At 46.1% G+C, this 72,089-nt stretch overlaps 2 protein-coding genes across 3 annotated transcripts in view; one reads left to right on the top strand and one right to left on the bottom strand.

Moving 5' to 3' along the window:
- Positions 1-24,683, top strand: part of fbxo41 (F-box protein 41) — a 60,790-nt gene extending 36,107 nt beyond the window's left edge. For both annotated transcript variants that reach the window (XM_035419144.1, XM_035419146.1), the window contains exons 4-13: positions 862-935; positions 6,948-7,303; positions 11,161-11,399; positions 11,967-12,082; positions 12,999-13,151; positions 13,366-13,461; positions 13,724-13,842; positions 15,175-15,333; positions 15,507-15,622; positions 16,242-24,683. In XM_035419144.1, coding sequence (XP_035275035.1) covers positions 862-935; positions 6,948-7,303; positions 11,161-11,399; positions 11,967-12,082; positions 12,999-13,151; positions 13,366-13,461; positions 13,724-13,842; positions 15,175-15,333; positions 15,507-15,622; positions 16,242-16,304 — 1,491 coding nt within the window. In that variant the 3' untranslated portion in view covers positions 16,305-24,683. The remainder of the gene's footprint in view (positions 1-861; positions 936-6,947; positions 7,304-11,160; positions 11,400-11,966; positions 12,083-12,998; positions 13,152-13,365; positions 13,462-13,723; positions 13,843-15,174; positions 15,334-15,506; positions 15,623-16,241) is intronic.
- A 13,166-nt stretch (positions 24,684-37,849) lies between these two features.
- On the bottom strand, positions 37,850-69,743 carry rnf24 (ring finger protein 24). The gene is made up of 6 exons (XM_035417736.1): positions 69,252-69,743; positions 54,390-54,539; positions 47,450-47,492; positions 46,569-46,610; positions 39,640-39,719; positions 37,850-38,010 (listed from the first exon to the last, which is right to left on the bottom strand). Exons 2-6 carry the CDS (start codon positions 54,530-54,532, stop codon positions 37,869-37,871), a joined length of 450 nt encoding a protein of 149 aa, XP_035273627.1. The 5' UTR covers positions 54,533-54,539; positions 69,252-69,743; the 3' UTR covers positions 37,850-37,868.
- Between the last annotated feature and the right edge of the window lie 2,346 nt (positions 69,744-72,089).

The following is a 72,089-nucleotide window of genomic DNA, read 5'->3' as shown; positions in this document are numbered from 1 at the left end:
GGGCTGGTTTTTTTCACAGCACACACATTCAGTCAAACCACATGGTCCTCTATGCTTATTTACTAGTCTACCTCTTACACTTGAAATACATGTTGAGCAAGGACTGTAAAAATTATATATATATATGCAAATTCTGTTGTCTGTGAATGTGATTAATGTATCTCATAATGTCTTTTTTTGTTGGGAATTTGGTGATGCATTTGCCTTTCTCTAGACTCCTAGCCATGAAATGCAGACACGGAATTCTTCATCCTGTGAACCCAACCTTGATTAAAATGATAATATTTATAGCACTTCTCATCTCCATGGTTTTCTTGTAGCTTACTGACAACTCACAGCATGTGTTATTTATAGTTTTTTTTTTTTCAATTTCATTGTTTGTACAAACAGAGAGCATCGCACCTGGTGGAAAGATTTATAACATATTTTTGACTGTGATATTCCCTCAGATCTACCACAAATACAAGCTGTGAAGTGCTACATGCTCCTCTTGTGACTCAAGTCATTTCATGCTTTCAGCTGTGACATTAAGCTTAGATGTACTTAAGACAAATGAATGACAGGCACCTGCTGAGTTGCACTCCTGTCAGTAAGCCAGTTTTAGGCCATATGAAATGTAAAACAATACACTTAGGTTTACTAAATGCATACTGTAAATTCTGAAAAAAAGAAACTCATCCATTGTACATTAAGAATAACAAAGTGTCTGTTTTAATTACTCATAATGGTTTACCAAGGTGGAAATTTAAACAGTCATGTATTACTTAAGGTGGTATTTCTCTCTCTTTCTCTTTCTCATATTCTCTTGTGCTCATTCTTGTGTTCTGGTTCTCTCTCTCTGGTTTTGATTTGACCCTGTAGAGGAACTCCAGTCTCTCGGGGACCTCCAGAGGAATGTACCCGGTGTCAGACCGCCACTCTTCTCCCAGTACGGGGTAAGGCTGCCCCCCTTCCTTCTTTATTTGGGGTTCCTGGTCCTATCCCAGCACAGGCACTCATACCTACAGATGACCATTTGAGGGGTTACTTACCGGGGCCCGGCTACTTTCTCAGAGGGCTCAGTAGTAGCAGCTCCTTCAAACACGTAAAATTAAATCCGCTTTGCAGGGAGTTTTGTATCCGCACTTTCTGTTCCGCAGTTCATACTTTCTGTTGGGTGTGCTAAATGAGTCTTGCATGTCAGAAGCATGGATTTCTCTGCTTTGCATCAGTCTGCTCCTCAGCTCGATGGCTAACTCTCCTGGTACTCTGAAATATGCTGCCCTCAGCTGAGGGCTGACAGTGAGGTGTTCCTGAGGGACTATCACAGCGTACCGTAGGCTAACGGAGCGTGTTAATGCTGCGCCGCGTTTTTACGCAGGGCCGGGCCGCTCCACCGGGCACCGGGCTGCGGTGCGCCCGTGGACGGGAACGTGCGCGGCCAAAAAAAGGCAGCAGGCCGCAGGCTGTAGTCTCCCCGCGGCTCAAACGAACAGGAGCGAGGCTTCCTGATCGTTTTTTAAATACGCCGCTGCCGACATTTCTGCGCCGCACAGTGGGGCGCTTAGGAATGTCCTCGAGGGTTGCTCATTAGAGCTTCCGTCGTACGACACGATTTTCTGTTTATGAGCACTTTTTTATTTTAAAAATGTAAAAATACAGCACAATACAATGCAGCACGGTAGCCAGTGAAGATAAATAGTGAAATGTTTTTTTTAACAAGCTGCCGTTCCCTATATGTGCGTCAAATTGTTCAAAGCAGATTCATCTTGATCCATCTGCCCTTCTCTTCTTAATGGCCAACTAATACACGCTTAGAGAGAGAGACCGTAATAAGATTGTGCTGCCGGAATATCCCCCTTCAGATTTCAAGGTAAATTATAAAATCATTTTAATACCTTTCAGCTTTTACTGTTCGGATCATTTGAAGCTAGTTTTACCTGGTTTAAAGATAAAAAAGTAAGTGTAACTGAAATGAATGTTATTATTATCGTAATATTGATTAGATGTGCATAGCTTGTGTTTAGCATGTAGCATATGTAGCCTTGATCTCAAAGCACTTTACTTTGAGGGGGGCAGTGGTGACTCCTTTCAACTGCCACCACCACCAGCCCCTGGGTGATGAGTAGCAGGTATTATGTGAATAACACTTACATTACCACACATTACTGTGGAGCTACTGTGGAGAAAGGGAGAGATTTATACTCTCACATAGACATATGTATATAATTAAGCAGGGGCTGTATTTGATGACCAGACTATGAGAGCCAAGTAGGGAATTTGGCCTGTGCATCCACTGTCAGGTCTCCAAGTTCACATTTCATCAAAAAAAGCAATTTCTTCTGCTGGATCCAGAGGATGTCCCCTCTTTAGGCTGAGTACTCTGATCCATTTGAAGCATAATTAGTTGGTATATTTAATCGTTAGTCTTTCTGACATAATTACGTCTATTATATAATGTACTATCCGAGCAGCTTTAAACATACTGTAGTTCTGCACCACTGTAGATGTGAGCTGGAGCTGTGTTAGCACATTGGCTAGCACAGCACTCTACTGTCTGCTGTGCCAATTCATTTGTTGTCATGTTTCTGAAGCACAGCAGTGATGCACTGCTTCTGACAGTGAGAAAAATAAAAAACAGGTTCCCTCTCTTCAGAACGAAACCAGTGCCAACCCCAATCCCCCCCCTTCCCCCCGTCTCCTGCAACAAAATAAGTCCTGACATATCCATTTCCACTTTTGACTACAGTGACAAAAGATACCATTTTAGGTCCTGTTTGATGGGAAAGGAGAGCATGGAGGGAAGGTGAGGAGAACGCTGTCTCTGACCTATATTCGGCTCTTCTGTTAGAGTGCCAGAGTTCAACAGGAGGGCGGGCTGTTCTGTTGGTGTCAACAAAACGTAAATTTTAGCTTCCCGGGCATAACTGATGGCGGGGCGGTGCATTTGGCCTTCGGTAAAAGTGCTCCACGGCTCAGAGGGACAGGCCCGTGTTCACAGAGCCAAGGAGTTAACTGAGATTAATGTTATCATCCTGCTGTTTTTATGTGACCGTTTTTTGGGAAGAAGGTTGGGCGAGGTGGTTGGGGAGGCAGGGCAGAATACAAGAAAAACATCATAACAAGCTATAAAGCTCCCATCTGTTTTTCCCCAAATCTCTTTTCTTGTTTTGCGTACATGAAAAATTAGATGCAATGAAAGAAGAGGCTGCAGGATTTAGTGAGTGAATCTTAATGCGTTCCCATTTTTGGGGGTTCAATGTGAAACTGTGGCTTATTGCATATAAATGACTGAATGCGTGACAAATATGCAATAATAGACAAAATCAGGAAGGGACATTATACTTTTTCATGGCATTGTATTCGGATATATTCATATTTATGTTCTACAAACCTCCTGAAGAAGAAAAAAATCTAAATGAATGGGCTCTTAGGTTGGACAGTACTGGAGATATTGAAAGAGATAAAAGATAGCCTGCATAGGCATGCACTTATTCCTGCATCCTGGAAGCAGCTTCCTGCTGTATATCTTTGCTTCTGCATTTTGGCTTGCGAGTTTATAAGTTGAAATGTCGCACTCAGCATTTTTCAGTGCACTGTGCCCTGTTCTAAAATGAATGGGCTGCACGCAACAGTATTTAAAGAAATATGTACACAGCTGCATTCATTTACATTATTGCTTTCATAAATGTCGGATTAAATCAACAACTTGTCCCGGTGCAGTTTTCCTCAGCATGTTAATTTGCGGCAGGTAGGCTATTAAAATAATGCATTGGAAAAGCTGAACAGAGAGCGCATACATCCTTGGGACTTCACGCCCAGCACATAACTCACATACTTCCCCTCCTGGACTTGTCCTCATACTAGGGTATTGCTACTGCATGAGTTTTTACTGGTTGAGAGTAGGGGGACTCCCTGAAAACTACTGTTTTTCCAGTACTGATGATATCTCTACACCAGGGCTGCCCAACCCTGTTCTGGGAGATCTACCATCCTGTAGGTTTTCACTTCAACCCTTACAAGGCACACTTCATTCAAGAGCTGGAGATTTTGTTGTGCTGCTAATTAGTATAATAAGGTGTGCCAAATTAGGGTTAAAATGAAAGCCTGCTGGATGGAAGATCTCCTGAAACAGGATTGGGCAGGCATGTTGTACATGATTGTCTCATTGCAATTATCCACATTGAACATAGTACCACGGTATACACTGACATCATATGTATGAGAGGCATGTATTTTCTCTAGTGTAACATCCTGCTTTATAGAGGTCAGGTCAGTGCCCTAAAGCTCCCAGTATTCATTCAATGAATAACACAGGTGATGTACAGTAAGCATTCCACTCCCTTGGATACAACACAGATCCAGAAAGTAATGTCTTGCTCTGTATTTTAAACAAATCCACACATTGTAAAACATAGTGCTTTGATGACCAAAAATGCCTTTGCATTGTGTTAATATGAATTCCTTTGCATCGTGTTATTATGAATTCGTGAAAACGAGTTTACCCTGGCTCCCCTGACTTACAGGCCAGCCAGAAGAGTATCTATCTCGCTGTTCTATTGTCTGGAATTTGTATCCCTCCTATCTCACCCTTCTTCAAATTCAAATGCAGTATCTATGGGGTTAAACACAGATATACACGATTCTTTGTGAAACCCTTTTTCCCTCCACTTTAGTTTTAGAGTATGAAATGTCAGAATGCAGTCATGTGTTATTTTTCTCTCTCTCATGCTTTTAGTAATCTGGTTACGTTGGTAACTTTATAACAAGATCGATTGAATGCCCTGGTCCTGGTCATTACATTTCAAATGCAATGTCTCAATCATTTGGCAGTGGTGTTTATAGTACTGTGAAGGGGGACTGATATATTTGTAGGTTCCTATCAGCAGGGACACCTTCTCACACAAAGAGAATCATTCAGACCCAAAAAGATTCTGTTGTCGGATTCACTTCCATGACTAGAGTTTCACATCTTGTGTTTGGAATATTAGCTTGGTAATGTTGTCTAGTGGAGGCATTATAGTGACTGGAGGCCTATTGGGAGCAGCACAAAGTGGGGTAATCTGCATCTCCAGTCTGCTGGAGCCCATAGTGAAGATTTGTCAGAATTGCAGCGCCGTTGTTTTTCTGAGAATTCATTTCCCTGAGAAAAACAGCAAAAGCACTCAGACCTGACGCCTGGCTTTATTGGCTGTGTTTGATGCCCGGGTAGATCCGTTTTGTGTTTGACAACTGGGCAGGTTTGTTCTTTTTCACTTCCTGGTTATTCTGTGCATGTCTCAGTTGTGGGATTTGATAAAGTGGATACCCTGTATTCACCCTAAGGTGATGCCAGAAGACTTAACTGAGTGTAGCATATCCCCTACACTCCCATGGGGTCAGTCTGAGATATGATTTCCTTTTTCTGAATTGGGGATCTTCTAAATGATTCTAGTACTCTAGCCTGTCGTTTCTCCCTCCTCGTTCAGTTTGATGCCTGGGTTATGTTTCTGTTTTGCGCTGTCTAGCCGTTGTCAGTTTTTGAGCTGTGTCGCAGCTGTTTTCTACCTGCGCTGATGGGGACTGCCTCATCACGGCATATCTCACCCTCAAACTGCAGAAGATGTATTCAACGGAATGGCACGCTGAAGTGCTATGAATTAAATTTCTGTGACAAGTTTAAATTCATATGAAAAGGTCAGCACTTAATCAAGAAAGGAATTCTTCTGAGGAAGGAAACGGAATCATGAGCCAGTTTATACTCATCAGCTGAAAGAAAAGCCTGGAAATTTCTTGAGATGCGGTTATAAAAATGCAAGGAGTAATGTGCCTTGCTTGAGTGCAGACTTTCTGACTCTCTTTTAAATTCATGATGGCCCCCCAGCTCACCAAACAAGAATATTATGGCTCAAAGTACTGAATTTGTGCAAGGAGTGAAAACTGTGCAAGGAGTGTTTATTTATTTATTTCTTTATTTATTTCTTGGATCCCCCCACCATGCATTTCAAATTCACCCTGAAGCGTATTGCAAAATCCACTGCATACATTGAGTCACTAAGTGTTGGTCTGTGGAATCTCTTTCTGGAGGGATAAACACACCTGCCTCGTTTGAAAGCACGGGCAGACGTGTCTTTGGCATCTCCAGAGGCTGAGTTTACATTCATCCTGGATGATAGCAGTCAACCTGAATGCTGCCGGCCATTAATTACTCAGGGTAACGATGATAAATACACGTGTTAGCTTAGAATAGTGCACTGTACTTACAGGGAGATTATGTCTTTTAGAAAGGCGGTTAAAAGGAAGATGGTGTCTCTTTAAGCTGCATTGAGTGGTATTTAAAAATTAATGGTCAAGTAATGACTAAGTTCCTGGCCCGCATCCCTAGTGGAACTTCTGTGCTAATGTGGAAGCCCTGGAGGATAGCGCTTTACCCAGAATGCCGCTGTGAAATCTCCCAACTGTTTAACGGAGTACTGTGGAGCGTGAGAGAGACTGTGAGTGAAAAACATCAACTGTGTCAATCAGCTGAAGCCCTGCCAAAGACCCTGCCAAAGACTCACACCCAGGCCTTCACTCTGGGTATCCAGCCTAAAGCAAGCATTGTTATGTTTCGCATGTTACATTTCCTTATGCATTTGTTTCAGTTTATATACTTGCTAAATCGTATATTTAAATTTGAGCCAGTGGATTGAATTGCATCATATATCATCAAACACTTTGTAGCATGACGTATATGACATGGTGATGGAGCAGCAGGTATATGACAGGGTGATGGAGCAGCAGGTATATGAGAGGGTGATGGAGCAGTAGGTGTATGACAGGGTGATGGAGCAGCAGGTGTATGACAGGGTGATGGAGCAGCAGTTATATGAGAGGGTGATGGAGCAGCAGGTATATAACAGTGTGATGGAGCAGCAGATAAATGACGGGTGACGGAGCAGCTCTGGGTGTAGCGGGCGAGCCTGACGGGTGTCCCCCTCCTGCATCAGGGCTTCGGGCCGGGCGAAGTCGGTGTCCCAGGGCTCGGGGGGCTACGACAGCGACAGCGTGGAGATGCAGCCCCTGGAGGAGTGCGCCGAGGCGCAGTACTACCACGTGCAGTGCCGGATGGGCGAGGCCGGCTACGAGCGGGCCGCCATGTCCCGCAGCTGGGGCCTCCGCAAGCAGGCCATCCAGAACTGGCAGCGCCGGCCCTACCGAAACAGCACCGAGGGCGAGGAGGGAGACGTGTCCGACGTGGGCTCCCGCACCACCGAGTCCGAGGCCGAGATCTGGGAGCAGGAGCGCAGAGCCTCCGACTCTCAGCACGCTGCTCCTAACAGGGGCGGATACCGCCTGGGCACAGGTAAGACTGACACGCACCTGTACAGGTAATACTGGCACACACCTGTACAGGTAATACTGGCACACACCTGTACAGGTAATACTGACACACATCTCTGCAGGTAATACAGAGACATACCTGTACAGGTAATACTGACACACATCTGTACAGGTAATACTGACACACACATGTACAGGTAATACTGGCACACGCCTGTACAGGTAATACAGAGACATACCTGTACAGGTAATACTGGCACACGCCTGTACAGGTAATACAGAGACATACCTGTACAGGTAATACTGGCACACACCTGTACAGGTAATACTGACACACACCTCTGCAGGTAATACAGAGACATACCTGTACAGGTAATACTGACACACATCTGTACAGGTAATACTGACACACACATGTACAGGTAATCCTGGCACACACCTGTATAGTTAACACTGACACACACCTGTACAGGTTATACTGACACACACCTGTACAGGTAACACTGACGCTGTAGTAACACTGACAAACACCTGTCTCAGCTAGGAAATTAAAAATTTCTGGTGAATTCTAATGGGAAAATACTACAGATTACTGATCAGTAAAGCTGGGTGTTCGTCACAGAAAATATTGTCTGAAGTCACGGAGCAGTCACAGCCAAGTTGTTGAAAATCACAGAAAACTGAAACAAAACGGAATAAATCAAGGAGTTTTTAAACATTCATTTATTAAATTAATTAATAGATGCATTTAATCGCTGAATTTGGTCCTTTGCTGAAAGAAAGTGAATGCTTTTTTGCTTGTATGTAAAATAATGTTGTTAGAAATGGAGCGTGGTGACATTACTGAAATAAAACACGGTTACAATGTGTCCGTTTTTATTTCTTTAAAGTTTGTTTTGGTATGATATGTGGTACATACATTGCGACGTTTGAGTCTGTGATCATGAGCGCCTGTTGTCATTGATGTCGCCATAATGGAGGAGGGGGCTCTGGGCATCAACACTGCTGACAGAGGCCATTAAACATCTGATTGCCACAACTGACAAGAACAAGAATCTTGATCCTAGCACATTCCGGAATCTGTGTACATTGTCACACTTGACAGGTGACAGCTGTGACTTCTGTGACAAACACTCAAAGCCTCACTGATCAGTATATCCCGATCACGTCATGAAATCCCCATCTTTATTATTTATGAAATTATTTTTCTCATCGTCATGCTATATTATTGTTTGGGGGTTATTTGACCTTTTTTTAAAAAAAAATATTGCAGGCAGTTGTAGCCCTCCATCCCCCCATAAATAATGCCCTTGACCCAGACACACGCACACACACACACTCAGATAATGAGTGAGAGCATCCCCAGAGAATGATGTTTGGTGTGAAAGAGGTCAGCAGACGATATCAAATGGGTCAGGTGCTGGGTCTGAGTCTGCTTCACAGAGTGGCTCATTGACACATGGATGAGTAATCACTGACCGCCCCTCACACACACACACACACACACACACACACACACACAAGTCCATCACCCCTGAACAGTTCAGCAAACAGCGTGCAGGATAGGCTCATCCCTCATCCAGCTCAGACACCTCAACCCAGCCTGTGCAAGCATTACTTTTATTATTATTATTATTATTATTATTATTAATAACTTCCACGCAGTTTTCTGTCACTGGCAAATGTCATCATTTTGTTATCAATTCCCTCATTTGCGAATGTTGCAGTTTACCTGTTTTTTTTTTCGAAAAAATTTTTTTGTATTTAGACCATCTTACAAGGCTCATCATGAAAACTTGCACAAAATGTCATGTCTGCTGAAAAAGAGAGGCGCAGAAAAGCAGCAAAGTGATCGAGCATTAAGCTGAAGAACAGGGATGAAATATTAATATGCACATACAATTGAGCCAATTGATGATTTATTAGAACAATTCATTTTCATGTTGAGTATACCAAGGCCTACAGTATGTGGTTCAGATTTAAGTGGCTGGACCACATAGTTGTAGTTGTAGGATACTGTGCTGTCTTCACTGCATAGGTCTGCATTGGCCTGTTTGCGGAGATGCACTGTTGATGAAGGACAAAGGAAGTTTGAAACAAAGTTAAACTGTGCAATCACACTCTCAATCTCTGCTCTTACACACTGGAACAGGTATTAATGAAAAACATTTGTCAAGAGGTATACATTGTTACTGCGGTTTTCAGGAGCTGAGTAGCAGTTATTTTTATGCAGATTGCAGTAAAGCAAATTAAAATTGCCTGATATAAATAAACTAGGTGTTAGATTGAGGGTCCTGTCTTTCACGGTGTGAATATCTGTTTCTGCAGTATGATTGGTGACTGATTATAGTCAGCAACTTTGCCTTCAGCAGGAGGTAAACAGTGTGCATACATAATGAATGGTGCATTTATATGATGCAGTTATAAATTGCATTTATACAGCAACACTCATCTCTTCAACAAACTGAATGTGCGTTTACTTTTCCTCCGGGGGGGGGTGAGTGAGGTCACATGACCAGAGCTGGGTTAGAGTGACGAAATCTGTCCCGTTGGCTGCCGCCCTAACCCTGTCTTAACTGATCTCCTGTCTGTCCCTGATCTCCGGAACTGGGGGCTCCAGGCCGCACAGTCACTCTCTCAAATCTCAGCTGTCACCCTGTTTGTAAGGTGCCCCTCTGTCCCGCGGGGGGGGTTAGGGGACCCATTGATTTTTCCAGAGATCACAGGCCAGGTTTCATGGCAGTTGTGTCAAGCTCAAATCACAGAGGACCACAGAGTACCATGTGCTATTTTTGGTTTAAAACAAATCTCCTGGCTGTAGTTGGTCCTGTCAGTTAGCTTCACAGATTTAGACATAGTCTGCCTTTTCTAAATAAAAATATGCAGCTCTTGGGAACTATTTAGGGCATAGGTTGCCACTGATGCAAAACATGTCCAAATTCAATCACTCTGCTTAGCATGAAATGGTCCTGTACCAGTTGATTTTGCTGTGTATTCAGTGGGCCATTATTGAATAAAAGTTCCCATAATCTGGTTTTACCCTTTGGCTTTTTGCAAATTGTCAGTGCATTTTTTCCCAAGTGAGTAATTCACCTCAGCTTAGCAGTGGCTAAAATATGTGCAAGGGGCTAGTAAAAGTAATAGAACGATATTTAATATTTCAATGCTCTGCAAAATTGTTACCGGCCCGGAAATTTTGCACCTTCAGCTACTGAGCCGGATGCCTTTTAGCACGTTTATGAGTGTTATATTCAGTGATATCCTCCTACTGTAACACTGAACATGGCTGAGTTACAGGGTTCGGCAGCCATATTGTGTGTATCTTCCTCTGCTTACGGTTGCATTGCAGGTGATTGCAACCTTCCCGTTTGTCTTTGGCGCCACAGTGTGGCGAATGCGTAGATATTCTCTAATATTCCTGTGGCCTGCCTGTGCTGAATGTTTTATAGTGTATATTTCATCAAACCAGAACCATTTTAGTCTATTACTTATAATATCCAAATAACACTGTAAAAAAATGTGTATAAGTAATGAACTAAAATGAGACATTCTTCTTAGTTTTTACTGTGATGTTTTACATAAAATTTGTGTCATTTTGCAAATTGAACATGAACCAAGGCAGTAGACTGGTAGATAGTGTTGTGTGTGGACATAATGTGGTATCAAGTTGATAGTGTTGTTTGTCATAACAACACTTAGGTAGAGTTGTGTGTTGGTGTTATGTATGTGTACGTATTTATAATGCAATGTAATGTTTTGGTGTGACGTTTACTATGTACTCTGGTACAGTTGATGAGTTGTGGTGAAAGTGTTGCCAGGTTGGTTTCTCATTCTCCCTGCAACACCCCCCCCCCCCCCCTTCCCCCTCGCTTATCCCAGGCCGGTCGGAGGGCGGCTGCAAGCCGTGCCGCCACGACAAGGGCAGCCCGTCCAGGTCCAACGAGGTGATCAGCCCGGAGGTGCTGAAGATGCGGGCGGCCCTCTTCTGCATCTTCACCTACCTGGACACCAAGACGCTGTTGCGGGCCGCCGAGGTCTGCCGCGACTGGAAGTTTGTGGCCCGCCACCCGGCCGTGTGGACCCGGGTGCTGCTGGAGAACGCCCGGATCTCATCTAAGGTGCTGCACCCCCCCGAAGCGACCTCAGGGAGGCCTCTCGCGCTGTCCCTGCTCTGGAATTAGGGTTTCGTTACTGTTCATTACTCATTACTAAAGGCAAAGGCATTGGAATGGCCTGTGTTGAGAGATTTGGTTTGGCTATTATGTATTTGTTGTCAGTTGTCAGGGACTACGCTTAGTTATCACGTCCTCTCATTTCCACATTTCAGATTAGAGTAATGCCCATTGTCTTTCCTCCATTGCATGAAATCACACTATGAACATAATACTCTGCTCTTTGTTTGTATACAGTACTGTCTATGAAGTCCCGTCTGGATGGTGTTTTTGATCCCAAAGATAGTAAATGTCTAGTCATCCTAGTGTTTTATGCTGACCCTGTGTTTTGGTGTAACTGTGTTGTTGGCTGTGCCTTTGTTGTAGAATATCTGTGTTGCAGGCTGACCCTGTGTTTTAGTGTGACTGACCCTGGGTTGTCTCAGTGTTACAGGCTGACCCTGTGTTTTAGCGTGACTGACCCTGTGTTGTCTCTGTGTTACGGGCTGACCCTGTGTCGTCTCTGTGTTGCAGTTCTTGTGCACACTGTCTCAGTGGTGCACGCAGACCCACTCCCTCATCCTGCAGAACCTCAAACCCAGGCAGAGGGGCAAGAAGGAGACCAAAGAGGAGTACCTGAAGAGCACACGGTGAGGGACCAGCTTTACCAGCTCTGCATGCTTCGCTCCAGCACAGTGCCGCATGGATGTGTGCACACTGGCATATGGCTGGTTTTGCGGATATGAAGTCATACGATGAGCGTGAATTCCAGTTTGTACAGGCTTGGCCTGCTTCTCTGGGCGACCAGGAGAGATTTTATCTGCAGAATAAGCTGAACAAATCTCAGCGGTGGCAGAACTGGATATCTGTCGGATTTCCTCAGCTCAGCTCACTCACCCTCACCAGCAGCCTGTCTCGATTTCTGTCTCAATTTCCCTGCTTTAGCCTTCTTTTCTCCCTGCTTCAGTCCTGTCTGTCTCTCTGGTTCAGTCTGGTGTCTGTCTCTCTGCTTCAGTTATATCTGCCTGCCTCAGTCATGTCTCTGTCCCTCTGCTTCAGTCCGGTGTCCCTGCTTCAGTCCTGTCTATTTCTGCTTCCGTCATCCAATGGACGTGGATTCACGCCTTAATAGTTACTAGTTGCTTTGACATACAAAACATCATGCACTTTGTGTTATGAACAGTATATGGCAAGTTGCAACATAAAGCACGACAAGCCAGTATTTGCAACAATGATACATTTATTAACAAAATAAATAGTTTGTATTATTGAAGTTATGTTAAGATATTAACTAAAAGTACCATGGGCAGCGAGGAGCCCAAGTGTGTGAACTCTGTCTTGGCCGTCGCAGGGCTCCTTATAAAGGCCTTCCCACAGGTGCTGCCAGTCCTACAATCAAGGAAATGAAACAGAACAAAACACAGGAAGCACCTGCCACATATCACTAGCAGCACAAGTGAGCGGGCTGGAGACACAATAATGAGAATAACGGCGTTAGTGGAGGAAGTGTTAGGAACAGCTGACCTGACACATGACCCTATCTGTCTGTCTCTGTGCTTTGGTCAGTGGATGTTTGGAGGAGGGGCTGGAGGCTCTTCTGAAGGCTGCTGGGGGCAACCTGCTGATCCTGAAGGTGTCCCACTGTCCAAACCTCCTGACGGACCGCTCCCTGTGGCTGGCCAGCTGCTACTGCCGCGCCCTGCAGGCCGTCACCTACAGGTGAGCTCCCCGCGCTCGCCCGTAATCCCCGACTCTGGGTGGACTTAAGCTCTTTCACGTGATGGTGTGGGCCTGCGGTGGTGTTGAGTAAGCTGATCCTGGATCAGTCATTAGCGGGGGTCTGAGTCTGAGAAGGGTCAGTCTAGGTCACTGAGATCAGTGCTTTGCTAGAAATCTCTCTTACTGGAGCAGAGGAACTGACTGTGTGTTGCAGGAGTGCCACTGACCCTGTTGGGCAGGAAGTTATTTGGGCCCTGGGAGCCGGCTGCAGGGACATCATCTCCCTACAGGTGGCGCCACTTCATCCCTGGTAAGTAGTAAAGGAATGCCAAACACCTGGAAGCAGAGGGTAGTAGTTTTAATAATGTTCACTTTGTAGTTTTTCTTTGCTTGACTTGTACTGTATATAATCTTTGCATGCTCACTGGTTAGCCACTTCTCCTGTGCTCAGTTCTCACTGATGTGAGGTGGCCTGGGATTGACTGTGCCGTAAGCCATGTCAGCCTGGGATTGACTGTACCGTAGCTATGTTTTTCTGCAGACCTGTCACATGTACACTTGTCTTTCTGCAGCCAGCAACCGGCTCGCTTCAGCAACCGGTGCCTGCAAACCATTGGCCGATGCTGGCCACACCTGCGGGCCCTTGGAGTGGGCGGGGCTGGGTGCGGGATTCAGGGCTTGGCTTCATTGGGTGAGTTGGACAGCTTGGTACGGATGTCAGTTTGTTGTCACCTTTGTCTGTGAGGGACCCTGCTGAAAATTCCAGCTTAAACAAGCTTAAGAATGCAAATAAATTAAATAACCAAATGTTTTAAATTAAAGCAGTATGAGATTATTTCATGCAAAATTAGTAGTTGTCCTCCATTTTGAGGCAAAGATCTCCTTGGGTTAGTGGCTGCTGTAATGTACATAGTGTTTCTGTATGGTATTTAGTGGGAAAGGACGAGGCTTCAGACATGCTCAGTGACAGGCAGATGTTCAGATGATGGCGGTTGATAATGGCAAAGGATACTCACGGCACAGTGTCCTTGTGCTGCTGGTAATGAAGGCTGAATGAAGGCACCTTGTCATTTTTGCAGACGTGAGCAGGATTTGAATCTTCGCCAGATGCGGACTGCATTAACTCAAATCTCAGAAGTCGATCGTATAAACATTTGCACCTCTGCCCCTGTCGCCTTGCGTTGGGTTAAGGGCAAAGTGTCAATGTCTCGCAGCACAGACCGGATTAATCTTTTTTTCCCCCCAGTCTCACTGAGAGAGTATACTGGCACAGCCTCGTATGTAGATCGATATCCTAGCAACCACAAATTTGGTCCATTGAGGAGGAAATCAAAAGAGATTTAACAAAGAGATTGCTTCCCTGCTCACGACCCGCTGCTCGTGAAAAGGAAGACAGAGGAAATTGCGTTTTCCTTCATGTGAGACATCCCTTTTGGAGTGGTTGGATAAATAATGTTTGTTTGCTGAAGGAAAGCATAGGTGGAGAATGAGCAGATGTAGCAGAGCTCCTGAGCTCCTGCCTTTGCTGCTTCACTGGAGCTGAAGAACTCTTGTTTAATTGCAGATAAAAATTTCAGGGTTCTGGTATTTTTCTGAAATTCTTTTGGCTGTTCATACCACTGTTATTTTTTATATGTACAAACTCTGTGTGTGTGTTTGTGTGAGTGTGTGTGTGTGTGTCAGTGTGCATGTGTACGAGTGTGTGTGTGCATGTGTGTGTAGGAGTGTGTGTGTGTGTGTGTGAATTTATTACGTTTGTCTAAATTTGCTGCTCCTTACATTGCTGCAGCATACTCCACTACACTGCTTCTTCTCTGGGTTTTGAGAGTTTGGTCATGCACACTATGCCAAGTGCACCAAGTAGATGGCAGATTCTCAAGAAGATACTGCCAAATGAATTCTTTCCATGACTATCACTTTTTCCATGGTTCCATGGTTTCACTTTTTCATGTGCAGAGGTAGCTGGAAAATAGTGGGTTTTCGGGTGCTATACGAGTCTAAGACTGCCCCCTTTCTCTTGCAGCAAGGAACTGCATGCGTCTGCAGGTTTTAGAGCTGGACCATGTTAGCGAAGTCAACCAGGAGGTGGCAGCAGAGGTGTGCAGAGAGGGGCTGAAGGGCCTGGAGATGCTGGTGCTCACTTCTACCCCTGTTACTCCAAAGGCCCTGCTACACTTCAACAGTGAGTATATACCATGGGGTCCCTACTACAATTAAACAGCCAGTATATACTGTTACTCCAAAGTCCCTGCTACACTTCAACAGTGAGTATATAACAATGATGTTCCTGTAGCAGGCCTAAGCCTTGCAGCTCCTCATACAGTCTGTCACGCGTACATTCACTCCTTGCCACAGGTGTGTGCCGAAACCTCAAATCGATTGTGGTGCAGATCGGCATCGAGGACTACTTTGAGGACCCCAACAGCCCGGAGGCCAGGAAACTGTTTGACGAGATGGTGAACAAGCTACAGGTGACGGGGGCGCCACGATCCATTTTTCTGTTTGCCAGCTGCGTAACACACCCCCAGGAACGCTGTGTTTCCTTAGAGCTGCTCACGCTCTATTTTGAGAGCACTTGTTTTCGTGCCTGCAGGTTTAAACATCCACATGACTATTTTCCATCTTGGTGTGAGCCCTCTATTAATAACCTCCTTAATGATGAGAGGAGAGGGGTGCTCGGCTCCTAAAATACAGCCAGCTGGCACGTATAATTTTAAGAAAGGCAGGGACAAGGAAACAATACAGGAGGTGCAGCTTCACACCCACAGCAGGGCTCACTGAAGCATTCTGGGTAAAAATAGCAGTCCTCTCTCTTGGGAATTAGTACCCACTTACTGTAAGTGAGACAGCAGATTGCGCAAATTAACTCCTTCTTGTTAGATTATGCTTAAATAGCAGAATTATAACATCACAAGATGGTTAAACCTATTGTGTAATCCGGAGTTAGCCAAACACAGGAAAACTGTCAATGTCAAGTCGGCTCTTAAAGTTAAAGCTGATTTTATACTGAAAGCTCTGACGTGTAAAAAAACCTCTTTATTATTGTAAGCCTAGAAAGCTCAAGTGTTTGTGTTATTTTTTCTTGATCAGGCCCTGAAGAAAAGACCCGGTTTTTCCAAGATCCTGCATGTTAAGGCGGATGGGGTTTGCTAACCTCCGCTCCCCACTCCCGACCCAGATCCCCACATCCCCCCCGCCACCCCCCCTTCCACCCAAAAAAACAAAAAACCCAAAGGGTGCCGAAGAGGAGGTACAAGACCTCCAAAACTAACTGACTAAGTCCTCGACCCTTTTCCAGGAAGCAGTCGAATCGACAGCTAACCACCACAAACCGAGAGAAGTGAAGCAGGAGCTGGTGAAGATGTGGGGTGCCAGCGTTGAGTCAGCCTCACTGAGGTGCTCCAAAAACAGGACCATTTTCATCACATTTACTGAACAAAAAGCAGGCGCAACTGAAAAAGAGGCTGCTTCAGTGTCACAGCATTGCCACAGTTTAACTGTGAGGCTGTGCTCTCTGGACAATAGGCAGAAGTTCTCTACAGACAGGGCTTCAGCAGTTTATGACCCCGCACGCAGTCGCTGGTCGCTTCTTAGTAGACTCACTTGGACAGAACACAGACCTCTTTCTCCATAGCACAGAGCTGGTCAGATATCGGGGGGAAGAGTTCAAAGTGAAGCCACTTTTCTACATGGTTGGCTTTGCAGACTGTGTTTAAATAGCTTTTTAAGGACGTGAAACCACAGAGCACATTTTTGGAAACGCACACGTTGAAGATGTGAGGAGTTGGAAGAACTGTTCTAAACCTACCCTACAGGAAGTGCCCAACTCCTCTGAACCCATGCGAATGATCACTTCCGGTGACTACAAAAAGAGCTCCGGACTACAAAAATGACGGCCTTTCTGTGGCTCTCCGTATCAATGCACTGTGTGTGTCTGGCATTAGCATGGCCCTGTATGTGTGTATATGTGTGTGAGTATGTGTGTTTTGCACAGCTTGAGAAGTTTAAGTTAAAGGCCTTGGTTGAAGAAGAAGTCAGTACATTACTTTTCCATACATATTAAAGTTAGGTGGTTTGAAGAGCACACAATGGGTGTTGCTGCTTTGTAATTAGCCACCTTTCTTGACAATAACATGAAGTGCATAATGTTATTACGTTGCAAGTCCGGACAGGAAAATATCACAGCAATGCCTATGAGCTTTCTGATTTAGTGTTTTAATTTCACACTATTTTAAAGAGTCAGGCCAGGGGAATGTCGTGCAGTTAATTTGGCTAAAGATGATCCTCCATGTTAGCACGTGACCTTGGTTAGACCATTCAGCCTGTTCACTATCAAGTATTATGTGCATCTGACTCATGCATACTCACACACACACACACACACTCACATGTCACTGCAAAGAAAACGCCAGCTGCAAACGTATAACGTTGAAAGTGTCAATCATCACTTGAGTATTTTCCAAATTCTTTTTTCTTGAAGAAGGACTGTAGAACTCCTCTTTGCTTGTTTGCAAATACACAGTAGTTCAAAGGACCACATCATGTGACAGGGTCTTAGAGCCAATAGCAAGTGCTATTGGGAAACCCAGTGCCCTTGTCGGATCCAGCAGCTCAACAGGATCATCAGCTGCTCTCCAACGCACATCCCATCCTCTCGGTCTTTCATTCTGCATCCCCCATTGATTACTACTGTCTGTGTCCTGGGACCTGCACTCCATAAGTTTGCATCTCAAGATCTGTTGCTCTCAAAAAGGGGTTGTAAATGGATTGTTATTTATGCCTTACCTTGATAATGTGCCATTCATTTGTAAATTTACTCCTTTTGATTGCGTATGTGCCATTACATTACCTGCAAATCAGGTGCAACTCTCAAATCTGTTTCAGTGTTGTGGTGAACATGCTGTCTGAAACCAGAACTTTACAGATGTAAAGTTTCCCTGAAAAGTCCACACGATTCTATAAGATGTACCAATGCAAAGGGATTTCAAATATATTTACATGTATATAGATGATCCAAATGGTGCATTTTATGGTCAGCCTCGGATAACACATTTGTATAATTCAGTGTGTATGCGTACAGTTCAAATTCTGTGCTGGACATGGTTTAATAATCCGTAATTTGCAATCCCTGTATGACTCAATAGATCAACCTGCTCCTGACCTCTTGTCTCCGCTGATTAGGGGATAAGTCATAACTCACATTGCCTAAAGCCTTCTGTGAACGGTGCCGAAGGCAGTTTGATCTGATTTGGTCTTCTGGTGGATGTTTCGACACCTTCTCTGGTGACTAAATAGCAGCTGCCTCGCTGTCATAAATGTAATCAGTTGTGATTCTCATGATTTGTGTCGGTGATGAGGAGGCAAAGTTGAACACCCTTTTTAGGCCTCACGCTCAGGCGGAAGCCTGCTAGCTCGATTGCGTGCGCTGTGTACGTTCCTGAGGCGCGTTAGAGGGCTAAATGCAACGTTCAAACTCAGTGGAAGCATTTGGAAAGTACGAATATCATAGAAACGTTTATAATGCCACAAGAAGACAAAAACCAGATTGAATGCCTTTGCTGTCCAGTGTGTGCTGTCTCTGTCTGTCTGTCTGCATACTGTGCAGTGATGGAAACAATTATCACCACCTTCCGCCCATTTTCTCCCACTTCACCGCCCTTTCGGTCAAAGAACCTGCGTCGGTTCTGACGTCGCACGAATGTGATTCGTGACATCACACGAATCGCATCAATCTATGAATGTGGATATGTAACAAGTCCCATTTTAAAGCACATTGGATTACCTGTCTAATTTAAGAGGTGGGGGAGGGGGGCTCACGCATCATTGTTTACGATAAAAGGTTGGGGAATGGGTTGATGGCGTCAATACACACGATGAGCTGTGACTCAGCTTGCCCTCGCCCCATCACCCGAAACCTCCATACTCACCCCCTCCCTCCCTCCCCCTGCCCCGCTACTGCAGAAACAAGCGATGCAATAAGACATTGTTTCCACCACTGTGTCAGCACTCAGTACTGTATCTGTTATCAGTCCAACGCCGGTGCTCTCTTCAAGAGGAACTTGTCGAGCTCTGATTCCACCCGGACCTGGGACGTGTGTTGAACGTTACCCTGAGTGCTGAGCTGGACGGAGGCCAGCCTGTGACCTCTGACAGGCGGAAGCAATACTGCACTTCCTGGCGCAAAATCACCAAATCGTTATCATCTTGGACAGAGATACAGTTTCAGCATGGATCAATAGTATGGAGTATGGATCAATAGTCTCATTCACAGTCTGGTTAATGATCTGATCTTAAAGAGTGAGCATTCATACGCTGTATAGATTGTAACATACAGTGTGCTTTGTGAAAAATATCTTTCCTTACCATGGTGCTTTGTTACCTACATGCAAATTTGATGTGTGAGATGCATTGTGAGGACTGATGTAACCATATTTTTTTTAGTTGACTATATGCTCTCAGCCAAGACATGAGCTAACCATACTAAGGTAGGGGGAGCTGAGGGGAGGAGAGACGTACAGCATGTGAATCTGGTCTAAAGTCCACTTAGAACCAACACAGAGGCAGCTCTTTGAGGAAAAAATTGGCCTTTTCTACGGGGCTACTTAGTCCAGGGGGATCTATAGGCCTTTGCCCCAGATAGGCAGTTATATCCAGATCCACAGGGTCATCGTCCTGTCTTGAACCCCCTCAGCTCCCCCCACTGTCCAGGTCCTATGGAGTTGGTGGTTAACAGCGGGTTTGTAGAGCCTGCAGGATTGTGCAGCTCAGAAGCCCCCTTTGCGGCTGAGGCCCTGGGCGTCTCTGTCAGGGAAAAAAAAAAAAAAAAAAAAACGAAATCATGCCAGCATCAACCTTGCTGTACTTCTGCAGCTCCAGCTCTCATCAGCATAGCGGTTCAAAGCGACGCGAAGCCGACGCGTTTTTCAGGAAGACGACGAGATGAAACTGGCGGGCTTTTTTTTGGAATTTTCCGCAAAGAGGAGACAGTCTCAGGCTGCTCCGGCTCAAACCGCGCGCCAGACGGGCGGCGTCGGTCGCGCCAAGCGTAGTCATCATCGCTATGCAGCCGTGCTGCGCGCGGTCTCTGAGCGGAGGAGACAAAGATGCGGTCGCGAAGCTCTGCTGCGCCATGTGGCAGCCGTCACAGCGGACTAGAACAGTGTAATTATTCAATGGGGTCACGCTTTGATTTCCGGGTTTTTGACAATCTGTCTCGTGAAGACCGTAAAAGCTGTACATAATGCTTATTTCTAAGGAAGGGCACTGTTTGGTGTTACTGCGTTTCGATGGTGAAGGAGACGAAATTACATTTGAAAAAAGAAAAAAAAATTCAGAAAAGGACCCCAGTCCATAGATGTTATATCGTATTTGTATGTTACTCCAAAGGTCAAGACTTGTGTATTATAGATACTTTATATTAAATGTGAAACAAAGTCCTATACAGATGGATATTATTTAATGAGAGAAGATAAAGATTATTTGAAATATTTATTTCTATAAAAAGAGATGTCTATACTGTTGGCATGTCCGTTTAAACATTAATCATCATGTTGCCTTTTTAGCTGTACTGTAGTCGATAGAAAAATTGGTGTTCAGGACTGAATTGCTTGCTGCAGTGTTCTGCATTTAACTTTATTTTTTAGTCAACTGTTGCACTAGTGGAAAAAAAAAGAGGAATATGTTTTGTGCAGTACTACAATGCTCTTAGATGTTCTTTCTTTAGAAGTAAGGTATTTCTCAGTATTTGTTATATATGAAGCACTTTAGAGTCTGTTTGCTAGGGCGCTTGTAGAGATCTGGTTGTCAGTGGCAGTAGATGACAAGGAAATCAAGATTTTTTTTCAGTCTGGGTGATGCAGTGCCTGCGTTTCCATGGTTTTCGTTCATTGTGCCAAGCCCACGTCACATGATGAAAGCCCTTTTCTGTAGCATTCTTCACCAGCCAGAGAATTCTTTGAAGCACTTTTCTTTTTTCAGTTTCATTGGGCCAAATTTTGTTTCCTGTCCAGTGTAGGACATCTTGACATGCTTTCAGGGGTGTGTGGTTGTCAGAGAAGTGACTGTACCCAGTTTTATTAACTTTCTGGCCTGGGGCAGCGGTTGGAGAATAGTTTACATTTGTTTAGATGCTGTGGCCTTGATTTGGATGCGTATATCATTGCTGCCATTGCACTGAAAGCCTCAGCTATATAAACACTATATCTTTGCGATCATCATATTTACATTCTTTCTTCCCCGTTTTGTGTTTTTCACCTGGGGCAACTCGGAGTCAGTACCTGATATCACACCTATGTTTATCCTGGCTCAACCACATTCAAGTGCATTAGAAGCTGAACACCAACATGACCTTACTGAACAAACATTAGTAATGATGTTACGGATCTAACCTGTGTTCTTTGTGTTTTCTTTTTTTTTTTAAATACCTTTACTGAAAATGATGGGTCTATTGATATTCCATTTCAAGTGTAGAGACAGTTCTCTATATAACAGGAGGAAGTAAGCATAGTGAAATAGGGGGTAGTTGGTTCACAGTACAAGAACCATGCAACCAAGAAACTTAATGGCTATGTAATGAATGTTTGCACTTAATGTATTGGTTGTATCTGATTATTATGTGTTGACCTAACCTTAGTTGCTATACTTGGACTTCCATTATTCCAATGTACCAAATACATTTGAATGGTTTATTATCCTTGTGTGCTAGAATCCTCCTTATCCTTCTCGTTAAAGTCAGTCAGGATAATAGTCTGATTTAGGATTCATCTGAGGAAATCGGATTTTTTTCCCCCAGTGAAGCTTCAGCCTGATTCTCAGTGTCAGAAATTGTTATTGGTTCACAGTTACGTGATGCCTTGTTACAGTAAGATGAAATGTGATTGGTTCACAGGTTCATCAGTTAGAATGGCCCATTGTTGCATGTTTGTTGCAGAAACATTCTTCTCTGTTCTTATCTGTATAAATGATTGTACTTCCTGTACATTATCCAGAACTTTGGCTACTCCCAATCTCTAGAATTATTTACCGAACACAATTATTTTGTTGATGTTTTTTCCAAACTCCATTTATAATAAGATTACCAGTGATCTTCCAGTGTTACTCAAAAACACTGAGCGCTTTGTCCGGATGCTTCCATATGTTTCAAGGTCTCCTGCAAGCGCAAGTCATTATTGTGTATCCTGCGTAAGGCATCCTTGACCTTTAGTATTGATATGTGAAGTACAGTTGCCATGATGTCATTGCTTTCAAGAAAGCCTTGGTGCGGAAGCAAATCATTGTGGCACTTTAGCAAATACACACTCACAAACAAAACGAAGAACACTACAGTTCACTGTTGGAAACATTGTTTTTTCAGCATTTACAAAAGAGGAACTTTGAATGATTAGGATATCTGAAGGGATTTCAATCTCGTTTGTATTTGCATCATCCTGATGTGTAAAAACCAACAAATTTTACTTTTGGGATGTAGATTTGGAGCTTCCCTCACAAAGCAATGTATTGAGCTGATCAGAACATTTCAGGTTGTGTATGAAAAACTGAAATGTTGTGATTGTCAGGAAGTGTCGGCAGATTTTTAAGTGTCTTTTTTTGTTCTCGTAGGACTTGAGCAATGAGATGCTTTGTGAGGGACAAAGGGAAGCGTTCATTTTTGGAGGGGTGCGATGTGTCTGTTCCAAAGGCAATGGAATGTTGTGTGCAAAGACACCTTTCTGCTTTAAAGGTTCTTAAATTCAGTGCATTTTCTAATGTAGTTCATGCAGTGCAATATGTGCTTGTTTTCCTCAAGGTGTAAATTTAGCTGTACTGACTGCAATCTGTGACAGTCCAAAGGTGTGGGCTGCAGTCTAGTTTCTACAGTAGTTCATGTGCCTATATATAGATAACTCAACTGATCGCCGTTAGGGGTCGGGTATATTGTTGCCAGTTAAATGTTTTGAATCTGCAGTTGTGTGCATAGCGATATAGCATTACTCGAAATACGCGAATGTTGTTGCATTGAATACACTTCCATGGATATAATTTTTCATGAAGAACGGCAGCCCCTTGTGCATTATCATAACTGATTACCGTCGTTCCTTTCAACTACAGTGGTGTGTGGAACTGCTTTACGTACTGTATGCATGTGGGGCCACAGATATCAATGCATCACTTTTATGGAAAATTGTGTGAAGTGGGACATTTTATTGTTCAGTTTTACAGATCTCTCACACAAAGCTGGGAGGATGTGTTGATAATTTGTACCGCAAAGAGAAATAATAGTTTGCTTCAACCAAAACATTTTTTGAACAATCAGTTAACTGTTAAATAGCATGTATTTTAATGAGCATAATGAACTTATGTTTTTTGTCTTTTATTTTTGCAAGTGAATCTCCCAGATCTCTATAAGTTTGGCGATTAAAAAAAGAAGGACCAGTAACGTAGCGTCAAGTGTGAAGAAGATGTTTTGGTGTGTGAATATAAGGTCTTGCTTCTTTTCAAGGCAAAAAATCACAACAGAAAAGGCAGCATGCATCTTTGGTGGTATTCTTATGGGTGCTGTTGACAGGGAGGACACAGTTGATTATTTTAGAGACAATAATGTGAGTTTCAAAAGTAAGAATGAGAAGGGAAAAAAATAGGGGTGCAGTGAGATGCTTGCTCTGGTCTACCAATCTGTGCCGGTTTTTGTTTCTCGCCAGACAGGTTGGACAGGCATTGAACAAGTAGACCGGTTGCCAAGATTGGCACAAAGTGGCACAAATAGTAGTTCAGTTCCGCCTTGTGCCACAAGTACTGCACTGTTAGAACCACCTGGCTGGTATGGCAACCTGGCCCTGAACTCCACACATGGACAGTACGCCACATAGGCTACAATTGAGTTCCTGTAAGGGAATATACTAAATAAATGAGTAAATACACTGCATGAAAACCAATATTAGTGGTACTCACTGCAGCAAAAATTGTGCCTGCTGTCGTTGCCATGACTGGTGTGTGCGAGCACGTTTTAAAGGTGAAGTTCTGCTGTGTTTCCTGTTATTACCACAACAATTTTTCAGCTGCCAGGAGTGCAAATATAAGAGAGCTCTGGGACCAAGGCAGTGGGCCGTGGAGTGGCTTGGAGCTTATTCTCACTGTTGTGGGTCTCAGTAGATCGATCCCTTAATAAACCACCCGTAAACCTCCTTTGCGGAAGATGCGGGTGATTGAATTTAGCAGGGCGAGAAACGACAGACGTTGAACACTTTAAATCCACAATTTCCACATGATTTTCTACCTTTATATGAATTACTCACTCACTGTACGTAGTCAGTATGTTACTTGGATACTGGACAACAGTGAGAAGAGGAGTTCAGCCACTCCTTTCATGTTATTTCTCTCCTCGGATTGAGATGAGGTCTATGACAAGGTGACGCAGCCCCTGTAGAAGCACTTCAGATGCCTCTGCTTTTTCTTGTGTGATACGCCATGCGGAATGCAAGCAAAAATGGTATTGACAGAAGTGTATCACTGACTCTTTGTGGGTACATGTTAAATAAAGATTGTGAAACAAGCTGACCAGTTGAATGTCTTTTTTTTTTTGGCGGCATCATTCTTCCTCTTTTTTTAACAGGGAATGTAGGGCTTTACCAAAATCAGAATGACAACTGCCGAGGTCTGGTAATCCAGTTTCTGTATTACTGTAAAATGACTTCGGTCGGTTCCACTGAAATTCTGTGAAATGACATCAATCAGTCTCATAGAAATTCTCTGAAATGACATCAGTCAGTTCTATCCCACTGCATCCTGGGAGCAGGCAGGAATCGCTCGCCGCTGCATTTGTGCCGCCGGTGTCGAAGCTGAAGAATGGGTTCGCCTCGTTGCCATGACAACGAACGGGCCAATACCTGAGTGCCACAGGGAGCCATCTGTGAGGTGTGGCGGGCAGCTCGAGGAATGATGCTTAAGGTAGCAGCCATCGAAGCGTGACTCCAGTCCCGCAAGAACCTCGGAGATAAAACAGCTCAAAGCTTCCTGTAGAAACCTGACAAGCTGTCCACTTGGGGAAAGCTGTTTCTCCCATTGCCACAGAGCACAAATAACGCACCAATCAGAAAGCCTGCTGCAGCATTGTTTTTTACACATAGATGGAACAATAAAATAAGGATGTCACTAACATTGCATGTTTGTGGTGTTGGTGGTGTGATATGTGTTTTAAGCACTATGTCATTACTGTAAACTACCCTGTAGTGCATTTACTGTGAGTAGCCATAATAGAGGAAAAAGACCAAAATGTATCAGAAATACACAGTTCAATTTACAACAGCACGGACCATATTAACTGATCACAACAATATAGCAGAGGTGCTCTACAAGAAAATACTTATTCGTATATGTACACTTATTCAAAACACTCATGACGAAAGAAGCATATATTCCGACTTACACGTTACAATTTTGGGACCAAAAAAGTGCACCAGCAATGAAACGTGTAAGCGTATATGACTTTATGCCACAAGGCGGCAGTGCTACCTAAAGAAAACCATGCTTGAAAAAAAAAACCCTTGGTAGCTCATAGACGGTGTCGTGGTTGCCACTGTCCAGGCAAGAGTTTTCATTATCAGTTGACTGTTTGTTTCATATTTATTAAAAAAATAACATAAGTATTTCATAAAAGGTTATGAATGCCCCCTGACATGTCACACAAACATACTGCCTTCACAGTCAGAACATAATTGTTACATCAACCTATTATGTCACCTTTAAGTGAAATTTAACATCTGCTAAAACATTAATACATAAAAATATGTGTCAGCTAGATTTATGAAGCTGAAATAATATACGAGTGGCAGAGGCAATTATCTATGGAAATCCCCTGGTAACTTCTAACAGCCTTTGGCCACACATGCTTGGCAAACACCTGCAGCCTTTCTATTTGGATCTGGCTGATATGAAGAAAGTTTGAAGTTATTTATTTTGAGCAGTGATGTGGTTGACTATCTTGCCTGCTCTCACAAGCATCGACAGACTATCACACCTATACTATGTCACTGCCAGAGAGTAGGCCTACATGTTGGGACCGAGCACAGAGCCGTATATATTCCCAGAGAACAGATAATCCAAGGGGCGAAGCAACTGAATTCATCAAAGTGACCCAGCAGGGAGTGACTGAAATGTGCTTAAAACCGGTAAAAAATAAACAGTGCCAGTTCAGCTTCATAGCTACAAAAAAGCGTGAATGTTGACTTTCTGGAGCAGTTCACAAGCAGGGCTTTTCCAGTATTGACTTTGCAGTGTTACTTCAGGGGCAAAACCATCAGCAGTATTGACCAGTAAAAAGTCTCCATGGTGAAGCTTTTGTTTCGGGGAGGGCAATAAAAGACTCAAGTGGCAATACAAACAATACAGATAGACAGAGGTTCAATTCCTTCCCGTAACCAGAGTTTCATGTACGCGTGCCTACACAGTAGACACGGCTGATGTTGCACAACACCAAGGCATTTTACATGTGACCAACATACTTAGACATGTGCTATTCTTCCACTGATGTGAAATAAATCATTTATTATAACTCTCTTCATCTGCCCAGCTCATATTCAATTCTCATCTGAATCTAAATATAAAATGAGACCCTTGGCAAGGGGACTGGAACACCCAGGTTATTGCCAGGAATGGTGCTTCGGGGGGGTCAGGGGGTTTCTATTTATGTCATGGTGGCACACGTGATTTCTAAGAAGGCACTGTTTTTGGACATCAAGGTTTGGTCCCCAGGCATGTGCTCCCACCCGACCCCACCCCTCCCCCCACTCAACCGCATTCCTGAGCTCTCTCCACTCCGGCATACTGACACACTCACCTGTCGACCTTCCTGTGCAGTTGAGTAACCAATCACAGACCCTGTCACCCAGGGATCAGCGGTAAAGGAGAGAAGTATTATCGTGAAGAAACCTGGGTTTGTTTGTAAGCAGGGTTGTAGGTTCAAATCCCAGGTATTATTATTATTATTATTATTATCAGCAGCAGTAGAAACATAGTGTTCAGTAGTAGAAATGAATAGAGCATGTAAAAAGTATACTGCAGAAGTAAACACTGGATAAGAACTTGCTCTAAGCATCTGTACTGTGCTGTAGTGGAACCATTTGTGTGAACACCTGGGCGTGGGTACGGGAGACATGATTGACTTATGGAGAGTGAGGGCAGGAGTACAGCACTGTAAACACAGAGGGAATGAAGTGCTTTGCCCGGCTTCGCTTATGTGGCGTACCACCGATGCTGGGAACAATGCGATCTGTGATGGTGATGGATTTAATGGCATTAGCAGGGTGACTAGGAGCTGCAGGAACCAGGCACAATTCATTACTGTTAACAGGGCATCAGCTGTTTCTCATAGCCGAGGCCTGGCTGGAGCGGAGGCCGGGTCTGCTCCCCAGGTGTCTTCCACTGGCACTGGGTGAATGGGCAGAGGGAAGACTATTCTGTACCTCTGATGATGCTTGCAGATCCACTGGTGTTGCTTTTGCATAAAAGAGCTGGTGTACAGTTAACAGCTGGGGGGGAAGAAGAAGAAGAAGAAGAAGAAGAAGATGAAGAAGATGAAGAAGAAGAAGAAGAAGAAGAAGAACAACAACAACAACCCATTAAGTTAGTATAATATTTACAAGATATCAAAAGTGCAGTGGAGGGGGTAAACACAAGCTCACCTCAGGACCCACTTGGCTTAGGCACTGCAGCCATTTTGTACAGCAACACTTAGGCTAAAGTGGGGGGTGGGGTCTGAGATGAATAGCTGGCTCGGGCTGAAAGAGCCAGGCTGGGGATTCAGCCAGGACAAAGGGAGCCTCCGACTCTATGAGGTAAGTGTAGAGGGCTCCAGAAACGGGTAAGTAGGCAAGGTGACAGGAGACTTCCCATTGCATTCATGGCTCTGAAGGGTGACAGCCCAGGCTGGTGTGGTGTCTGATGGGTTTCTATCTGTCAGTGCCAGCGATGTACAGTCCAGGGTTACTAGGCTGATGTCACAGTCACAAGAAAACATGGCAACATGGGGCTATCGAAGAAAGGAAAACAATATCAAATGTCCAACAACTCAAGACTCGTTTAGGAAAAAAGTCCCCCCACCCCCAATCCCACACACAGTGCTTTGCACATTCTCCTTGTGCAAGATTAACACTCCTGGAGCTATCTTCCATAGTGTTCTATATTTTTGGGAATATATCAACCATTTCTCCAAAAATAATATTTCAGGATAAATTGGTCTGAGCTCATGGACTGTCCCCTTCAATTAAAACATCTAATTTTTGTTCAAGAGACTGAGGTGGCCTTTACAAAACAGTCATTTTGTGGTCAGTCAACAATTTCTTAGTTGATTTTGGGGGATGCTTGAGATCAATGTTTTGCTGAAAAATCTATTTGTGGCAAAGACTGAGCTTCATGATGCAAGCAGGAATCATTGGTTTTTGGTCATTATGTCTTGGCACTTGCTGGAGAGTGATTCCATTGACCTTGACAAGAGCCCCAGGACCAGTAAATGCAAAACAGCCCCATAATATATAGGATCCACCAACATATTTCACCGTAGATATGATGACCAAAACATAAGGTCCCTTCTTCTGATGCCCAATCCACTGCCCGTGTGCATGGTCAGAAAGATCAATTCTGGTCTTGCCTGACCATACCACCTAATAGGAACTGAAATTCAGCATTGGAAATTCAGTTGGAGTATGGCGTTACTGCCTTGCTTCTGAAAGATGGGTAGACACTCCCTAGATCAGACAGTCCCTCTAAACTGAACAGCACAGCAAAGACAAAACTGGTTAGAAAAATGAAAAACCTTTTAGACAGGTCCAGCAGAGAACATTCTTATTTAAACCGGAAATTATGTTATCTTTCCACAAACGATATTGAATTGCACATGCCTGTGGACTGTGATTCTAGTGTGTGTGTGTGTGTGCGTGTGTGTGTGTGTGTGTGCGTGTGCGTGTTTTGTTTCGGAGAATAACCCACCACCTCCTGTTCCTTCCCTAACAGCCACACCGGGGCTTTGTGAAATACAAAAAACATCCCACGGCAGATCTAATCTGCCCATAAAAACAAGCAGTCCTGCTGTGCGTTTGTACATAAACGGATCTGGTCATTACATTGGAAATGAACATTACGTAAACAACCCGGCGAACAATGCCTGACTGTGCAGTTCACGTTGAGGGAGCTGGCAGGCCAGACTGCTTTCCCAGGGCAATGTAGCAAATGGTGCGAGTCACATCTCAACACTTCAAAGGGTGTGCGCTTGTCACGTTTCGTGAGCGACTCACTGCTTAGAACCAATCATGTTTTTCTGCAGTGAAAACTCTTGTGATTGGTTCAAGACATTAATGTTGTTAATGGACAAGCTTCAACCTTTCTGAGATGCATGTATCGTTCTCCCATCATTAGGCACTATAGTTGAGCCATTATCATTAAAAAATGACACGTTTAAAATTTTTCTGATTGCATTTTCAGTCGGTTAGAAGGACATGGTCAGCATTAGTATTGCTGTCAGAGAAGAACAAAGACAGAGGAACCATACAAGTCTTACACAGCCTTGCACAAATGGGTCCTGTCCAGTGCAGTACCTGGTATTACATAACCCGGAAATATAAATTGCTTTTAGCATACAGCTAACAGGTCTCTCAGTTCACCATCAGCATCCTCCAAGGGCTCATTTGCAGAGCCTTAGTTTGTGATTTCACCGTTGTACGCGATGTTCCTTGGTGCGAGTCTCACACAGTCGCACGGAGGACAAGATCTCATCTCCCGCTCGTCAACACCCTGACGGCGTGCTGTAACTTTCCGCCGGTCAGCATCGCCGGGGAGTTTTTACGGCAGAGAACCGCCGCTCCCCCACCGCTACATGCCTATGCCAGTGCTGTGACTGGGAGAGGCTCGATATTGCGCCGCTGTTCCAGCTTCGTCTCAAATTCCTTCACTGGTCTATAAAACGGTATGAGTCAGATGTGGCGTGTGCCAAGTCGGTGCCGTGGCCAGATGAACCCCAAATGCAACTCTGACAAACTGAACTGAATACAAGCAGATCTAAGATGCGGTTCTTTGTAACGTACTCTCATTATGAACCACAAGCTCCCCAGGGTTAAAGTGCTTTTTTATTTATTAGCCTACTCGGAGCCTAGGAGCAAAATAATTAATTCAGTTACAATGGACAAAAAGGCAAACATTGCTTAAATCTGTTGATCAAAGCTATAGACACATTGGTTAAAATGTAGGAAACCAATGCCAATTGCTGTTACTAAGAGAATGCTGTTTGAAAAGCATTGTAGCTGAAAATTACAAGGAATTGTTTTGGTCCATTAGTTAACGCGGCATTAAAATGTTTGCCAAACAAACCATTTTGAAGCGCTAGTGCTTCCTGTGCTCTACTGTGGAGCCGCAGTTGTCCTTCAATGGCATAAACATGTCATGTGATCTGTGGGGAGACGAGGCCAAAGCTAAATGCCAGCTAGAAGCTAAAAAGTACTCAAGTGACCGTCATCTCTGGCTGTTCCTTTTAAACTTTCTGCGTCCTTCAATATTTATATATTTGTAAATAGGGCGGTAGCCTCCATTAGTGAGTGCATTATGTTGTAAATGTGATAAGTACTGCATTCGTCATTATTGATTGAATATGTGTGTAATCATGACTGAAAAAAATAATGCAGTTTTTACAAGTCTCCCCTTAATTATTCTTGCTGAAGAACTGTGAAGATTGAGAAATTTTACACCACCAAATACAGTTGGGGCCAAAGCATGGACTTCTACTCTGAATGGCTGAGTAACATTGAAATTAATACTTAACTGGTGGTATGAATAAAAAATGATCTTACAGCACTATCTGGCTGGCTCCTGCCGATAAGTATATCCACCCAATAAGGATGGCAACACAGCAGATTCTAAGGACTCCGATTGGCTATTTTTGAGCTATTCAGAGGTCATTCAAGCAGGTTGCCAAGTTCAAGGCTGGTCTGTGCTGGCAAGTGCTGGATGACTGAGAGGCAGTAAATTATTTCACTTCAGGTCACTGTCAAATGAGTCAGCTCAAGCTTTGAGACAGGTCACATGTCAAACTTACATGGTCATTAAAAAAGGCCAATATATGTGTCATGGTTTTGGGTGCTTGAGCATTCTGCTCTATTCCTTTCCACCCCTGCTTCCCTAATTAGAGTTTGTCACGTCGTTTGGGTTAATTGTCCAAATGCATGCAGAATTCACTCTGCCTACAGACCCCCTCCACGCTGATTGGTTCAGAGCTCAGCAGGCGTTGATTGCATTAGCTGCAGCACCTGTCTAACGTTACTTAAGGTGTGGGTTCACAGAAAGACGGTGCTTTAGTGTCATCTACACACAAGAGCCGGTACTGGTAACCAAACAGTGCTTTTCAGCGCTTTGTACCTTATATAAAATTCACGTCCAAGAATTATGCCCATAGGCGTTAATAATCTCTTGCGTGAAACTTACATAAGGGAGGTATCTGGTTTAGCACGTCCGTGACTCCTTTAGTCAGGATTGTCACAGGGTAGAGAGTTAGGAGGAGATCAGTTCTGTGAGTTGTGCAGTTAGTCCTCTCTCTCTCTGAGCTACGGAGGTTTTTTTTTTTTTGAGTGCAGTGCCCAGAGGTTGGGTCTGCATCAGCTCGCTCCATTGGGCTATTTTATTTTCGTTCTGAGTTTTGGAGAACCTATCTACTCCTCCCCCTTGGTTGGGAGTCCTCCTTTTGAGGTCCCCTTATTTAGTTGGGATATTCCCGTGGAGTAGTAGTTTGTTTGTTTCTTTACCCTTCCTTGATCCTGGAAGAGATTTTGTGGCGTGCTCAGCTTTTAGTGAGACGCTTTATTAAGATCCCTGTTCGGTTGCGCTTGGTCTCCGTCCCCCAACCCTTACAATATGTACTTCAAAAAGCTTTGTTCTCAGATTTCCCCCCCCCCCAACACACACACACGGAAATCAATGCACAGGAATGCAACATTTTGATTACAGTATTTCATATGATATGACCGATACATGCACTCTCCACCCATGCAAAGAAGGAAACTCAGACATCTCTCTTCCAAAACTTGGTATTTTTATTTACATTTCAAGTCAATCACATGCAACAATTTATTTAAAATGAATGAAACAAGAAATTAGCAAAAACAAAAAAAAGAATGCATCTCATTTCTCAAAATAGCAATTAAATATACAAAAATAGAGCTTACAAATACTGTACAGCAAGTCTCCAAAAATATTCTGCTGCAGAATTCTTAGTTTACAAACATGTCTGTGAGCTTGACATATATTATCAGTGTTAGCACAGGGTTGATGGGGAGGGAGAGAGCTCTCTGCTCAGGATAGTGTGTGTGTGTGTGTGTGTAAGGGCTAGTGTTTAAGGGCTGACCAATGACTGACAGTGAAAACATGCTGACTGAATGTGTGGTAAACAAGGAGGACTGTGTCTAAGGTCTGCACAGCTGGGCCCCGAACCTTGATGCTTAAACAATAGAGCCCTCAGCCACTGATGGTCCGGTGCAGAATTACATAAGCCAAACGGACTCTTATGTCACAGCGCTGTCTCCTGGTCGGGAGTAAAACAGGAGCTGTGACCCAGCACTAATGGGCCACCGGCCGGCATGGAGGGACCGGTAGCTCCCCCGTCTGCAGCCGTGGTTTCACCCTGTGGCAGCTGTGCGCCCTGCTGGGTCAGCCCATGAAGAGGGCGTTTCGGGGGTGGGGGTTGTTGGTAGGAAACCATTTGTGTGAACTGTCGACTAATTGACAGCTTCGGGGGAGGGGAGGGATGACATTGCCAGAATATGTCTAACAATATTTTTTTTAATACATTTTTTAATTATTATTATTAATATTATTTTTCAAAATAAATAAATACAAAATGTCATTCTCTTCCTAGGTATAGATACCATTTCAATCATTAAAAGAGCATTCACTAGGGCTGCTGTTAGTGAACAAACGCAGCTGCTGCTAAACTCGCCAATTTTTGGGAAAACCTCATGTGGCCTGAAACCTGTACGCAGGACCACACAGAGTGCCCTTCCTCAGTAGCATCATCATCGTCGTTATTGAACTACAGAAAATAAGGGCATCTGCGGATTTACGGAGCGTCAGGCTAACCTGTCGATACTGACCGGGGCCACAATGCTCCGGCCTGACTCGGTACATCACTGTGAGCAAGTGCAGGGAGCTACTGATAAATGAACGGTGAGTGAGCAGAGCGAGGTTTGGCTAGGCTAGCGCACAAACGTGTACTGCACATATGGGAATTGCAAAGGGTGGTGGGTGACAGCTGAACGCAGGAATTACTATGGGATGTACTTAAGTTGTGTGGCTCAGAAAGAACGTTCAATTTGGCAACAGAGACTTCTCGGGACGGAACAAATAGTGGGCTGCCCACGGGATTCTATGACTACAAAAAAGCATTAAGGTTCTGTGTACAGATTTTTAACAAGTCGTTGCCATCAGGGAGATACAGGAGAGCAGGTCAGTGGGTGCTATGGTTTGTGGAAGGGTACAGGTACAGACAGAGCATAAGGGCTACAGCAGGGATTTTCCTGTCTCTAGTATCAAGTGCACCCCCAGGTAATAATACTGAGAAAATACATCCATACAGTCTACTGTGACATCAGAGGCCGGAGCCGTCAAAATGTCACAGTTTCACATTAACAAAACCATTCCACTTCTGCCTCTACAAAATAAAATAAAAATAATAACAAAAAGTATAAGAAAAACTCCATACATTCTCAAAGATAGAAGTGAACTCATTGTAACCAACAAATCCGTGGCTCTTAAGGACCAGAATGTTAGAAGTGGCTGTGCTTGCGTTGAGATGAAGACCTGTTCTGCAGGGATGGACACAAGCAAGCTCTTTCGCACAATATTCACCTGGGTTGACCGTGGGACCTTTGGATCCAGGTGGGTCCAAAGGACCTTGCCCTGTTTAACTTTCAAAGAAAGGCAACCTTCAAAAGTGTATTTTTAGCTGAGGCCACAAACCAGGTGGAAAAAAGTCACCCATGTTATCGGTCTGAATTGGCACATACACAAGCCACACTGGTGTGCTTTACCTTCGACTTCACATACAGGTGACATGATAACTTTAGGCTTCTCCAGAACTTGACCGAGAACAGGTACTCTCACTCAACGCTGGCCAGTAAGCTGCACTACCCTTAGAGAGCACATAGGGTTGTTTGGCTGGAAAGTGTCAAGCAGCTTTCCTTAACACAGTATTTGTGAGAAAACGTACGCACCTGGAAATGGACTTCACTACACGTTCTCAAAAACAGCATGTTCACGTGTGGCGAACGACCCCTGGCAGGAGCGGTTAGCAAGAGCGTACGGGCCAAATGCTGAACTTTCATTCTCACAACAGTGAGAGGTGCCTTTTATGGAGCTGCTAACATCGCTAAACGGGCAATGTGTGCTGGTACGCTTCAACCGTAAAACTCGTAATTACGTTCAACCTCACAGGGGATCTCTTCAAAATGGCCACAGAGAAACGTGCTATATACACAGTTCCAGTTTATATTCACATCCCCCCTCTCTTCAGACCTGTTCTTATTGCGTACAATATGATGTGACAGAGCCACGCTCATAATTTCAAATGAAAGCCAGAGCCAAACTCCATCCTAATAGCAATTTGCAATCCATACTTTCTTACATGGAAATGGCAGAACAATGGCAAACCCCTGTATATGTATAGCTCAGTGCAATAAAAAAAGCAAAGCTGGATATGTGCTGTGGTTCATGCAGGCCGGCCAGTGGAAACGCAGTGTACGGATCTCGTCCTCCTGGGGATAACAGACCCGGTTTGGCTCAGGCGTCTAACGTCCTGATAGACGACCCCACAGGCGAGGCGTTTCTGCAGACGTGGCTAAAATTCCCAGCGATGTGTAACCTCTACCAGAGGGCCTGTGCAGCCCTTCTTCACTTCAGTCCGTTTTTTTTTTTTTTTCCAGTGGCGTAAACGGCTCAAACTCTCCCCGCTCCGCCCTGCTCCAGTGCGGCAGACTGCACCGGCTCCTCCACGCTCCGTCACACGCGGTATCTCTCCACCTCACCCTCGCGTGCACATTCGCACCAACGCGCGCGCCTTTGCAGGTTTCAAACCCATCGCGCAGCTCTTTTTTTTTATTTTTTAGCTGCACTACAAAGGGGAGCGGGGGGGGAGGAGGACAAAGGGTTGGGGGGTCAGAAACCCGGTCACCCCGGGGACGAAGGAAAGAGCCAGAACGAGGGTTCCAAAAAAAAAAAAGCGCTCCATTCTGAACCGGCCCATGGCAACCTGCTGACCGGCCGTATTTCCCACATAGGCAAGCGATACGTTAGCGCACTGGGCGCGGCGGCCAATGAGCCCCATGTGGGCTTCAGAACCATTAAACCCTGTGTGCTACTGGAGGCTGAATATGGTGTGTAACGCACACGGCGCTAGTGGGGGTCTATGCAGCATGGTAATGATGTATACGGATATGCTACACTGTATTGGAATGTCAGGTCAAGGCCAGAGTTTGACAACGTATTTGATTAATCTTAAATCCAAACTTAAAAAATACCATACAGCCCCATTTGTGTGTTACTTTTTACAGAGCCTTCCTACAGTATGTCATTGGATGGGGGGGGGGGGGACTCAAAACTCTTTCAGTCTGTCAAAAAAAGGATCACCCTTTCTCAGATCAAAACCTTGCTGTAATGTAAGATCACACCAGTTTCTGCCAAGATATGTGATACTACATACGTGGAAACAAACATACAAGTGATACGTATTTGTTGCTTTGCATAGTGTCCCAACTCGAGCTGGCCTGAGAGATGAGCTGGGCTGGGTCCTCATTCGCAGACCCCCACCTCAGTTTTTTGCAGGAAGTTCAGCAGAAAAATGAAAATAATTCAATAACATAACTTGTTTGTGGAAAGATCTTAGCAAATAAGTAGGTACACTACCATGATAAAAATGCAACAATGCTTTGGGAGTTAGACGGTGTAATTTTAGGCTAGTATCTCATACAGCCAGTGGTCACAATTTTTGTATTTTATATATACAACAGAGGAAACGATTTTAACGTGAGCCCCTTCTCACAAATTTTAAGTGGTTATTGCTGTCATTGAACTCAAACCTATTTACATTTTTTTGCGCCTAAATGCTAAACATGAGACCCCAAGGGCTCGTCCTCGTGCGTTTTGGCAGTGACCTTTCCCCCAAAAAGCAATGCGAACAACCCCCGAGGGGATCACAGAGGCCTCTCATGCACAGTTATGCAACAGGCAGGGAGGCTCCTGATTGGCTGGAGCTCAATCAGTGCCAGGGGACCAAGCCTGCGGGCTCTCTGGTTCCCCCGACTTCCTGCCTAATTCTCCACAGGAAGTGGCGGGCTGCACAAGTGGAGGTGGTTCAAACACTCGTGCCGATCTACACATAAACCAACGGTATGGATCAGAGAAGTCCAGCGCCTCGGACAGGAAACTCTCACGGAGTGCGCTCGCACACGAGGCACGAGGGAGGCCAGGCGGGAAGCCTCCGCTCTGGAGCCGTAAGGAACAGTGAGCTGGCGTGATTATGCAACATGAAGGACGGCCGGGGGGGAAGGAGGTGACTAAGGGCGATGTGGACCCACCGGTGAGGAAAACCGGACTGGATGTGAAAACCGTGAAGTCACGCGCTGGCTCTCCCGATGGCATTGTTGCATTTCTTTTTCTTTCCAGATGATCAGAATTTTCCCAGTTACGAGTTCAGAAGTTCAGAACACAGATGTACAACTTCCAGGCGCAGCTATTGGTGTGAAACCACAACAAAAGCCACTGGGAAAAACCGACAAAAATCCCCCCGTGTGACATCTTTACATTAGAGAGGCCCACAGTGAGAGAGAGACAGAACGTGTGTGTGTGAGAGAGAGAGAGAGAGAGAGAGAAAAAGAGAAAGAGAGGGAGAGGCCGAGTGTAACGGGGCATGAATACAGAGCTTGAGATTTCCCAAGGGACACACCACCCCCCTCTACATCAGTCACATTCACATTAGTGGGATAAAGGCTGCTGAGTATCCAGAATCCTGGTCTTCTCGTCCTCCACCCCAAAAAAAACTCCTCCTGCTCCTCCTTTGATTCAGTCTCCACAAGACCAAGGATTCTCCAGCCCTCAGACAAACAGGCGCACCACCGCGTGCTCCGTCCTTCAAAAGCCGTCCCTTTCACACCATTTCAAATAGTCTTTCGCTGTTAAAATGAAAGCAGTGTGGGGCTCTATACGCAAGAATCTCAAATAAAATGAATAATGATAAAATACAAAATATGACCTTGCTACTACCTTCACAAGCGATTAGGTTTTTAAGAGTCCTTGTAAAGTGCTGGTTAAAAAAAAAGTGTTTGTTACATATAAAAGAAAATGCAGCCATTTGTGTTCAAAGGTTTTGCTGTTTGTTTGCTTTTTATTTAGTTCAGTTTTTTTCTCTTCTTTTTCCTCTTGTGCTGGTGACCCCAGAAAAAAAGTGCTTTGGTTGCGAAAGTCATGTTTGACCCCAGCTCGGCCGACGAGAGCACGGGTTCTTCAGTGTCCACAAAAAACACAGAAAAAAAAACTAAAAAAAATAAAAATAAAACTCTGAATTCACCGAGGCAGAGAAAAAGTGAAGTTGCAGATGAACGTGTAGCTGGTCTCTGCATAGTAACATCAGTCCTCCAGTCTGTGCCATTGACATGTGTACCTGTACAGGGGGGCTGGGGTAAGGCGGGGCCCTACGGGGGGGGGGGGGGGGGAGGGGGGCTAGACCAGGTTCTCCACGCCGGGCAGGGGCTGCTGTGTGGGACCCTGGGCCTCGGCGCCACCCTGCTGCTGGGCCAGCTGCAGGACGGGCATGTTACAGAGCGGGCACACCTTCCTCACCTCCAACCACTTAATGAGGCACCTGAACCGCGAGAGAGGAGGGAGAGAGGGAGAGGTGGAGAGAGGAGAGGGAGAGGTGGAGAGAGGAGGGGGGGAGAGTGAGGGAGAGAGGGAGATGTGCAGGGGGGAGAGAGAGGGAGAGGTGGAGAGAGGAGGGGGGGAGAGTGAGGGAGAGAGGAGGGGAGAGAGAGAGAGGGAGAGGTGGAGAGAGGAGGGGGGGAGAGTGAGGGAGAGGTGGAGGGAAGAGGGGGGGGAGAGAGGCAGAGGTGGAGGGGAGTGAGAGGGGAGAGAGGGGGAGAGGTGGAGAGAAGGAGTGAGGAAAAGCCAGAAATGAGAGTGAGCAAAAGAGAGGTGAGAGAGAGAGAGGAGAGGGAGATTGAGACATGGAGGTTATCTGAATTGCACATTGAGGATATTTGCCGGTCTAAAACATTGTTATCGCACGATAAGCTTTATCACCCCCACTGAAATCAATGCCCTGCTGTGTGACAGAACGCTCTACCAGGCTGTGTGTGTGGGAACCGGGTGTCCACACACACAGTCTGGCGCCCGAGCGTGAGCAGAGGTACGTGCTCTGCCTCGTTCTCAGAACTTCTGGCTGTCTCCTGCAGCCAGTGGGATCTTTATTTCCCCATATTACAGCAAACACATGTCCAAGTGCTATTTTTCAGCTGCGAGCATCAATCAATCAACTGCAAATACCGTAAAATGTACGCCTGCGTTCAATATTGGGCCTACATCAAAGAATAATCACACAAAATGACCCCAGTTGTTTTTATAAGACACTCCCTGCAGTGCTACCGTAAAAGCACTCTTGAACAGGTGCTACCAAAAGAACCAGTTCTAAAAATGTCTCACTCTCCTTTGAGTATTTCCTCCATCAGATACCCTCTACAGAATCCTGCATTATATAATTATAATAATTCTCTTTTTTTTTTAAATCCCTTGTCCACCACCAGCTCAGTCTCTTCTCTAAGAGCCAAAACAAGTCGACAGCACTTGCCTGGATACTAGGACAGATTAACATGTGTTAACACACACACAAAGCACAGTAAATAGTCTTAATGGCAGCCATTTTAAAATATCTCCATTTATTTTGCTGGGAGCCATTAGCCATCCCTTAACAAACCGTACTTGTGGTATCTCACACTTGCATGGACTACAGATGAGGCGCTAATGGATTGTGAGTGGCAAACACTCACCCCTATGAGGCATCAGGACTATAAAGGCCTCTTTCCACTGGGAACAATAACCATAACAATAACTATAAAATTATTGTTACAGTTACAATTAATTGAAGTGTCTACGTTACAACAATATCAATAAAAACAGGCTAGAAAGATTAAGACGGACATGATACAAACGGATGTCATTTGGCTGAAGCTCTGAGCGAATTTTGGAATACTTCGAAGATAACAAGCCTAACCAAGCACTGCAGGAAGTGTCTATTTATTGACAGTGTGCAACAATAAATCCTTCATTGGAGTGTTTGTTAGAGAACAATTAACATATGCTAGTTATCACTTGAGGTGACTGGCCTTACTGTTAACAAGGGACTACAGAAGAAAATCCGCTCCATTTGTAATTACCATACATTTCCCTTAAACTACATGAAACACATACACGCAGTGTGGCAGGATGTGACACTTACTTCCTGTGAAAGGCGTGTTTGCATGGGCATATCCCCAGCTCGTCTTTCTGTTTGAACTCCTCCAAACACACCGCGCATATCTGCAGAGGGAGACAACACCAGAACACACTTCCTTTACAGAGGCCGTGAGCACAGTCACGCACGCGGCACAGGGATCCTCAATCACTTCAGCCTTCAGCAGAGGCTAATTATTCCACAGATTAATTAGTCTAAGAATAATTTCTCAGAACAGAATATCCAAGTCCTGCTCCAAGAGGGAAGAAATTAATTCTCTCTCCTCGGTGCGAGACAAAGAACAGAAGAAAGAACGCCTACGCTTAGGAGAGGACGGCTGATTCGAATGGCCGTGTCCTGCTAGTCTGGGTATGAGGAATGACTTCTGATTGGCTATATTTAGCATGTGACCTTTGGGTAGGTGAGATCTGCCTCCTTGTTCCCAGGGGAGAGGGAAGGTGCTGGTTAGCGTGTAGGCCCAGCGGGGTCTCCAGGGTGAGAGAAGCCAGCGTCTCACGCAGAGGCGCCCCTAAAAGCCCTCTCTGAAGCATCTGGTTCTCAAAAAAGCAGGGCTCTCGCACGTCAAAATACGCCGTAAAGCAAACCCACATTTTCAGTTACCAGCTTTTTCTCTCACTTTGGGAGGGACAGCTGTGTTCTGTAAGCCGTTCCCGTTACCCAGCGTCCTCCACTGCTCTGGGAGAGCGCAGCGTCCTCCAGTGATCTGGGAGAGCACGGCCTCCTTCACGGCTCTGAATTCAGAGCTAGAGGCACGCCCGCATTCCTCCCCGAGGTATCGAAAACATGAACGAAACCGCGCAAAACCGTCTGCGCTAGAGGGGAAAAGAAATGAAAAGGGATCTACACACACACACACACACACACACACACACACACACACACGGTCACGCCGCATGCCCGCACAGTGTGGAGCAAAACAGCGACAGAGAGAGAGAGCGACGGGGAGAGAGATTAACACGTGTAACGAGAAGCACAGAAGAGCTGAGGCAGCCCTCTGTTTGTGTGTTATTGAACGGCGATACGGCAAAGAACATTCTGGAGACTGGAGGGTGTTGGGCGCCAGGAGTCGTCTAAATGTGAATTACATAACAGAGGCAGGCGCCATCTTCCAGCACCACCCCCAGAGACTCCCATGGCTCCCTGTCCTGGATTCCAGCCCCCCCCCCACCCACCCCGACCCGCCCGCCACCCCCCCTCTGCCTCAGGGCACAACACGCTCTAAGTGTGTTGACAGCTTTTTCACCACTGAACCGGGCAGAGTTCTGTCCTGGCGGCCACGGGCCCGGGCGAGAGCGGGAGGGTCCAGCTGTGCGGTGTCAGCCGGGCGCTGCGCTCGCTCCGAAAGGACGAAAACATCCGCGGCGCCTCCCCGGGACTTTCTGCGCCGAACGCCGTCCCCTTGAGCAGGGGCGGCTGCCCCTGGACCGCGCCAGAGTGGAAGCCGCCATAGCGGGTCCAGTCGCGCTGGAGAGCGGAGGGGGCGTTAGCCGTCCTGCTTTACATGACTTGTTTTTCCCCCGCAACCCGTTTCTTCATAACATACAATTAGGTCCTGTCCCTTCTCCTCAAAATTCACTGCAAACTACTCACTGAAGGCCCTAAATGACTGAGTAAGTACCGTATTAATGCACTGCGATACTGGCCATGCTGGTCCTGTTTACGCAACTGTTACGCGTTTATAACGTTAGCCACTTTGGATTCCGTTTAAATGAGCTGCGCTACTAGCTTTAAGAGGACAATGGCAAGGCAGTCTGGATTTCGCTAACTGTCTCATGCCTCGCAACTCGGTAAGGCGAATGGAGAAACAAGGCAGGGCTGTGCCTGCATCCAGTGCTCACATACAGGGCTTACCTTTGTGTGCGTGAACAGTGCGTTCGTGTGCGACTGTGTTTGTGTGCTTACGTGTGTTTGTGTGCGTGTGCCGGCTTGTGCGCATTTGTGTGGTTAAGTGCGACTGTGTGTTTGCATAGTGCGCATTTGTTTGTGTTTGCGTGTGTTTGTGTGTGCACTGTTTGTCGTTCACTAACAAGAAACAGGCAGTGAACGAGAACAAAACGTGAAACAAGTTACTTTTTAAAGGACCTGATATATTAAACATAATTATTATTATTTTTTTTTTATGAAGCAGGCACTGAAAAGGAGCAGCAATCGCACTGAAGCTGTTCCCAAACAAATGAAGTCCACTGCAATGTGCTTAAATAAAGATAAGTTCCATGAGTTTCTTTGGACAGAGGCAGCTATTCATAGCAGAGGACTTTCGCTTGTCTTCGCATTCAGCCTTCAAATGCGGCCAAAGGGTCATGTGACTATCGCAGGAGGCTCCGATGACAGCGTGGGGCACGCGTGGACGGCTGGTGCCTATCCTGCGCCATTTCCAACAGCGGCGCATGGATGTGAACAGCTATCGGTGCTGCCCGCTGATTAGCCCACCGCTAATCGCCTGCCATTCCCTTCCATAGATAACGCGCGCACTCAATACTACACTAACTACAGCATCTACACTAACTAATACTACACTAACTACAGCTACCGGTAACAGACAGCAGCCGTGCGGCCGTGCCCATAAAACGCCATAAACCCGCCGTTAGCCTGTCAGCCCGCGGCTGGGCGGTGCCAGCGGGGCGCGTGCGGGCCCGCATTAGCCTCTCCCTGCCCGCTTCGTTTCTCTAAACCGTGTTGCGTGCGCGGCTCGTTGGCAGCCAGCCGTCCGGTCGGTCGTCGGGGGGGGGGTGGCGACGGCAGCGTTAAGAGGCGGCACGTCTCCGCGGGGACGCGTCTGCTACGTGCCGGTCTCTCAGCCGCGGCGACGATGAAGCGGGAGGCTCTGACATCAGCACCAGTTTGATTGGCTCGAATTCCACCGGCGTGTGAATGACGCTGGTGGCCTTTGTGTACGAGCTTCTCCCTCATGCCATGCTATAATAGGCGGCCTGTAATCTTCCGTTGGCAGACCAACTCTGATGGCAGGCTGACATTGTCCTACAGGGCAACTCAATGACAGGTTCAGATTCTGCCACAGGTAGACTACTGTATGTGACAGGCTGACATAGCCCTACAGCTCAGTCCTCGGGTATGGTGAAATTCCCCCACAGTTAGGCTAATCAATGTGATATTTTGACACGGTCCCCAACAGGTCAGCTGGCATTCTTGTTAATGACAGACTGAGATATGAATGGGCTTATGTTTTGGGCTTAGGACAAAGGCTGCCGCGTCCTCCATTATTTAGCAAAAACACTGTGATACTGAAACTCCTGAAACTCAGCATACAGACACCATTTCCCTGCTGTGGAGAGGCCCCACTCAGCCCACTTCACATGTTTTACACATGCATCCAGTCTTTACAGTGCATGAGAACGTCAAACAAAAAAATCCTCAAAATCTCTAATGTCCTCGTAATGTCAGTACACAGTCAGGTCATGCCTGAACCATATAGACACACACACACACACAACATATGTACACACAATTCAACAATCTACTGATTGTTCAAGTGAACTAGGTGCCCTCAGGTCTCATTTTGAGTCATCTCTCCTACATGACACGTAAATGTATAATCTGGATTATTAATATTCCAATTGAACACATACACAGACAATTTTTATGGTAAAATGCAATTTAACAAATATCCTGCCCAGACCACACACATTAGCAAATCAGGATCCTCTACTGGAAATGGGAATGGATACCATGCCAGTTGGGAATGACCCGTGAGCAGGTCACCGTTATCCAGGCCAGCGTTTTCCTGACACAAAAAATCCAAGCGAGGGACAAAGCGGCAAAGTGCTGACCCCGAAAGTCACGGGACGGGGACAGGGGCCGGGCAGCGGGGCACCGGCGTCCCGGGGAGCGTGCCCGGCCCGGAGAGAGAGAGAGAGAGGCCCCTCGCCGCCATTGTCTCCACGCTGCAGCGTCTGAGCCACAATGGAGGCAAAGTGCTACAGTGACATTACTGTACAGCACCAGGCCCTGCTTGATCCGCTGCGGCAGCCCCGTCAAACCCACGCCATTCACACTGGTGTAGCTCTGTGCCAGGAGACACACATCTGCCCATAAGTGTGCCGTTTCTACACAGTCTCAGGTAAGGCTACTCCCCCCCCTGCTGGACCACTACTGGAGTACAAATGCAATCCAGGTACACTGTAGCTTCTGCTGAACTGGAGAAGCTATTCTTTACTCTCTGAAAAGCATGAGAGGAGAAGTAGTTAGGACGCCCAATTTGAAATCAGAAGGGTATGGGCTTGAAGCCCTCCATTACCTGATACCCAGGTGGAGAGGCTTCTATTAAACTGTGAGCTGTGAGTCAGCAGGTAGCCTACATGTAAATCTGTGCACCCACCAATTTGACATTTCCACAGTATTTATTTCAAGAGTCTTCTTTTGTAGGGGAAGATGTAACCAAAGTTAGAGGGGAAAGAACAACAATGTGTCCTTAACTTTGACTTTCAAGTCAATGCAAGTCTTGCTAATTTTCCTCAGTTTTGGCAGTTACTTTTAGTGGCTGCTGAACTTGCCAAACTGCAAACTGAGTTTATGCATCATTACGGATAATTTTGTATCGTCCTTTGGGCAATCGCGTTAACTGTCTCAAATTCCACTGTCAATGGGCGTGCCCAAAAGCCCGACCACACCAGCTGTATCCAATCCCATAAAAGTGCTAAATTAAAAGTAGGGTGAGGTAAACAGATAAGAGAGAGAATGCCTTTCTTTGCTGCACTCCGTGGCCAATGTGGCACCCGCCATTAACAGCCTTATACCGCTGATGTTCGGAGCCAAGCCGTGAAGGTCACTGAGCCCTCCGGGGAACGGTAGGGCCAATGGGTGAGGGGAGAGAGTCGCTCTGCGTTTGTGCTTCGGTCAGCTAAAGCTCAAGGCTATGTTTGTCCACTGCTGTGACTCAGAAAGACCAATTTATCACACACGCGCAAACAAATGCACAAACACACACACGCACGCGCTCGCACGCACGCATACAAAAAAGCTGCTGAAGTTCAGCCCACTGTTCCTCAGCCATTCCCAAAGCAAAACAGAAACAAAGCATGCCAGCTAAAACTGAAACTGAAAATGCCCATATTTGCATTGAAAAGGGTGCTGCTGGTTTCAGGGCAGAATTCTGAGAATTCAGAGTATTACAGGAACCTCAAGTTTTGTCATTAGCTTTGTCTTGCTAAGTAAACACATTACCTGGCATCTCGCTCCTTGAAACGCCCAGAACGCAAAACACACTCAAGCCTCCGGAATGCTTATAAATCTCTGATTCATACCTGTGCTTTCCACACTGTGACTAATTCAAATTGGACACACCAAGCTGACAGAGTGGAATTTTTCCATTCAGTCTCGAAACACGTGATTAGCTTGACTTTTCAGTTTTTGTTTCAGCTTCAGTTCATGTCATCTTAAATAGACAATGTAGCAACACCATTAAAAAAGAGCAAATTTTATAAAAACCGGTGCATACTTCAGGTGTCCGTCATCTGTCAGGAGTCGTTCAGGAAATAATACAAAAATACAAGTTGTTCTCACTCATCTGGCTGAACATTTCCCACGAAGTAGAAATAAGCTTGTATAAATCAATAAAACAAAATGGATCTCTTGGAAACTGGCGTTAGAACCTCTCCCTCAGACTACAGCTTCAACCGTGTGGTCAGAAAACCCGTCTCAGAGAGCCAATCGATCTGGGAACATATTTGTTTTTCTGGAACACATTTCCAGGTGCTGATACCAGCCTTCACACCAGGACTCCATGTTATGTTCGCTGTGCCCGATGACATTATTCACCCAGGCGCTACATGCCCTGAGTGCGGGTTAACCGGGTGCAGGGGGCTTGTTTACTCAGACTTGGCCCGCGGTGTCGCACGGGGCCCTGGGCATTCCTACGCAGCGGGACGGACGCTCTGGCGGTCACGTCGAGGGGCCCGGCCCACCGCGAGGGCTCTTCATTAGAGGGGACGCGCTAAGCGCGCCGAAGGCCCGCGCCAAGTTTGGGAGCCCCCCGAAGGAGAGGAGGAGGGTCAGGCGCTGCGGACGTGCGGCGAATGCAGCCAGAACACGCCGGGGCTCAATCTTTATCTGCGCTGTCAAACAGGAAACGCCTTCCAGCATTCCAGCCTGGACAAACAGACCCCTTTCTGTGGCTACTCATCTACTGCCACGGCTTCCCATTAAGGAAGAGAGGGACGGAGCAGGGAAAGAGAGAGAACTGTAGTCTGTGGAGCCTCAGTGTGTAAAATCGCACCGGGCCGTCTGATTAAATGTGAAATTTAATAATGGCGGACCGCTCTGTTTAAAGGGGCAAGTTCACTTTCAACCCCTTAAGGCGTGAGATCACAATACGTAATTAGAATGTTCTTAACTGAACATTCTAATGCTGATGTAACAATCACTGCTGGTTGAATAGCAACAGAGTTCTACAACACTGACTTCGAATTTTGGAGAAAAAAAAAATTCCAATAAACCTACTCTTCAAAGGGTTAAAGAAGGACGGCTCCAGAGGTTGACATTCCTCTGGCTAATAATAGTGCGTGGTTGCCGTTGCCGTCGGCTCCGCTCCCAGGCCGGCGGCGGCTCTGGTTTCCCGCCTCGCTGAAACAATCCAGCTCCCTGATTACTAAATGTCAACTGGCCCGGTAATCAGGAAACTGGGCACCCCCTGCCCTGTTCCCGAGGATGTACCGTTTCTTATCAGGTGTGCAATCTGACCACGCCACAGTTAAAGCATGTAGCCACCTCACAGGGATGGACCCGATTTGACTACAAAAGGGGAACTACAGCGCTACTCACAGAGCATTGGGTTCCTGGCTCAGACGCACGACTGACTATCACACATGTACGTGTTCAGCAAGGTGATTCAAAGACCGAACAAAAGAGCAGCTATGCAAAAAAGCCGTTAAACACAAGAGGTTAATTATTTTGCTTACCTCATGTAGATTTAGCTCCTTGACTTTTTCCTTCTGTATAACCTATTGGAGAAAAATAAAGAAAATAAGGCATTATTAGGCATCACAAAATTCAATGCTGTTCATAATCTCTGACTAGCAGAGGTCAGCCCGAAGGCTACAGAAGGCCAGAGTTTGCACATGCTGTAGACGGGTTTATTACTAAGGACCGATTTACATTGTATTATTCTGTTTCTGTTCATGTTAGCCCTATACATATGTTGAGAACTACGTGGACTAAGTATACACTATTTGAAAAATTAAAACTAAAAAAAAAAAAAGTAGAAAAAAAGCTTAACGATTACATTTGACAATCATTTTTAAAATACCGGGACTGAACTGTCTGGAAACATGCATACCCACATATTGGGAATATGTCAGGCAGAGAGACACCAGACTGAGAAGCAGAGAGGTCTGTCGTGGTAACAGTGTCAATGCTTTGGGGCCCGCATTGCAGGAGGGTCGTTAAGAACTTAACCCAAGACCCAGACACTCACAGCATCTGGGAAAGTCCACCAGAGAGCTTACATAACAGCGAAGGGGGCCACCACTCCCTTTGCTGGCTTTCTAATTAGCTCCAGGGGGGGGGGGGGGGAGGGGGGGAAATAGCAGATGGTCCCCCGGCTATTTCAGGTGTGATAAGCCTACCAATGCCTCCTCATTAAAAGACTTCGGGTTACGTCACCCCCCAGCAAAACAAGGGATCTTGGATCAAGGGACAGAATGCTCCAAGGACAGCCAACTTGGCAGGGCGTGGGCATTTAGAACGGGATACAGGACAGAGTTCTGACGACCCAAAAATAAACATGCGTATTAATATGTATGATATGCATATACAAACATGAATATTAATATGAACGTACCTGCTTGTAGGCGTAGAGCTCCTTGTGGGCCTGATGCCGTAACCTAAAGGGCGACCAAGAGAGGAGAGACTCTTTTTTTAGTACAAGGACGCCACAAACCAAAACACACTTCCAAAAAATAAAAAAAGAACCTGAAACAAGAAACAATGACAAACTGACTGCAGAGTTTTCAATAAATAAAATGTTCATTTTTAAAACACAAAACACTAACTTTTTAATAAATTAAATATAAAACAGCAAATAGTACACGATGTCCAGGGAAGCCAGTTGGCGTATTAGAAAAATTGCTTGCAATCTGAGATCAAATGAGAGGCAGCAGCTATTTGCAGACTTGTATACAGTCTCAGCTGCCAAACTGCTTTCAATAAGGTGAGACAGAAGCACCATTCTACTGAGTGATGGCTTCGAGATCAAAGCACTTTGACTGCATGAAAACAGACGCCATGTGGAATCTATGAAAAGAAACCCTGCGCGCTTGCTGTGTGTGTGCCGTCTTCATTATATATGAGTACAATATCAATATTGCTCTGTATATATATGAGATGATTAACCTCGCTGACCCAACCTTGACAAAGCACCCCGTGGGTTGGCTGCCTTCAACTTGAGCATGCTGTTTATCAATGCGTGTGAACTTCTGACCTCCCGCCCCTGCTGTCTTACAGAAGAGATTCAGTACACGGACTGCAGTGTGGACCGAGTCCTTGGATATTCAACTCAATTTGATTCAAACAGCGCTCATTCAGTGTGTCTTAGCGCCTCTCTGTGCCGCTGCTAAGCTGCATTCTGGGAAAAAAAAAAGGAAAACAGAATAGCAGTTGTTGGAGGTGACTCACCCCTCCCACTGCTATAAGGCAGGTTCTTTTGCTATGTAAGCAATGGCGCCTCATAGCTGTGTTCGTTAGCGCACGTTCCCCTTGCACATCTAACCAGAGCCGTAGCAGCCCGTGGGCCCCATTTCTGCTGATGGGTCATGTGCGCCACGGTCGAGACCCTCCTTTCAGCCAATCACAGGCTGCGAAAAGGTTCACTCCCCAGGAAATGGGAGGGGGGCATAGCGACCTCTATTTGAGGACATCACACGAAACCTTTACACTGTGCAGATTAATGGTCATCTCAGTTAAAGGCAGCCAAGCATCACCAGGTAACAGAAGGTTTGTTATTGTTGTGACAGCACCCCTAGGCCCTTTGAACTCAATGTTTGGGGGTGTGTGAAACAGAGAGTAACTCTGTGCTGTAGAAACCTACTTGAAATCTATCAGCTATGTAGAGGTGACATGCACACAGCAAGAAAACAATCAGTAAATACTGAGAACTTCTGTAACTACCACCTAGAAAATGTGTGTGTGTGTGTGTGTGTGGTTTGTGAGGGGGGTGGGGGGGGTGGCAGCGAAGGACAACCCTCCACTTTGGGCACACTTACAAACTACAGATGAAAATCATTAACGTCAACAATTTTCAGCAAAATGCAATATGAAGCTAGCTGCTTAAGGTACTGCTAATTTATAAACCCTTATAATGTTTTTGTGAAGTTAAATACAGCTGGTTAGCTATATTATAGCAAGCCAAGCGATATTAACTTTGTTCATCAGGCCAAGACAGACATAGACCTCAAATACGTAAACAGAAAATAATGGGGGATTTCAAAAAAGAAAACAACTAAAATAACCAAAAATAAAACGAATAAACAGTAAAATGCAAATGCTTTCGGTTGGTATCATTATGAGCGAAAGATGAACAAGGCCGACATACGACACCAGTGGTGTGGTGTGTTATGTCTTAGACCAAGCTCCTTTCGCAGAAATCAATGCACATAAACTTCGACGAAACAAAACGAGAGAGAAAGAAAAAGAGAGAGAGAGAGAGAGAGAGAAAAACATGGCTTGAGATTTACCTCCATAACAAGTAACCTTAACCTCTCGGAGCAGAGAGGGTGGGATCTGTAAAACAAGCAGCACAGTCTAGGAGAGACACTGACATTCTGAAAGAGACCAGCAGGTAAAGGTGCAGAAACTCCCTTGTCAGGGCATGTAGGGGAAAGGGTGGCCATTCCAGTGTGTGGGGGGGGGGGGAGGGAGGGGAGGGGCGATGAGCCAATGGGAAAATCAGCCAATTACCTCCGCTCCTGTCTGTCACACAGTCAGGAGTGGAGAGCCTCCCCATTGAATTCCAGGTAATGCCACATCAAGCTGCTTGCAAATGAAAGCATTCCCTTGTTTTAATAAACGTGAAACACAAGAGAGCATTTCTGGACTGGCGCGGATGTGAATGCGGGCTTCATATCGTGACTGAGTGAGACAAATGGCGTCCTCTCTCGGAATGTGCCGGCGAGCGGCGGGAGTACTTCGCGAGCATGTGACGGGTCTGCGGGCGAACGCGGCGGGGGGAGTCGCGACGAGCCGCCGAGCTTCGGGCCCCGCTTCGGCTCTCCCCGCTAATCTCTGCCGGAGGTAAACAGGGAAGCCGTTCGCGGGTCCGCTCCAGTGCGCGACTCCCCTCGCCCCGCACCCGCCCGACCACGCCCTCCAAAGCAGCCCGATGCTAATGTCCAGCCAATCCGTGCTAGCTGGGCTCAGAAACCCAATTTTACTTACTGGAGTTAACTGTAGGGTTGCAAAGGGTCTGAAAATTTCCGGAAACTTTCCATGGGAATCTTGAGAATTTGGAACATTTTGCACAATTTCAATATAAAATGCTGGCTTATAATAGTGAATTATTTTGTGGGGAAAATACAGATAGATATTGTGCCATTACTTGGTTAACATATTCCCATTAATGGGAATTCAGCAAAAATACAGTGAATTATTTCATCAGAGGGAACACACTATTCAACATTCCTGTTTTTATTTTGTTCAGTGAAGGAATCCCATGGATTAAGTAAACACATTAATCTGAACTTCAACTAAAAGCAAAATTGTTTTTGATTTCTATTAGTAGGTTTCATGTGGTCAAAGGTTTACATTTCTACATGCATATGGCATGGTAACCTCCTATATATATTCCCTTAAATTCCTGTGTATTCCTGTTAATTTCCATGGAAAGTTTCCACCCCTGAATATTTCCAGAATTTTGCAACCCTAGTTAACAGCAGTACATAAATGAGAGATGAGGCTTGCAAATAATGAGGTCATCCCATCTTGCAAGGAGCTAAGGTTAAATGTTTGCCCAAGAATTAGGTTCTGTGGTAAATGTGTAATATGTGATCCCTCCACAGTGCTCAGAAGGCTATTTAAGGCTAAAACCTTCTACAGCCCACACCTGTTTTCAATAACAGGATGACTGAAAATGAGCCAGGCAAAATGGAGTCTGCATGTGGCAAAAATTTGTGAAAGGCTGAAGAAACCCCATTGGCCAAAACTTAGTGAAGTGCAACTGGCTGGTTAACAATGCATTAGTTGGCCAATGTAGCAGGAGGGAGACTGCATCTTTAAAAGCTTCTCAGAGTTCAGCTCTACGTGATTTTTGTACACCAGTGACTTGGTAATCTGACCACCTTTGTATAGTAAGACACTGTGCTTCTTTCATACAATTTGTGGGAAACGGGCGGCAAACCCGAAACAGGTCGGATGTTGAATGAATCGGAAAAAATAGACTTACCAACTCCCCCGCTGGGTAGCTTGGGTTTGATTGACAGCAGCTGGTTCTCACTGTCTTTGGTAAGAGATGCTACAATTGCACGTTATTTCTATAGCGAGCCGGTGCCAGGGCTGACTCTTTGGCAGCGCTAGGCACAGAAGGGGGACTGGAGAGGCTTGTCTGAAACAAGGGCAGCTGCCAATGGGCCAGCAGGACAATCAAGATCCTCGCTTTTTGCACTGTAATGCCCTGACTTTAAAAAGCACCTAGGGTTGTTGTCTTAAAAACAAAACCAAAAAATCCCTTTATCACCAATCTCCCTCTGTTTGATTTTCAAGAGCCTATTGACTGTGCCCACAATTCAGTTAAATCCCTAAGTACTGTATACACAGATGGTGTCTGGTTGGAGTTGCTTGTTTATTATACCAAACCACTTGTTTGTTCTGAATAGAATTAGCCATTTTCTTCACATACCCACGATGAATGAACCCTTTTAATGTCATACAGAGAGACATTATTATCTCTTAATCTGCTTTGGGGCTTTTTGCTTGGGAAAGTTCAGCTCTTTTTCAAAGACAGAAGTGAGCATTTTTTAACTCTTGCAGCAAGTGTATTATTTTAACTGAAGCAACAATAGAATCATTTTGTCTGCTACCAATTTCATTTTCGTTTTGGTTCTATATAACTTAAAATTTATTTAGGCAAAGTCTGAAAATACAGTTCAAAAAAACAAACTATCCAGGGCCACACGCATTAGTATTTTTGAAAAAAACTGGCTTTGCATAAATTGATGTGCAGATTAATACATTAATCATTATAACCAGACTATATTCAAATAACCCTATGTATTTACTAAGGAAAACAACCCCAGGTGCACCCTAAAACAGGGACAGTACGTTTTTTTGAAACAGAAAGGGGGAGTAGAACATGGTGTGCCAATCAAACTTGGTGGTTTGCCAGTGTTTAATCTCCACATGCTCCCTCACAGATACTGAGCAATAGCATTACTGATGGAAGCTCTTACATAAGAGTTACCACAGTGCATTCCCTTTGTTTACGCTTTATCTAGATGTGATTGGGCACTACAAACTACCTATCCACACAGACTTATCCTAAACAAGCGTTACGCTATGACAAGGCTGTGCAGTTGCTAACAGTCAGATTTTTACATGTTACAGGTAAAGCAAATTGACTGAGGAGGAAAAAAAGACTACCGTTTTGATGCGTAAAAAACAAACTGGCTTATTACTAGTTTTCCAGCTGATGTTTCTATGACTATTGTGTTGCTAAGTGGATTTTGAAAGGTGGATTTCTCAGATTATCAAGTCAGTAAAGGTATTACCTTCTCCAAACTGTGCTGTGAAACCTTTTAACCCTCTGTGGAAAGCCTCTGTTAATGTTTAACACACAGCAGCACCACAACAAATGAAACAAAACAGCAGTAGAGAAAATAAAAGGCATAAAGAAAAAAAAAAGCCACACAAGTAAAATACGGAAATTGCTCAAGATCTTCAGATGTAGTACTATTATTTGAAAATTCATTTTTCACTTTAATTTTTAAAAAATTTATACAAAAAAATTAAGGGGGGAAAATATTAAATTACTGGTTGGTGTGGTTAAAAGTGAACCAAATGGCAGTATCCAGTACTGAATTGCATTAAAAATAAGACTCACTTCAGATGGCTTAGCCTTTTTCATTAAGATAAACCCTGGTACATTACAGGCCTACATCTATAAACCTCCTACAGTGAGGAGGCAGATGCAAAGGCAATGTTACTGAACAGAAAAGCAGAAAATACCCAATTGGGAAAGGATTACAAAGCATTACATCAGCATAATTAACTACCCAACAAAACTTGAACGAGCAGCCATAAAAAGAAGTGAAGAGCAGTGTTTCGATACCTCACGGTAGCGCCTGCTAAAATGTCCGAAGAAAGACACATATATATACACTGCACTAGCTGTCAGCAGAAGATATTTAAAAGTGCGGTTATGTAATTGTGAGAAACGCGAGTGCTAGCCTGTCCGCAGCTCGCGTAGCTAGATGGCCCCCGCCGCGGCCCCTGACCCCGACGAGGCGGCGAAACGGGGGCCGACTTCGCGCCTGCAAGCGGCTCCGCGTTTTAGGCGTACGCGGTACCGAGGCGCTGTGCTGCGTGAGGTCGAACCGCTAATTAAATCCACCGCTCAGGGCCTGCTAAAGGGCTGACACCTCACCGGTGTAGCTCTACGCGCTGGCGGGCGAAAGGCTGACTTTATCATCGGTTCCCTCCTGAATGGAGATCCCCCTTACGAAACTCAACGCAGCGGTGATCAACGCAGGACTGACTCCATTAGAGCAGCAGAGCGCCGTCTGTGGGCGGCGCCCGACTTCACCGGACCGCGCCAGGGTGCGGCAGACCGCGCCCAACAGAACCACACCGTGCCATACTGTGTCTAAGAGCACCAGACAGGGCCTGATTTTACCACACTGTACCAGAGTCCACCAGTGACAGACTGTTGTGAAAGCCTGCACTAAAACTAGGAAACCACCTAAGTTCCCTGAGTCTGCCTCTGCTGGCACAGACAGCTTTAACAGAAGATTAAAAGCAGTTCATAAGCAAGAAAGGCCCTGCTCAACTGTAAATAACACCCACAAACAATTCTGTCTGCACAAATTATTAGACCTCTTCATGCTCAGCCACAGCTGTAACGTGTCTGCAGTACAATGCAGACAGGGTCGTTTGCATCATCTCACCTGGACGTGGCCGCCCCCACTATCTAAGCGTATTTCACTCACTGGTGATCAGTCTGCTGCCAACAGAAGCACCAAAACATAGAAGCAAAAGACCTTTGGAACGCATTTCAACCGCAACAACATCTGACCGGCTTCGCTTCTTCTAAGAAACGTCAGCAGCGAAACCGCGGAAGAACGCCAGCGCCGTGCCGCCAGGAAGAGCAATGTCCGCGAACTCCGTGTCTGTGTCATCAGCCGCTGCGGTGACCTTTGAACTCACGCACCGGACAGCCAGTGTCCAAGCTCCCTCCAAAAAAACCCAATGTTTATACAAACAGACTGTGGATTTTTACCAACAGTCGTCATTTAAGATAAGTGAAAGTGCATCTGTTCCTCAGGCAGACACACTTATTTAATGAAATGGCAACCATCTGAAGTGAGTTTCCCAAGTCAATCATGGAGGAGTCCTCAAATGTGTTATATATTTGCACTAATATTTATTGCACTAAATATTAAGAAGGGGGGGGGAGGGGCATTGGAAATAAAAAAATAAAAATATCAAGAAAATCGTGTGGCATTAAAACACGTAAAATAAACGCACGGCGTGTGGCCTGGGTTGAGAGTGTACATCTCGGACTCTCGGGGTCTTACCTTATGAGGTAGCAGCAGAAGAGCAGGCTCAGGATGAAGACGAATATGGCCGTTCCGAACACCACGATGTAGATATTGAGGGGCAGGTTCTGAAACCCGATGTTCGGCATTCTGAAGCTGTAGTGCTGGAAGTCTGAGCTCATGGATATGCTGTGAGAGAGAAACGGAGAGAAGGAGAAAGGGGGAGAGGGAAAGATCAGCAAGCGTTTCAACGGTGTAAATAAGTACTGTTAGTCTGTTAAATATTTCCTCTTCCTGACTGTTTGACATATTAACTGACATATAATGGCTCACAGGTCTTTCAGCATATTTGCTTTTATTTTCTGAAGTGTAGATAGATAGGTTCCATTCTTTCACCTTATCTATCAAACAATGCTCAACAGGTTGAAATGTTTACACGCTCAGTTGTTGGGTATTTGCACTGTAGCACCATTCAAGCTACAAACAGCTCCGGCTCTGTGCTGTACTGACCACGACTACATATCCAAAACACAGCTGCAGTCGGGGCACATGCCACACAGTGGCTAACTCAAGAAATTAGCCCCAAATAGTACACACTCTGCCTTTCCATTAGCCTCCGCTACTTCAATGCGCTCTCATCTCAGCGCTCTCATCTGGGCCCACTTTCGTTCTCAGCCGCCGCTACCGCTGGAACGTTGAGCGAGGCTGCAGAATTCAAACGTGTGCCCATTCATTTTCAGTCAAAAAAAAAAGGACTGACAACTGTACACCCACGGCGAGGCTGGAGAAAGTCTGGGACTGCTGCCCATCACAGCACAGAAAAAAAACAATCCCGAGTTTTCACACAGCAGCGATGCTTGCATTAAAACTCCGCCCAGCCGGTCACTGAAAATCGCTGCGTCCTGTGGCTTTCCGTGCCCATCTCTTCCCCTGCCCACGCTTATGCTAATGTCAATGCTAAAGCTAAGGCCTTCTGTGCCCATCTCTCCCCTGCCCACGCTTATGCTAATGTTAATGCTAAAGCTAAAGCTAAGGCCTTCTGTGCCCATCTCTTCCCCTGCCCACGCGTATGCTAATGTTAATGCTAATGCTAAAGCTGAGGCTCCTCTGGAAGGACGGTTTCCGTAGCGACCTCAGACACAGAGCAGCCAGTTCAGTGAGGCAGTGTGCCAGCCTCTGTTCGCTCCCAGGCGGTTCCGGCTGCCTGTTTCCGGGTATCCGGTGAATCCCACGCCCCCTCCCCCCCCCGGCCGGACCTCCAGCTCCTGCCTCCCACGCACCTCCCGGGGGGAGGTACACGTGGTGTGGGTCTGGTAGGCCGGGTACTTCAAGGGTCAAGAGTTTGGATAGCGGTCGCCCATAATGGGGGGGTGGGCAGGGGGGTATGGGCAAGGATGGAGGTCTCGGGTCATCATCCCACACTCTCCGTAACCTTCGCCCCCCCAGCCCTGAGGCTCCGCCCCTTCAACCAGCCAGCGTCCAATGGGCAGCGATGGCCAGGTCTGAAGTCTCAGGTTACAAAAGTTTAAAGAGCCATAACTTTAAATAGCTGCTCCACTGACAAAAAACCATCGTCTCATGCATTCTTCCAAGGAATATCTTTTCTTAGAATCTGCAGACAGAGGCCCACGCCCACATGGTGGGTCAATCGTCCGCACGCTGTTTTTCTGCAGGAGAGGCAGGGCTGTTCAGCACCTAGAACTGCCACAAGTGTAGAATCAGTTTACTGCATTTACAGACATTACACGTGTAAATGACTGGTGGGAGGTGTTCTATGATCTGGTGAGCTATGCTGGTTTTGTGGGGACACCGATTCTGAAAGCCTTAATCATTCGATCGCGTCCAGACTATTTGACTTTTATTTGCAATTCTACATAAAGTTTTACTGCACATCATATCACATATGCAAAGATCAGCACATTTCGATATGGTTTATGGGTGAGGCACTGCGTTAGTAATCAAAAGTGCCTCGGAGGAAATCCATCATGTTCAACCCCAGAAACAAGATCAAACCAAACCCTAATCAGGTTACAGGAGCCACCGGATTTCCGTTCCAAACACAACGTGTTCAAACCACTGCATTTGCATGAGTCAGTCCCGTCATCCTTTATGTTTATGAATACTCAAGCACTACAACATTCCACATAATCACTTCATCTTTTGGCTCAGCGTCTTCTGGGTGGCAAATCTTTGGTTACTCAACAGATGCACTGAAAGGGACACTGGCATTGTGCTAGTTTGGGCTAGTTAACTCCTCCCAGGTATTATATCGGAACTGACATGTTGAATGAAGAGTGGGAGATGAAGACGAGCGCTGAAGATCTTCACTACTGCAGGTTCCTGATTCAGATTCCTCTTTTAAGGGCCCTCTAAAGCAAATCTAATTTGTGTTGCAGGCAAGTAGCCTTTGCGTAGAGCTTGGGAAAGGTCCAGGTCTGTGGTCAGCTCATACTGCAAAGCTGCAGAAGGCTCACTGCGGTCTGATTAAGCCGCAGCGGTTTCTGTGAAGTTAAACCAGACGGCCCAGTTCACATCAAATTCTGCCCATCCCTAAACAAGACGCATTTTCTATTTTTGCGACCTGGCAGACCAGGCTACGATTGCGTAACAGGCAGGAAACGCGTGCCTGGCGACGGCAGGTAAAGAATGCATTGTCTTTATTTGGAATGAGCCGGGCGTCGAAAACAGACGAGCGCAGGTGACGGGGGCAGAGGCTTCATCGGCGCACTTGTAAGGCCGCTCCAGGTCAAGCTAACGACCAGGACCAGAGATGCACCGCAAACTCGAATTTTACTTTCCAACACCAGACATTCAACATGTGAACAGAACACCAAGTGCAGCAAGGAAGGGGGAAAAAAACTAGGCCTCAAGATCCAAAAATGGAACTGCCGTTCGACTTGATGGATAGTCCGTGGGTTAAGTGTTCGCCTCAGAGAACAAAGAGCAAAATTCATCCAATTTCAAGAAAAACTATTTGATTCAAAATGGGCCAACAAATTGCACTACACTCAACCAACAGTGCTGAATGCAAGGTGCAATATGAAAAGTAAAATGGTTCCCCAGAAAAAATAACCCCCAGTTGCAGTGAGCAGCGGTCTGTAATCCTTAAGCTAACGCACACTGCGGTATCCCACCGTGCTTCACTCTGCGGCGATTCGGCTACGTGCGGCACACGCAGCGACCGCGTTCCGTAACGTCGGCGCGTCGCATCGCCCGGGGACGTCATTAACTTCCTCCCGGTGTCGCGCGTTTATACTTCCCCCGTATCGCGTTCCTGCGGGGTACGGATGGCTCAGCTCTTTTTAAAAGGCACAGACTGCCCGGGCGGCTTTGAGGGCTCAGCAGTAAACTTAACTGGCTCACTCCGCTCGGGACAAAATGAGGACAGAGCTGCCGCTAACTGAATTAGCATAGCCTAAATGGCACAAAGACCCTGAGGACACCGAAATAAATATGGGTTTAATGAAAGAAGCCTTTTGCTTAACTCCATTAAACAAACAAAAATGGAAATCACTGCTTAATGTATGCAAATGCTTTTCAGTTACAGTACTTTTTCTAGCACCGAACATGTATTATCAACAAAGAACTATTTAAATCCAGTGACCCTTTGGATTTCTGTTTGTGAATGTTATGTTTTAAGTATCACCTTACTCGATAAATACTTCAATGGGGAGGACAAATCGTGTGGGGGGGTGAGCGATGGGGGTTTAATAGGGAAGGATGTGTCCCAAAAACCTCCCGAGGCATCGCCTTTAAGAGAGACAAGACACGTTGTCACTTGCAGCGGCAGTACCCCCTCGAGTCGCCCCACGCTCCGTATCAGGATTCGCTGAGCAGGAGCAGCTGTGAAACACCGGGTCGTCACAGTAACTGTATCCCGCGACGGTAAACAACCTCCTCAGGCTCCGCCTTTCATAGCAGAGCCAAGCCCTACCCCCCCCCCACACCCCCTGCCCCCTTTCAGCGCTCTGAGACAAATCTGTGGGGCGCCTTTGTCGGGGTAGATCCACGGCGGGGGGGGAAGAGGGAAAGCGAACGGACGGACAGGTCGAGCTCTTTTGCGCTCGGATGGCGGGAGGTCAGCCCATTCAGGAAGCCATTCGGCCGGAGCGGGGGGGCTCATGGGGGGGCCTGGCCGCAGCTTCCTGCTCTTTGCTCTGGAAGCTTCTCTCAGCGAAGGCTACCTCTCGCTGGGACATTGTGCGGCGGAGACGGACGCGCTCACAGCCGCGCTGTCAAAAGCCTTTCCGTCGCGGGCCGGCCGCGGGGCCGGCGGACACCTCTGAGGGCCCCGGGCCCTTTGTGAGGGGATGACAAATGCGTCACTGCGACAGGATGAAAGGGGCGCGGGGAGCGGAGGGGACGTCTGCTCCTCCCTGGCCGGAGCGGGCTGAATGGACGTCAGACGTTCTCACGCGCTCCTCTGTTCGGCGCATCCTTTCACTCGACGGCTGAATGAGGAGCCTTCGCCGCTTCGGCTCCCGCTGAAAGGACGCGGAACCGGAGAACCCCGAAAACCCCCAGGGGCTGACATCACTGCCGGCGTCAGGCGGCCCGTCAGCCTTTCGGGAGCGGTGGCTCCCCTCGGTCGGCGGTCCGCGGGGCCCCTGGCCTCGGTAACCGTAGAGGACGCGGCGCCCCAGGCCACAGGGCGCTCGGCGGTGTCCTGTAACACCACAAATCTGGGTCTCGCTTGACTAGACCTGAGGCCTCTGAACTAAGGGGGAAAGATTACCATCTCCCTCTCCTCATGTAATGTAGGTCAGGACTTCAAACACCTAAAATTCTCTCCTTCAGGAATTAACCATGAAAATATGAATATGAACATAAAAAACCTATAAATATGTTGGAATATCCCACAAATATGGAAAACATATTTCTACTAGTCTAAAAAGAAACATCTCTCGTTACAAGTATAGTCGCAATGATTCCTCACTAGGTCGTGTACGTGAGATCTAAGACACATTCACACCACGACTGTTGTTCTGCCACAAAAGCGTAAACACAAATCTCTCCCGGAATCCGACTTTTAGTCACGTGATGAGTAATGAGGTCAGAGGTCACAGCAGGGTAACGGGTTCATTAGTAACGTGCTGAAATGAACATTTGGAAAATAAACTTACTGATGAGTTAGCGATTGCTTTTATGTAGCCTACCATACACACGTAAAGGGCTGTGGAAAGAGCGAGGGAAGTCGACGCTTCTTCGTGCTCCCGTCCAGCAAAAAAAAAGAGATAAAACCAGCGGCGACAGGCCGGAGGCAGACCGCAGTCCTGGGTAAACACAAGCCTTTGACAATCTCAGCCAAGCCACCATAGAGGACGTGGAAAATGCAGAATACTAGAGCGAGCAGAATAATTCTCAGGCTCTCTCGAGCTGGCGGCGAATTCGCTGAGGATTTCAGGCGCCAGTTTCAGTTTCGCTTTGTTTTCGGAGCTGATATCTTCGAGCGTGTGCTGTGAGTGATGTTTCCTCAGACGCTGGCAGACGGGATTGGTAGGGTGGGGGGCTCTCAGGAGCAGCTGGAACTGAGAGAAGCCGTCTGCTGTGTCCTCTGGACGAGCAGGGTGGCCTCGGTGTTTATACAGCCAGCTCCGATAGGGCAGTGAAGCAGAACCACCCAGCGCACACGGACACATACACGTGCACTCACACGCGTATACAAACGTGCACACACACACGCACACAGAGCATGTACAAATACGATGTGTGTGGCAGGCACGAACATGCACACACATGCATAACAGACAGACAAACACACACACACCCTCACACACAAACACACATACGCACACACACACACACACACACACACACCGCCTCTCAAGCGCAGCCCAGCAGCCGCTCCACGGCCCGTGCAAACAGCGGCGAAGGGGAAACGGACGCTCCCCGCACCAAATTCAGCTCAAACGTTTGTTTTCTCTTCACGCCGTCTGGCTCATTCAAACCCGCACGCTCAATTAGCGCTTCCAACACAGCTTCCACTCACGCGCCGACGCGTGCGCTGCGCACACACAGGCGCACACACACACACACACAGCACTTCAGTCCTGCCAAAGAACTTCACATTCACTTTCAGTCCAACGACAAGCCGGGCCAAGAACTGCGTACGACGTGCCACCAGCAGTGGACAGCAACATAAAAATACGACACTGTACATGTTGTTTTCACCTGGCCTTTAAAAACAACTCAGCAGCACGCCTGAAGCCACACACTCTTTCCACTGTATGACCCTTATGTTTCTGCCATTTGCCATTAGCCTGTGGAAATTAACCGTCAAATTAAAGCCTCTGCAGGGCTGGTGTAATGCTGCATTTCAGTAAGTTCTACCTACGCTAGTTCATAAATGTGCCTTAAAGGTGGGTCGTGGTTTCTGCGCACAGTTAGCCTGTGAGACTGCGGTCGTTTCCTTACGCTGCAGCCGCGCCGCGCGGTCTCCCCCGTGAGGGAGAGTGTCACCGCACCGCACAGGAAACGGCTTTCAGCCGCGCCGCGCGGTCTCCCCCGTGAGGGAGAGTGTCACCGCACCGCACAGGAAACGGCTTTCAGCCGCGCCGCGCGGTCTCCCCCGTGAGGGAGAGTGTCAGCGCACCGCACAGGAAACGGCTTTCAGCCGCGCCGCGCGGTCTCCCCCGTGAGGGAGAGTGTCAGCGCACCGCACAGGAAACGGCTTTCAGCCGCGCCGCGCGGTCTCCCCCGTGAGGGAGAGTGTCACCGCACCGCACAGGAAACGGCTTTCAGCCGCGCCGCGCGGTCTCCCCCGTGAGGGAGAGTGTCAGCGCACCGCACAGGAAACGGTTTCAGCCGCGTGGGCGCGGGAGGTGAGCGCTCCTCGAGGGGGAGGGGGGGGGCGTTAAACGCGGAAGCCTTCGCCGCAGCCGCCGACCGCACGGCGGTGCACCCGCGGAAGAGCCCGGAACGCCAGCGGATTCCGCGAGGCGCCAAAAGTACGTGCGGTGCTCTGTGGGTGTTGGGGGGGTGGGTGGGGGGGGGGAGTTTTCAAAGAGAAATTCCCGTAAAGACCGTTTGGACAGACACTGAATCTGAGACAACAGAGAACACCGGAGGGGGTCAGACCCAATGCCCTCCAGTACGGGGAATAACCCAGAGCACGCCAGCCCTGTTCCTGGAGATCTGCCGCCCCGCAGGTTTCTCATTTCAAGCCTAATTTGCCAGACCTGATCCTACTAATCAGCAGCTCAACGAGATCTCCAGCTGTTGAATGATGGTAGAGGATGACAGAGCTCCAGGGACAGGGTTGGGCAGCATCCCTGGCTCATGCCAACGTGCTGATCGGATGCCACGCCCCTCTCGCGTTCACGGTTGCCACATCCGTCCCCCCCCCCCTCCGGTTCACCGGGGAGGTGCACAACCGCCCCCTCACTGCCCGGGTCCAGCAGGTCACACGGCCCACTGAGAGGGCCACTTCTTCTACCCTAAAGAGGGCCGCTGGTCACTGTGAGAATCACTAACATACATGCTAAAGCCCCCTTCAAACCCCCGCCACTTTCTTTAATCGGGCTTTAAAAAGAGCGACTGCCCAGCCTCAGCTTCAGCCCTGTCCGCCTGCACACTTCCCGTAAACAGGGCCCGGCAGACAGATAGCGCTCGGCTAACGGGGGGGGCGAGGCGGCGCTCGAACGCGGGCGTCTCCATTTCAAAACACATGTCACATGTTTGTGCAACCCCACCGGCCGGCAGACGGAAAGAGCCACAGAGGAAAAAACCCAGCAGTCTGGCAGAGGAAGAGGGTCCAGCATCATTCCTGTAATCTTCCATCGCATGGCGGTGTGGGTGGGGGGTGGGGGGTGGGGGGGGGGGGCTCCAGTGACCAACCGTGGGCCCTAATGTCCGCCCTCTCTCCGCCCCTCCAAAATGACATGCTGTTATTTTCCCCGTGCGTTAGGTGAAAGGTGAAAGCGACGTCCGCGCCAGGTCGCGCCGTGCTCTCATTGGCTCACACCTTGCCGATTCATCCGCGTTAATAAAACTTAAGAGCCACCGCTACTGATGGTGAATCACTTAGCCTAACGCAGTTAGCCTGACAATAAAAAGTCACCCCCCTCCCTCCTCTTTCAATTGCAACAGACGCACCAGGAAATGATTCAAACATGCATCATGACTAGTGCAAATCCTGACTGTACATCAACGCTTCTATAATAAAACCCAGAAACATGGTGGGGTTTCCATAGAAAGCAACTTTAAAGAAATGAAAACTTGCCACTGATCACCACTGGTCACTACTGCGCAAGGGGAAATCTACTAACTGAATTAATCACAGCATTACAGGCATTTAGCAGATGCTCTTATCCAGAGCGACTTACACAATTTTTTTACACAGCATTTAGCCTACACTGCACCCATTTATACAGCCGGAGATACACTAAAGCAAAGCAAGTTAAGCACCTTGCTCAAGGGTACAACGGCAGTATCCTGCCCGGGAACTGAACCTCTGACCTAGGTTACAAGACCACTTCCTTACCCATTCTACTACACTGCCAAATTAAGTGTGTCACAGTTTATGAAACACTTAAAGGCTTTTCTTTTTGAATGTTTTGTTTAACGCAATGTAAGGTTAGGTCCACTCCACCAGTAAATGCAAATGAATAGCACAGGGGAAAACATTAACCTTAAATAGTACGTTCAGAACCACTCCTTTAATAATATGAGCCAAAAAAGCACAGAAGGCTCTGCCCCTCCCCCCTTTCCTGCACTCGCTCCTTGAAAGTGTCAAATCAGCGCGGTCGGACGCGGTCCTGAAAAGATGAAAGGAATCCGATTTGTCGAGCGGCGGTACGAACGCGCCGGCTTTTGTGCCGCGTCTCTCTGCCCTCCTCCCCGAATCGCTGACGGGTGCGGTCTTTTGCAACGCGGACCAAAGCCAATTTACAGAGACTTGTGGCGAACCAAACCTCCCCCCCCTCCCCACACACACACACTCACACACACCCAAACCAGAACAAAGGCTGAATTCTAGAGTGGAAATTTCCACTGCCGGTGCAGCCAGCGCTGCGAGCGGAGCGCTGGAAACTTAGCGTGCCTAAAGCGCAAAGCCGAGCTGAAGTGAGCACTGCGTCCCAGACTGCTTCAGGGACCGCCTATTACAGCACAACAGGCCCGTCAGCTACTTATTAAGCAACAATTCACGCGGGTATTGAATTATGACAGACTACAAACAGCGCAATTGCTCTGGACAAGCGAGTAACAGAATAGCAGGCAGGAAGCCTCTGTCTTTTGGGGAACCGGTGTTGCCAGGGGCTTTGCGGTTTCAGTAGCTAATCATAGGGTAGAGCGTTTCGAAGAGCCAAGGATATAAGATACGCACATTTGTCACTAATGCCTTTGAAAAGGCTGTTTGAATCCAAAGCAATAATACCTGACGATTGTTTATGCTAAGAAGCAGCAAGGGTGTTTCCTGAATATATGAAATATGCATTCAAAAAGGGCCGTTTGCTACATTTAGGCTAATGTGCAATAAGAGGGTGACGCTGCAATTAAAACATTAGTGTAGAAACCAGGAAACCAGACATTCCAAGAGAAAACACTGACCAGACCAAGAGTTTCTGACTAGATCACGTTGACATGAATGTATTCACATAGGCTATAGGCTACACCTCTATAACTGCCCTCTCCCAAGAACACACAGCTTATTAAGATGAGAGAAAACCACAAACACTTCCATCTGACTGTGCTAGCATTTGCCTGCAGGTGTTTTGTGAGCACTTGAGTCACGATTAGGCAAAAAGTCCTTAAAAAACCCAATGGTATCAGGAGATAAGCTTGGCACACATTTAGGCACTAACAGTAACAGCACATTCAAACACCGCAGTCAAAAGCCATCAGTAAAAATATTGACTCTCTAAGCAAGCAAATATTAATTTAAAACATTAAATATGAAAAGCTGGGAAACGGGCCCTCGGAGCTCGAGTGGCGGTCGGTAAACAGTGAAGCTTTGGAAGGTGCTTGCTGGACACCTGGAAACACACTCACTCGGCAGGCCAGCAGCAGGATTAATGCCCCCGTAATCCAGGGCAATGGTGTTGCTCCTGCGGCTAATTAATCCACTCTGCGGGCCTAATCTGCGAGCGGCGGGATCAGGCCGAGGTCGGAGGTCAGGGCGCGTGAGGATCGGTGGCGGCGGCGGCGGCGAGAGGGGGCCTTGGTTCAGCGTGCCCGCGTTCGCCACCCTGCCGAAAACGGACGGGAACGGCAAACACCGTCCCCACGCACTCACCGCTGTCCTGTGACCTTTCCAGGCACCCTTAAACCCTAGGCATCGACCAAACCCACCCCGCACCCCCAAACCGCCCTGTGCGTTCAAATTCTCCGCTGGCCTCCTCCTCCTCCTCCTCCACTGATCCGAGAAACACAAGCTGGAGCAAACAAGCGGGCGACTGACAAGGGCAGCTGTTCCCCTGAACTGTCCCCTCCCCAACGCACATATTCAGATGGGTTTCGTATTTAACCTCTCAAACGTCCCAAATGCTACCTGGTGGCAGCCCTGTTTTTGTACAGCCCTACTTTCACATGCATTGTGTCAAATAACTCCAGTATGGGGGCACACAGTAACACAGTGTACGGTGTTAAAAAAAGCAGACGCCAGTGAGGACTCCCTTCAATGGCTCCAATGGGACTGCACCTGAAGATGCATTCACTTAAGAAGCAGTAATAAAACACTTTAACTGTGCCCCTTTGGTCTGCAATCCAGACACCCTGGATTAGATAACATGGCTTTATTGACACATGAAATGAATCTGAAAGCTTTTTTTCGTGTTGTAATTTCCTCCAATATAAAACCCAGTGCGAATAACACCTTGCTTGTCTTCCCAGAAATCAGGCAAATGCTTTGACTATAGTGGCGTGCCAGCATATCAGGCCAGCCAACAAGGGTTGTTTGCCAGACACTACTACTGTTAATTCAACAGCTTCACAAACAACCTTATCTGTGACACCATCCAGGTCATTAGCAGACACGGTTAGACACACAAGGTACTATTTTCATGCATTCAAATCCAATTCAAATCATGTACATACGTGAAGAGCGTTAGCGCTCCACAAGTCGTAAACGACAGTGCCCCGAAGTAGACGAAACACAGCACGAAGTATGAAAGCACGCAGGGCTAGCGAAACGGAGGTGACGCAGGCCTACATCTGGAAACGCGCACGCGAGGGCCAAGCCCACCGATCTTGGCAGCGCTCCGGCGGCAGGAGTGATTCACAGCGCAAGAATGCGGGAGGCAACAATGGGAGCCCGAGCCGGCTGCGTCCTGCGGGGCCTTCAGGTGTCGAAACGCCTCCGACGGTGAACTCAAAGTGAAACCGATGGTCCTTTTTTTTTTTAGCCTCCTTCTGCTTTCTCGTAGCGTCTGGCCTCGCAGCCGAACGGCCGCCGCAGAGGAGCCGTCGACGCTACGGGAATGAGAGCCGCGTGTTGTTCAGCCGGTGACCTCACAGTAAGTGATAACGGCCGTACAATCTGTACGGCTAAGCTGCGTGTGTGTGTGCGAGCCACTGATTGGGAGGCATTAGCTGCTGGTTGCACGGCCCCCCTGTTGTGATATCGCAGCGCCGGCACCAAATTAGCTGAGAGAAACAAAATAAAAACAGCCGATGCTGTTCCCCAAATGACATGCAAACACGCATCCATACAAGCAAGCGCACATGGACATGTGCATGCCCTCCCTCTCCCTCTCTCTCTCTCACACACACACACGCACACATTTATACATTGCCTATACTTACACAGGTACACATGTACGTAAAGTACACACACAGACACACATGCACTGATGTGCACACATACACAGTGTCATGTAGCTCATGGGCACCAGTGCACACACATACTGTATATGCACGAACACAAAATAAGCAAACAAAACAGCCCCGAAACAAACACAACTAGTCAACTAGTCCAGCTCCATGCTTCCCTCCAGTAGTGAGGAAGATATTTTATATTTCATCCATCGCCTCTTCTTAAGCCCCTCATAAGCAGATCATGTGACCTTGACATGTGATACTGCAACAGCCCACAAAGAAACACAATGCACAAGCAAGGACAACAAGCCAACGGCACCATGCCATTCCTGTGAGGCCTTACTTATCAGGGCAAATACTGGACGTGTCACAAGGCAGGACAGTCACTGTCACGACCGGCCAATGACAAAGTGCCCCTCTGGCCAAACTATTGGTCAAAACCGTAGTTCATTGGTCAAAACCCTAACCCACTTCCTGTTGAGCATTGTGGATGTGTGTGAATTCCTGATAGCAGCTGTCAAGATTTAATACTGAAACTGGCCCAAAGAACTGACTAGCACTTTTACTTTTCACACTTACCACCACCACGACAGCATCCATGGTTTACCAACTGCAAACTGACACACTGCTAGCGGTGACATCTGTAGACAATGAACGGCACACACCAACACAGCGTATTCTGCTGGAGGATTAACCTATACCCAAAGTAAGGTTAGCCTGCTCTCCTGCTTTACGCCCTTTCACCTGACTCTACTTTACCCCTGAAACAATGTGAGATTATTTTACATAGGACACTACTTAGATCAGACACACACAAAAAAAAAACACAAATTCACCAAATGGACTTGCATTAGAAATAGTCTGTGGTCACCTGCATCATCAAACCACAGCAGATTATGCAGTTATGCAAATTCAGGGCTTTCATTTGGTACGGAAATGCACCATGAGGGCTGATTATCTTGTGTGTTACCCCACACCATGAACCAATTGAAGCAAGTTGAACACTGCCTCCCTATAAGTCTGCATCTTCAAGCATTAATCATCGCTTATGGCAGAATGCAGCTGGAGACCTGCAATTCTTTTCCAGACATGTATTCAGAGATGCAATACATTACTGTGTGGAGAGTGAGTGTAAGGAGTCTTGCTTCACCATGTTTGGATTTAAAGTGTTGCCACGGGCACTTCACTCTAGTCCTCCGTCATTTCTGACAACAAAACAGCCGTTTGTACGTGACAGTTTACACAAATGTTATGCAACCAACTGGTGATGTGATTCAGGCCTTAACTCTGATGAGAATACCCGGAAACCGCTTTGGCCCCAAGAACATAATCAGGAGCACTGTTTTCACACTAACCGGAGAATTACATAATCTGGATTAGACCAACTACTTCATTTGAATCTATTGTATTGCTAACAGGCGAAGTACCAGTAAGCACTTAAGAAATGTTGACGAGGGCAGGGGTCACGTTCAGCTCAGCTCCCACTGTAAAGGTTTTACATTTTCACACTCCTGACCAGTACAAGAAATCCAGGAGACCTGTACCAGCATGCAGGAGGCCGCTGGGCACCATACAGCACTAGACAGTGGGAAACGGTAAACAAACATCTCTGATTCACAAATTAGCGTCATTCAGAGCTGATCTGTAAGTGGAGTCTTTGTTGGGTACTCTGAAATTGCAGTACATGTCAATAACCGGCAATGTCTAGGCTATAGGAATACTGGCAGGCTAACCCAGGGAGGGATTCATCTGTGAATTTATGCCCCACCAGAAGACAGAGGGAAACCTATTCCTGATTCACCCTCTGTATAATGTACCAAACTACAATTGCTATATAGAAAGCCTGTCTCCATCAGTGAACATATAGCAGAAACTATTAGCCAAGTAACATACATTAGTCTGGTCCATTATTGAGCGTGGCCCACATACTGTATATTCTAACATCCCCTAAAGCACGGGCGACATAGCTCAGGAGGTAAGACTGATTGTCTGGCAGTCGGCGGGTTGCCGGTTCAAACCCTGCCCTGGGCATGTCGAAGTGTCCTTGAGCAAGACACCTAACCCCGAACCCCTAACTGCTCTGGCGAATGAGAGGCATCAATTGTAAAGCGCTTTGGATAAAAGCGCTATATAAATGCAGTCCATTTACCATCCATTTAAAGCACTGGTAAACAACTCTGTTCCTTGAGATCTACCGTCCTGTAGGTTTTCTCTTCAACCATTTCAAAGCACACCTCGTTCAACTAGAGATTTTGTTGAGCTGCTAATTAGTAGAGTCAAGTGCGCCAAATTACTGTTGAAATAGAAACCTACAGGATGGCATATCTTCAGGACCAGGGTTGGTTACCACTGTCCAAAAGTTTTTAAGCGATTGATATAGAACATACCTAACGTTACCTCTGGGCATTTCTTATTGATTTTCCTTAGATTCTAAGTCGTTCACATAAACAACTGTCGTAGGCGTGTAAAATGGCATAAATACCGGCGATGCATAGTACGGGCTAGTTGACATCTCCTAGCCTAGCTCTGTGCAATGTTTTACCAGCTAGCTACCTAAGATAGCTCGCTAGTCGGTATGACATAGCGACCTAGCAAACTAGCTAGTGTATGTGGCGCCAGCTAACGTTGCTGTCAATAAACAGTTGGTACAAATGTAGCAAGTATTAAACCGAGAAGACGCGCTGTCACTGTGTGACATATAGACTCGTCGAGGTAACTAACCAGCCATTTACGAGTACCGTCCGATTTAATGATAATTAGCACTGGTTAACGTTGGTTGCACTGCTTGTTAGGTTGACATTCGCTATAACGTTTCCCAACGAGCGCAGATACATACCCTGTGAACGGGAAAAACACTCGGACAGGCTGCTATCTACTGTAAACGTTAGTTAAAATATACGTTATCTCGCCACAGCTAAATGTGCATGTGCGTGTACAAGTAGTAGCTAGTTATTAATATACAATGAATCGCACTCAATTAGGAAACAACTACGTTAACACGATTAAACATTACATTTAACATTGACCAGCTAACAGGCGCTGTGACAGTAATGCCAAATATTGAAAAACGGAGTGCCAGCTAATAACATACGACTAGGGCAACGTTCTTCGCTAGCAAGCTGGATCAGCGATAACAATCAAACTTACCAATGTATCTTGACTTCCACGTTATTTCCCCGAATATCGTCGCAAGGTTATGTTTCTGGCTTATCTGGGCATCAGTGTTTAATAAAAATCTAAAAATGACTATAACAAAAACGTCAAATGGCTAGCTGCAGTCCATACAGGGAGCACTGCATGAGTAGCTCGCTAACCAGTAAATTTAGATTAAATTCCGAACGGCTCAAATCGGCTGGTCAAAGCTAACGTTACGTGAACATCTCTATAAAAAAATTGCAGGTAACCACGTAGTAAAATAATCGATGATGATCAACATCAGGTTTTCTTCTGGCGTCTTCGGTCTGTATCACTGATTTCCAAGAGTGTGCGGTCGGATTATTTGCTAAATAACGGCAGGTTTCAGTTTGAACAAATGAGCACGTAGCACCACAACTAGCTAGATGCCTTCTCCTACCCGTTTCAACACAGACAGAGAGGCGCAATCTGGTGTACTGGGAGTGATGGGGATGGGCGGGAGCGATAGCAGGGAGGGAGGGGTGCACAGCAACATTTATGCTTGGAATGAACGCGCGCTGAAGAAGACGATTAATGTAGCATTCTTCCTAAGAATTTCCTGCATGGGCGTTTTATTTATTTATTTATTTTATTTATTTATTTATTTATTTACTTATTCAAGACGACATAGTTTGTGTAATACAGACAACCTAATTATTATTATTATTATTATTATTATTATTATTATTATTATTAGTAGTAGTAGTAGTAGTAGTAGTAGTATTAGTTGTAAGTAGCTGCGCTGGTTGTGGCGGTGGTGGCGAAAGTGTTGTAGTAGCCTAGATCCCGACAAATATGGGATTTTTGAGACCTACACCATGCCAGTTCAGAGGGGAAAACTCATTATTGAGCTGGATGAAATAAAAATAGACATTTCTGTGAGGATTATGCAGTGATTTTGCACTGATATGATGCTGCAAGGTACTCAGCATGCTGCTTTATTCAACAAATCACCTTTATTGAGGAATATTTTGTTATTAACATTATGTCAACCAATTTTACAATAAACATCGTGTCCTAAGTAAACGTCAGTGTGTTGAACATCAACTAATTACTGACAATACGTATCACTACGTCAATATTGCCAGTCAATTAATGATGACACAATAGAAAACAAAGAAGCATGGCTTCTCTGCATTCACATCTGTCAGAGAGTTGTTCTTGTTCACATAGATGATCCCTATTGTTCTAAAAAATAAAATAAATAAATAAAAACTTTCATAAAAGCAGCACTTTGGGACTGTTCCTAGACATTTACATTTACTGAAGGCTATATGAGAAAATGAGCAGAGCTCCGGCAGAAGCCAACTGACTATAATGTGTGATAAATCAGATCAGCACAGGGGAAAAGCTACAATAATGTGGCTGCTGTGTTTAGTCTATGATGACAATGTATGAAAATAAAAAATGATTTCCACAAAAGTAATGATTTGTATCTGTTTCTATGTTTAGAAATACATTTACTGTAGATGCACGTAGAGATGTAGTCCTAGGAACGGCCTAGGACGGTAATCAAAGACGACGTGGCTGATTATAGAGGATCAATATACTATACAGTGAGGTCCATAATTATCCAAAGTTAACTAATCTGGCTTCGAAGGCTTTCCTGACACTTTATCTGCAAGCCAAGGCCATAAGTCCGAATAGCATACATCCAACGGAGATTTAAAATTCCACCCAACACAAAACTTATTTTGTTCAATTTTGATTCTCATCTTGTCCTTCTTGTTTGTTTTCTTATTGGATTTTCCGTTTAACCATTGACTCGTGCTAATTAACTCTGATTCTTGCCTTAGCCCTTCTAGTTTGTTTGCCCACTGGATTTTGTGTGTTTGACTCTGTTTGTTCAGTTTGACCTTGACTCTTGTTTTGCCCCTCTGCTCACCGTAGAATGACTCCAGTTAGTTAGGGTGTTCCCAGCTGGATTACAAATTGTTCCCTCGGAAACATGATTTTGTTCTTTTACTTTGTTATTTTTCCTTTATTACTTTTGAAGGTGACTCTGGGTGGAATTTTAAATCTTCGTTGGGCGTACGCCATTCAGACTCTTGGTCTCAGCTTAAGTGTCTGGAAGCTACATGTTCAAAGTCGCCCCGTACCCAGCAAGCTTTCGAAGACTAGACGGATTGGTTAGTTCTGGATAACCTGGTTACAACAATTCTTGGCTAAATCCAAGCACAAGACTAACTCTTATGTTGACCTTGATCTAGCTATAAAATACCAAACCAGGTTGGTATATCTTAGAATTTGTCTCATTATATTGACCTGCACTCTCCAACTACTTCATGTATCGCGTATTCTTTTCACAAAAGTTTGTCCCATAAATTTCAACATTTGATAAGTGAAAAGTTCTCTGGAAGAAGTGCTTTCCTTCTGAGCAGTACTACATGCGCAAAACATAGCAAGGGCTTTTGATAAGACAAGGAGGTGAATGTCTTTGTTTTGTTTTGTTTTGTTTTGTTACAAGGGCCAGTGGGTGATTAATGTTCTGTTACTACGCTGTGTAATACCCTGGTATAACTCCTTGACATAATACAGTGTATTGTGTGAAACTGGTTAATTTATTGTTTTTTCTTCCACCACCAAGGGACCATCTGTTAGTGTGACAGATTTATCAGGCTCAAAGGCTAAAGCCATTACTTTTTGCATCCTCCACTTAAACAAAACATGAATGTTCTAGAATAACCGCTCCTTCTTCTACTGTATGCTCTTCTTCTTCTTTTTTTTTTTTTTTTTGTTAAACAAATGAATGTGATTACCCTGACCTCCTGCAGTCAATGCATGTTAATGAGGTGTCAGTCACTGGAGCTC

This window comes from Anguilla anguilla, chromosome 5, assembly GCF_013347855.1.
Source record: "Anguilla anguilla isolate fAngAng1 chromosome 5, fAngAng1.pri, whole genome shotgun sequence".
NCBI classification, from domain to species: Eukaryota; Metazoa; Chordata; class Actinopteri; order Anguilliformes; family Anguillidae; genus Anguilla; species Anguilla anguilla.
This window is presented reverse-complemented; position numbering and strand designations above follow the sequence as displayed.

What these genes read in the sequence shown, in the direction of transcription:
- rnf24 (XM_035417736.1), bottom strand. Translation starts at nt 54,532, where the DNA reads ATGAGCTCAGACTTCCAGCACTACAGCTTCAGAATGCCGAACATCGGG. An exon ending in TTCTGCTGCTACCTCATAAG is followed by an intron (nt 47,493 to 54,389) that starts GTAAGACCCCGA and finishes GTCGCCCTTTAG; the next exon opens with GTTACGGCATCAGGCCCACA. An exon ending in AAACACGCCTTTCACAGGAA is followed by an intron (nt 38,011 to 39,639) that starts GTAAGTGTCACA and finishes CTCGCGGTTCAG; the next exon opens with GTGCCTCATTAAGTGGTTGG.